General features: G+C 38.7%; 2 protein-coding genes, 3 long non-coding RNA genes and 1 pseudogene across 6 annotated transcripts; all 6 read left to right on the plus strand.

The window, feature by feature from the left end:
- Window positions 1-4,532: 4,532 nt before the first annotated feature.
- Window positions 4,533-5,399, plus strand: LOC148920792 (RING-H2 finger protein ATL78 pseudogene; annotated as a pseudogene).
- A 25,747-nt stretch (window positions 5,400-31,146) lies between these two features.
- On the plus strand, window positions 31,147-32,858 carry LOC107881888 (uncharacterized). The gene is made up of 3 exons (XR_016122686.1): window positions 31,147-31,286; window positions 31,425-31,607; window positions 32,442-32,858. It is a non-coding gene; the product is annotated as an uncharacterized LOC107881888 (long non-coding RNA).
- A 48-nt stretch (window positions 32,859-32,906) lies between these two features.
- Window positions 32,907-35,319, plus strand: LOC148920793 (uncharacterized). Its single transcript, XR_016123534.1, has 3 exons — window positions 32,907-32,982; window positions 33,572-34,224; window positions 35,177-35,319. It is a non-coding gene; the product is annotated as an uncharacterized LOC148920793 (long non-coding RNA).
- Window positions 35,320-38,087: 2,768 nt separating this feature from the next.
- On the plus strand, window positions 38,088-39,009 carry LOC148920794 (uncharacterized). Its single transcript, XM_089044161.1, has 5 exons — window positions 38,088-38,187; window positions 38,263-38,319; window positions 38,397-38,555; window positions 38,629-38,848; window positions 38,925-39,009. The coding sequence occupies exons 1-4, from the start codon at window positions 38,145-38,147 to the stop codon at window positions 38,805-38,807; spliced, it is 438 nt and encodes a 145-aa protein (XP_088900287.1). The 5' UTR covers window positions 38,088-38,144; the 3' UTR covers window positions 38,808-38,848; window positions 38,925-39,009.
- Window positions 39,010-50,714: 11,705 nt separating this feature from the next.
- Window positions 50,715-55,406, plus strand: LOC148920795 (autophagy-related protein 13b-like). Of its 2 annotated transcripts, XM_089041980.1 has the most exons (4): window positions 50,716-51,281; window positions 51,349-52,685; window positions 52,777-52,931; window positions 54,838-55,406. In XM_089041980.1, the coding sequence occupies exons 2-4, from the start codon at window positions 51,354-51,356 to the stop codon at window positions 55,211-55,213; spliced, it is 1,863 nt and encodes a 620-aa protein (XP_088898106.1). In that variant the 5' UTR covers window positions 50,716-51,281; window positions 51,349-51,353; the 3' UTR covers window positions 55,214-55,406. The 2 variants fall into 2 exon arrangements, with proteins under 2 accessions (XP_088898103.1, XP_088898106.1); XM_089041977.1 differs by having other exon boundaries at window positions 50,715-52,685.
- An 11,364-nt stretch (window positions 55,407-66,770) lies between these two features.
- On the plus strand, window positions 66,771-67,509 carry LOC148920796 (uncharacterized). The gene is made up of 2 exons (XR_016123320.1): window positions 66,771-67,067; window positions 67,251-67,509. It is a non-coding gene; the product is annotated as an uncharacterized LOC148920796 (long non-coding RNA).
- The last annotated feature ends 4,580 nt before the right edge of the window (window positions 67,510-72,089 follow it).

The following is a 72,089-nucleotide window of genomic DNA, read 5'->3' on the forward strand; positions in this document are numbered from 1 at the left end:
CAATTAAGAAAGTAAAAGTATTCATGCTATAAGATCAGTACGGAATCATTTAGATTTTGAACATATTCATCTAAAGTACAACGATCTAAATGTTAATTAGGACTCTCACACTCATCAGGCTGAGGCAAAAAGAAAACCAAGAAAACACATGTACATACCTGCTTGAGCATCTCCAAGAGAGTATGCGGAAGAAATAGGCAAATATGTACCATACAAATTTACATAGTATGTTGCCTACTCATTTGTCTTTTTGATGAAAAAAATTGGGCTCTTCAATGGACTAGGCAATGCAATACCAACTATTATTATATTGTTTACTTTCATCTTTTACCTTTTATCTTTTATTAACCAAAAAAAAGAAAAAGAAAAAAAAAGAATAATTTTTAACACAAAAAACATGTGGGATCCAATCTACCTATCCATTTTGAAGTAAGCAGCATTACCTCATTGGAAAGAGTATGTCTATGGAGGAGGAAAATGTCTATATGGCACAACAAACATGGTTTGCTTACTCATTTGCCTAGGAAGCAAAGGGGGTTAGAGGCAGTAGGTTGCCTAGCGGTCCAAGCGGCGAATCAGAGTCTTATGGAGGATTCATCAAGTGCAGTGCGCGGAGCCGTTTGTAGTGGAGGTATGGTGGAGTTATTTTCATCCCCTTTTGGGAATGATTTGATAGTTCCTAAAGAGAGATAGGGTGATTGAGAGTAGAGGAGGCGAATGTGGCAGGGCCTACGGGGCACACAGTGGGAGTTATTGAGACGTTTATGAGTAGGATGTAATTTTTTTTATTTGTTATAAAAGGGCGATAGAATTTTAGTAGAACAATAAGAATAAGAGTACAAAGGATACATATTGTAAAGAGAACCATCCCAATAGCAATATGACAGACATAGGTAAAAACTTCCCCAATGGCCATGACCATGAAATTTTGGTGGCCCATGGCAAAATAAAAAAGAAAGCCCTATAAATGCAAGACTACTTACAAGTAAAAATATTTGTTTACTTGTTTTTATTTAGACATATGTATATAGAGTGTAGACCTTTTACAACTAGTAACAAAAATTAGGCCTTAAAAAAAATATCATTTTACTTATGGAAATGTTTAAAAAAATTATATATAAAGCAATGATTGAACACAAGAAAAAAAATGTTTAAAGAGATTGGAAGAAAAATATGACTTTTTAAGTAGTAGAATGCACCAAAGGAAGAAAGAGGGGTAGAACAATATATATTAATTATATCAACCACAAATTACTCATTCCAAGCTCCATAGTCTAAAATATTGACAATATCGACGAAATATAGTCTAAAATATCGATAATATCGACGAAATATTGAGGATATTATCTTTTTTGGAGTCACGGATATTTCGGAACGTATCCATACACATATCGTATAAATATCGATAATATCGGAAAATATCGATGTTGATAATTTCGCTCACACTTTAGCAATATTTTGTCAAAATATCACTATAATATCAAAAATATCAATGTAATGGGAAAAAGGAAGAAAAAAAACACAAAGCACACACGTAAAGGAGATTCAAACTCCTAGCATTTCACTCCTCCAACGCCTTAACCACCATGTTACTTATGTTTTTATGATAATATGCTAAAATATGTATATTTATATTATTTTGTTTCCTTGCAAGAATTAGATTTTCACATGAAAATGTGAGTCTTTGACATTTCCTTTTGGGATAGAATCGAGCGGCTCATGGAAAAAATCCGAGACCCAGTCTTCAAATGATTTTCCTTATAGACAACATCAACCAATCTCATATCCATATGGGTGTCGTGTTAACAATTATATGCAAAATTATTTTGAGGATTTATCATTTGATGACTATTCTTTATAATACATTTACTCTACACATAGAGATGATGAAGATAGTGAAAAATTTGAACCTCATAAGAACACTATGTGATACTAAGTCACTTATGTATCTTACCATGCAATGTATAAAGTGTAAAATATTGTAGTAAATCATTATATATAAATGATTATGTGTGTTTAATCTTCTTTCCTTAATTACTATATATTTTCTACACTCATAGTGTTTGTCAGCTCGCTATATAATCAACTTAAATCAGTTAAACCTATCATGCAATGCATTTCCTTCCAATTTTTTGTGATAAACTAATAGATAATTGACTAAATAAACATCTTCCAAAGTTTCAATAAAAATTTCCAAGTTTTTCTAATAATTTCCGTGGTTTTTATTCAATTTTTATCGATATTGATAATATCCTAATATTTTCATTGAAATTTTCGTGTTTTTTTTTCTTTCCAAAGATAGTCCATTCAATACATTTATAATCAGAGCATCAACTCATCAATCATCCTAAAATAAAAATAAAAAAGTATTATTTCTTAATGCTAGTAGGACTTGAACATAGATTTGGTTTGAATAAAATAAAAGAGAAATCATTAATGCAAGATGGAACTTCAAAAATCTTGATGTTAGCTTCTTATATCTTTTTATATATACTCTAGACCTTTATATATACTAATATACCACTGTACCTCATATTAAGAAACTATTTTAAAAGCAGCTTTTAAAAGAATAATAAAATAAATAAATATTTTGGGGCCCTCCTTGACATGGGGCCCAGGCCAATAGCCCTTTTGGTCCTGCTTCAGGGCTGAACCTGTCAGTGACTTGAGCTAGCCAAAAAGATGAAATGATCTCAAGAGAATTGTTGGCTTTAAGATAGTGTCTTTGACATGCTTCACCATACCAAACTCACTTTCTTACTTATAATTTATTTTGCTTTTACTTACCTACCAATTTGTTTTTCTTCAGTTTCATTGTACCTTAAAAGCTTTCCAATTTGTTTATATGTTATTTATAATATAAAGATTTTTGTATTTGGCTTTACAGAAAGAGGAAAACTATAATTTTTATAACAATCTAAAGCCTTTGTAGCTTCCCTAGGTGCATGTAGAGATAGTTTACAAGACTCCAAGATACGACCCCATGTACACAAACTCAAGATTCGCTATGAGCACGTTCATAGACGAATATAGGTATTCAAGTCATAGAACCATTGCCCAAAAAAATAATATAAGTAGAGAAAGTATAAAAAGTAGAAGAGGAGAGAATCAAATTGTGGTGGTGATTGTGGTATGTGATATTCTGATGGTGTATTGTGGTTGTATCAAATGTGAAGGAGGAGTGGCCTTTTATAAGCATTCAATAACATGTAACCTTCACCACATTAAACTAGAAAATTAAGGTATTCAATATAAAAATAAAACATGAAAATTAAATATTTATAACCCCACAATAAATAAAATAAAACAGTCGAAATAATTAAATAAATCAAAATGGTTAAAATTTTAAAAACCTTTTAAAATTCCAACAAGAATTACTCTCGAAAAGATGAAGTGATGACCTAAGCTAGCAAAAAAGATGAAATGATATCGAGAGAATTACTCACGAAAATAACTTTTCTATAACCCCTTTCTATCGCCATAGTTTCCTCAAATCTAGTCTAATGACATTGAAAAAATTGGCCACTAACCGGCATGAGTCTCCTAAAGAAACAAAGAACATCCAGCAAACTCAATTAAGCTTTTGGAATTATGAGAGAAAAAAACTATAAACTCATAGAGTTTGTGGATTTTATTGACCAAAAAGTACCAATACTACAAATCTTAAACAACAACGACAAAAGGAAGAATAAACACTGCTAATCTTCCTCCGAGGCATGATATAGAGATCACCACTTAGTCACTCCACAGCCTCAAAGCGCCAATTAACAGTAAATCTATCATGACCAAGCAGCAACACCTCAAAGAGTAGCTTTGTAAGATGAGGCACGTATCCAAAGCAAACCCAGATTCGTGGCAGAGATAATAGATATGCTAAAAGAAGACCGTATAAGTATATATTTGCCAAAAATTAGAGAACACTGAGAATCCAGAGAAAAACCCCCCAAATATGAATCTCTCTCTCTCAAAAGCTTTCTCTCTCTCTAAAAAGTTTTGGCTATCTAGCTGCATCAATTAAGATATATTTGACTCATGGTCAACCTTATTGTTCTCAACATTAATGAGCTTTAATGAAGTTGATTTGTAATAACTTTCTTCTAATTTAGGATTAGCCTGATAAGAATTTGAACTAGGATGAGTTCACAACTGGTAACCTCTCCTAGTATATAGCTGAATTGTTGATTAATTAATTAGTTCAGTTTAGTTTAGTAGGAAGTTTCATGACCCCTTTCCTTCCATGGTCTAGTGGGTCCCAAAAATAATTTGAAAGATATGATTCATGAAAGCCAAGTGCCACGTGGGATTCTCAAATGCGCAGAAAGTGGGATGGGGCCCATCTTGATTAGAAAGCCCCATTAAACTACAAGCGGCTGAGTGGAGGATCCATAAGGTTGAAATCTATTATCTCCAAATTAAATATAAATCCTAATGCGGCCAATAAGCCTTGGAATATTCTCAAAGAAAGATACAGTGATCAATTATACAATTGAAAAAAGAAAAAACCCTAGAAAAGCAAATTTAGCCCCTTTAAGCCTTTACCTTTTAATTATATATACACAATCCTTTGCATCCAAATTCACTCAAAACATTGTCATAACAAAACATGTCTGCTTCTACTTTCTTTGTGAACTTCAACTCTAGAAGACTTCTCCTACACAACCCACTTTACCAACCAGCAAACACAGCCTCCTCCCCAATCTCCTCCACAAACCCACATGACCCAACAGATCAATACCCTGGTGACAACAGCTTTGATGCAAATGTTGTTATGGTCCTCTCAGTCCTCTTGTGTGCCCTAATTTGCTCACTTGGCCTAAACTCCATCATCAAGTGTGCTTTGAGATGCTCAAGCTTTGTAGAGTCCAGAAGCAGCAGCAGCAGCAACACCTCCGCTAGGTTAGCCAACACAGGAGTGAAGAAAAAAGCCCTAAAAACTTTCCCAACAGTGAGTTACTCAGCTGACCTAAATCTGCCTGGGCTGGACACAGAGTGTGTGATCTGTCTTTCGGATTTTACAGCCGGTGAGCGTGTTCGGCTTCTTCCCAAGTGCAACCATGGCTTCCATGTCCGCTGCATTGATAAGTGGCTGAGCTCACACTCCTCTTGCCCTAAATGCAGGCACAACTTGATCGAGACATGTCAAAAAATTGTGGGTTTCACCCCAGCTAGCTCCTCAGTCCCACCAGTGCAAGAAACCATTGTAAGCATTGTGCCCCTTGAACCTGAAGGTTTGGTACGCAATTATAGGGGAATTAGCTAGCTAAGTTTTTATAATTCTTTTGTTGATTGTATAATATGTAGTTAATTTCCTGGGGTTGAGCCCACTGGTAATCCCAATACAAAGTGTAATTACTTCTTGTTGTGAAATTGTTTAGTGTCTCCAATTCTGATTTGTTCAATTTGTTTTTTTTCTTCTCCGCCTAATAATTGTGCAAAAGTTGTGTGGAATTTGAGAGCACACTTTTGAAAATCAGAGAATTTGGAACTTAAAAACTCAATTATTTCATGTACAAAACCTTTGTGCTGACTCAACATCGCAAGAAGCTTTCACCAAAGTGGCTGCCTTCATAGGATATCTGATGAGGAAAATCACTCAAGACCCAGCATGATTTGAAGTCTTGAAGGGAAATTCCCCCAATCAGCTGGGACAACTAACCAATTTATTTTTCCCTTTCTTTTATTTATTTACTTCCAAATTTTAAAATCAATTATTTTAATTTGAACCAATAATATGCTAGTGTACAATACACAATACAATGGCATTGCCAGTGCCATATTAAAATCCTATAGCCTATAGCATGGTCAAGGCGGCACAACTAAATCAATATAATCTCCAAAATCCGAGAACCAATAAATTGGACAATAACTTCAAAGTCCATGCCAAAAAAATGGAGTAAACTAATTGCTATGAGACATATTCAAACGCGCCCTACCTTGAAACAGGGACAAAAACAAAAGGCAAAATATAAACAAGGATTGGAACAAATATTAATGGAGCACATATTGGAAGCTGAGGGTGAAACCACTAGGTGCTTTCAAATCAAATCAAGTGTACCAAAAGGGAGATTTTGTATCGTAGTACTCACGTGATGTGTCTTCTAAGGCACTAGTTAGGCACTCACAACTAACACTACTAGCAAGCCAGGCGGCTAAGATTTGATTTGCCAAAAAACTCTTGAGAATGTGTTATATGTGTTTTCAACATATTAATTAGATATTGGAAAAGAAAAAGAAAAAGAAATATACTATTGCTTGCTAAACCCATATGCAGGTGCCTTGACCAAAAAAAAAAAAACCATATGTAGGTGTCGCGTAATAGTATAATTCAAAAGTCGAGTATCGTGTCCACATAGAGCTGTAAATGTGCACAAAATTCTAAATAGTAACTATAATAAAAGTAAGAATTAAACAAGATTAAATTCATATTAAAATTCAATAATAAAAGCACTAAGGCATCAAGGTTTTATCTTCAACACACTTATTTGTAGGATTAGGGTTTGTAGGATACAATTCTCTTCTATTGAGGGACACCCTTTAGGGTTCCCTACGATTTTTTTTCAACAATCCAAACCATCTATTTTTTAAGTCTACATTCATAGATCATCCTTGCAAAAAATTAAACAAATCAGAAACCGTTTCGACATCCAATTGTATCCTACAAAATTAATGAACACAGTACTTCAATAAAGTACTAAAATTTCAATATCTCGATTAAGTGGTCAAATGATATCGGATTTAAGTGAATTTTTTGTAGAGATGATCTTTGAATGATTATCTAAAAAATAGACAGTTTGAATTAGTGAAATACAATGTAGAGTGCGCCTTACAAGGGTATCCCTCAATGGAAGCTCTCTGTATATATATATATATATATATATATATATATATATATATAACATCAATTAATATGATGCAAAATTGAAGACAGGTTAATATATAGTTTAAATTATATTTCTATTACTCAAATGGTTCTAGTACATCATGAAAAGTTTAACGAAAGTAACTTGGCCTCAACAAATTTATGGAAAGCCCGATCAAGGTAAGGTACCACAAAGGATTCGGCTAAGTAATCCTCAAGTCCAACCACTTTTGCCCTTTCAGATCAAGCGGTTCCAGTCGCCTGCTCAAAAAGCCTTCCGGGCTTGAAATAGATTAAAGCTCCACAAACTCGAACGTTGATGTCGATTTACATTGAAACTTGACATTGAAGTTGTTGATAGTCCATCCAGACAGACATACCTAGTCCAGCCCGCATCGGAAGCATCTATCCAGTAAATGGAAGTCCACTTTTTGTCTTTTTAAGAATTGGTTTTCCTTTTGAGCTTTGTAAAAGGCGCTCACTAAAAAACAGTTCACTTTCTTATCATTTATTCTTGCCATAACTACCAGTTTTATACTGTGAAAACTTGTGAAGTCCTCACCAGTTTGAGGCAAGAAAAGAACTTACTCGGGAGATATTCTTCACCCAAATTCACAATCACTTGTTTAGAAATCAGTAATTTGGGGTGCAAGTCTATTTTTAAGAAGTTGCTAGGATTTTCATTGCTAGCAGTGGCACGCTCGCACACAAAAGAAAGTTGACTTATTCACCAGTCCATGGTTTTCAAGACAACGAGGAACTTTACCATACCATCATAGGACCAAATATCAAACGAGTGAACAACTGTTACTTTGCCTAACATCATTGAAGAGCCTTCGGCAAGCACCACACTGGTGTCCGAAGCTTGACGATTGCTTCTTCCTCCTTGTCTTCTGCAGGTTCTTCCAACTCAAGGTCCTAACCTGGTGGTGTCGCCAGACGCCCCGACCCTACTTCCGTGCACATACCATTCATGCCCTAACCAACCAACCACTAAGGGGTGTTGCAAGAGCTGAGACTTATGATAGACCGTTAAGTGGACAAGTGTGCGACTTCATCTCTAAATTTATAGAACCCCAAGCCCCGACCGCTCCCCAGATCTTATTGGAACCTACTACTACCTCAACCTTGGTTCACATTTCTAGCAACGACAACTTCGACCTCAGCTAGCCCTTATGGATACTGTATGTCGATGGCTCCTCCAATGCCCAAGGTTGTGGGGCGGGCCTCGTCCTTATCTCCCTAGATAAAGTCATCCTCGAGTATGACCTCCACTTCAAATTCCACGCCTCCAACAATGTCGCTAAGTACAAAGCACTCTTAGCTGGCCTTTGACTTGCCAAAGAGATGGGCGCTAAACAAATCCAAATATTCAGTGACTCACAGCTCGTTGTTCATCAAGTCAACTAGGACTTCAGTACCAAGAACACCTCCATGACAGCATACCTCTAGCATACCCATCAACTTTTGACAACTTTTGAAGCTTATCGTATCAGCCATATCCCACGATCCTGAAAATAGCCATGTCGATGCTTTGGCAAGACTAGCTTCTGCCATAGAGCAGGGCATCGATCGCAACATCTACATGGAGCTCCTAGACCAACCCAGCACTCAAACATCAACCATCTATACCATTGACCACAGCCCCACATGGATGGACCCCATCCTTCAGCTTTTGACAAAACCGACACATCGCGATCCTGTTGAAGCCCGATGTGTTCGCTATTGCTCCGCTCGATACCTGATCATTAATGGCACTTTATATAAACGCGGTTTCAGCCAACCTTACCTTCAGTACCTAACTCTAGAATAAGGTAACTATGTCCTTCGAGAGATCCATGAAGGCATTTGTGGCAACCATTCAAGCGCTCGCTCACTAGCACATAAGGCCATTTGGCAAGGATACTTTTGGCGCTCACTTCACACCGATGCCCAAGCCTTCACCCAAAAGTGCGACAAATGCTAGCGGTTTGCCAACATCCCACAGCTCCTGGCTAAACCATTGACTGCCATGGTTAGTCCTTGGCCATTTGCCTAATGGGAACTGGACCTCATTAGACCTATGCTTGAGGGCAAAGGCCAGGTAAAGTACGCAGTTGTCGCTGTAGACTACTTCACCAAGTGGGTTGAAGGCGAAGCCTTAGCTACCATCACGCAGCTCGCATTGAAACATTCGTCTAGCGAAATATCGTATGTCGCTTTGGCATCCCTCACGCCATCGTCATAGACAATAGTTGGCAATTTGACAATGCCAAATTTAAGCAATTTTGCTCCAACTTCAAGATACGTCTTTGTTTTGCCTCCCCAGCCATCCCACTCCAATGACCAAGTTGAAGCTGTGAACAAAATCATCAAGAAGACCTTGAAGACAAAACTTGACAAAGCCAGGGTTGCTGGCCAAAATTACTTCCAGAGGTTCTCTGGTCCTACCGCACCACCTTCCGTACCTCCACAGGGGAGACACCTTTCTCTCTTTCCTTTGGTACCGAAGTCATAGCCCTGGTAGAGATTGGTCAGCCCATATACTGAACCTTCACTTATAACGCTGAAGCCAACGATGGGCAGTTGACCTTGAACCTTAACCTCATTGAAGAACTTCGTGACCAGGCAAGCATGTACAACGCCTCCTATAAACAACGTGTAGCCAGGTACTATGACACCCGGGTGAAACCTCGTGCCTTCAGGTGTGCGACTGGGTCATGCGCAAGGTTTCCTTGGCTACCAAAAACTCTACTGAGGGTACCATGAGACCTATATGGGAAGGCCCTTATGAGGTTACCAATGTCTGCCGCCCAGACACTTATCAGCTCCGTGACCCCAATGGCAAGACTCTGCCTCACCCATGGAATGCTGATCACCTTAAGTACTATCAGAAGTGATCACGGGACACCTCTTGTTTCATGTCCAAGTAAGGTTTTTGTTTCCTCATGCCTCGACACTTATCTTAGACCTCAGGCTAACACACTATGTACTTTTGCCTTTTGGCATCTATCTAATGAAACGCCTGACTTCGGCTTCTCTCTATCATCACATGTTATCATTTATGCCAACACAATTGATACCAAAGAAAACAAGTCTAATGTCATAGAAAATAAAGGCAACCTTGCCCCATGGCAATGCAGAATTTTTGTACAAAACAAAGATAACACATCGCTGTTCCAAAAATAACTAAAATACATAAGGCAAGAAAAGCCTTCAGGCCTCGGCAAGTGGCGATCTGCGGCAAAGAAGCTCGAGCGGTGATGGCAGCTATCTTTTTAGCCTTCTTTTGTTCCACTGCAAGCGCCGCCGAAGACGCCATCTTCTCCTTCACCATCCACCTCTCGGCAAGCGCCGCTCGCAAAGCAGGCGTTCCTCTCTCGGATAGTCTCTTGCGCCCGCTTATCTTGTCCTTGGCCATCTCATCGCACCTCTTCATCCTCTAGATCTCCTTATCTACCTTAGCCAGATTGACATACATCTCGTCTAAAGCCTGCAAAACAAAGAATCATCAGTCAAAGCAAAACCAGAATGACATGAAGAAATCCTTAAACATACATAACTTACATAGGCAGATGTGAGGTTTGTCTTCTGTGGCCGCTCTATAAAGGAGGAGGTCTGTGTCCTCGCCAAGTCCTCGGGTCACTCTTGACACATTCCAGGAAGATGTTGACCAAGGACACCTCCTGCCGGTGCATGACCAGGCTCACCTCCTTCTCCGCCGACGTAGCCTGGCCAAGTCAACCCTCTCCATATCCTCAAGAAAACCTCTTCCATACCAAAGGGAAGCTTTGGCGGTGCCTGCAGATCAGGGGGTCATGACTTTCTCTACCAGAACTTTCAGACATCTACAATATGCAAAAACAAGAAAAAGAATTAATCCACATGCAAGAAGGATCGAAACACAGAAACACAAAAAGGATGACACACCTACATGTTCTTTGCTCTATAAACGACATTCAGCAAGTTCATATCCATATTCAACAAGTTCATATACATATTCAACATGTTCATCCCAATATTCAAGACGTTCATACCAAAAATGATATTTCAATTCAAAAATTCAAGGGAAATGAAGTCTAATCTTGTTTGCACCACCATAGGACGGCTGCCGGAAATCACCTTGACCAAAGCACCACCACAAAGTATCATGCCGGAAATCTCCTCATCTCTTTCTCACTCTCTACAAAATTTTATCTCAAGCCACAAGTGTTTTACCTTCTTCCCCCAAGAGTTCCCATTTATAAAGACTCATGGGCACCAACTCCTCGACTTATGCAAAAACCCTAGCACCGTTTCACCTTCCCTCTCAAATTTCGTATACCTACTTCAAACAATTTGAAATTCAAAATTTTTTTTAAAAAAAAAAAATAGGGAGGAGGAGAGGTTCGCACTAGCCTTGCCGAACAACAAGGCCCAAGAAGAAGCAACATGGGCACGCAAAAAATAAAGTCTTACCAAGTGACTTTGTTGAAGGACGACTCCGAACCTGTGCTGCCGAATCGAAGTGCTCGAGAAAAATAAGACAATAGGGTGAAGCTTCACGACAATCTCCTCTAACCCAATCTTGCCGATCCCTTACCAAACGTCATACTGTGTTGCAAATCTGGGAGGTTCACAAAACACTCCTTATCGAACCACTTGCTGAAGGTCTAAATGACCACACAAAACAAAAACAAAAACAAAAAATAACAAAAATCCGAACCTTCTTGCTGAATGCCGTAGCCATGAGGACTCACGAGGACCCTTGCCGACAGGCAAGGCCCGCACCGCAAGTGGCGAACTCATGAGACGTTGTTTCAATCTTGCCGAACTCCTCGTACAAACCCCCTTACAAAGGTCCTCGTCGCGGATACCCCCGCCAATCGCAATTCCTACTTCGAAGGAACGCAACACGATATTTAATCTTGCCGAAAAGGAAGGTCAACCCAAGGCGGCCCTTCCTCCGAATCCCATGCGGAACAGCAGGTTTCGTGCATAAGATTTTAGGGCTCACGATATGCGCTTATGCCCAACTGGACAGCGCGAGAATGTTCACGATCCTTGCTGATCGGCAACTTTGCTGAAAGTGGCCAGGACCTCGAAAGACTCCTCCTCCACGAGCCTTGCTGAACGGCACCTATAGCCAAACGACACTCTAAAATTATCAAACCCTTTTTTTTTCGTATTGCGAAAAACCATAGCCAAAGGTGAGCCTTACGAAATTGAAGAGGCTTGACTCCAACTTATGCCAAACTCCAAACGACCCAGCCCCATGTCAAAACGTAAGGCTAGGCCCAAGGTCTTCGACTTCCTTGCCAAACGGCAAGGATTGTATACAAAGCCTAATGGCCTTACCAAAACCTGTGTTCTGCTAAAAGCTCGTGAAGCTCAGCCCCAAAATTCTTTTCCCTAAAAATAAAAACTAAAAAAGAGAGAGGGAACCAGCCTTGCCGAACGGCAAGGGTTGTGCAGAAGGAAGAAAAGGTTCACGAAATTCTCCCCACATCAACCTTGCCAAACTGTAGGGCCTGTGCTGCAGAACCATTGGGCTTTCCAGATCACTCTTTTCCTCCCCTCGAACTTTACCGAAGCTTCCAAAGACCCAAGTGTAAACCCCTTGCCGAACCTTCAAGGGCCTAGCCGCAGCCACACCACTTTACCCTTGCCGAAATCGGAGACACGACCCAGTCGTTACTTACCAAGGTACTTAGGCTCTAAATAAAAAAAAAAAAATCACCATTAACATTGGACCTTGTCGAATAGCAAGGCCCATGCTCAGGTTATGGCTCACATCAAAGCAAAATTCTCTTGCCTAACCCCTAGCAGCCCAACTCCATAAAGCCCAGCCCCAGCCTCCTTGTCGAAAGACAAGGCTCATATCGTAAGCCCAAGGGGTCACCCAGCTACTCTATGCTTTGAAAGCCCAGGTACCCAGCTACCAAAGGATCTAGAAGCTCACACATTCTTCTTTCTCCTTGCCAGAAGCCCAATCGAATGGCAAGACCTATACGACTCTTGCTTAGCCTAGCACCTAGGCCATACCTTCAAAGGTTGATGCAACTTCTAGCTTGCCAACTTGAGGGACTAGGGAATGCCCTATGGGTCCTACTGAATCAGGAATGCTCGGTCATGATTATACAAAAATCTCACAAGTTCCCAACCCATAAGTTACTTCTTGATCACGAACTTAGGGGACTACTATTTACACCATAATCAACCGAGCATATCCAGTATCAAAACGACTGGTAGACACGCTTCTCCCCTGCCGAAATACCCCAAAGGGACACACAGACAAATCCCTAGAAAGTGACTGACATGATCACCTTCTAACATGCCGAAGGAAGACACTCTTCCAAGCGGCAGCTACCTGCCGAAGCTCCCAACGCCAAACCTAATCTCCAGGGACAAGTGTAATCACCACAACAACTTGCACAAAGTCCCACATCGAAACTTTGTGCAAAACTCCCATTTTCACTTTCTTATAAGTAGGGAATAGTGCCCAAGTAAAAAGGGTAACTATTTTCTCACTTTTACTGTTACTATGCCAAAATTACTACATATAGCTGACTTAAGCATAGAAGAGCCTTCGGCAGGCACCACACCGGTGTCCGAAGTTTGACGATCTGCTTCTTCCTCCTTGTCTTCTACTGGTTCTTCCAACTCCGAAGGTCCTCACCTTCTTCCCTGCTGAAGATTCTACGCTTCTCTAAGTTGACCCTCCCAAAAAGAGCATCAACATAAACAATATGAATAAGGGGAAAAACTAAACAATATGAACAATGGGCAAAAGTGATAAACCTATCCACATGCCTGTAACAAGTACTCAAATTGAACACTACCCTGATTATCTGATGAGATCTTGAGCTTTTATCATTTACGCCAGTTTCTCCCATTTGCGATTGAGCTGCAAAAATATCAAGTGTAAATTACACCCTTGTAACTTAGAAACATAGCACGCAACCAATTAAAATTTTCCCTATACAAAAGTTATCACCTTTGTTGGATCTTCGAACCTGTCAAAGCACTCATCCATCAATGTTATGCGATCTGCAAATATTAAGCGTATACAACACAGTTTTGATAATAAGGATCTGCATCATAATTGAAAAAACTAAAAGATAAGGAAAAAACAAAAGGCATACAAAAACTATAGATTAAGTTCCAAATAGTCATAATTCTCTCTATTAACAATGGCATGCATTTGGTCATTTGCAAAGTGAATGAAGACTCTATATCACTCAACAAACACAAAACAGGACTTCAAATGAACCAAAAAAGAACATAATAATAAGAAAAAAAAAACAAGGGATAACACATTAGTAAAATCACCTGCCTCAATAAGTTGAGTTCATCAAAACGATTTCCTCTTTGGCCGCCCTTGCATACTACTGAAACCAATATTTCAGACTTTAGATAAGTCAATATTTCACAAATAAATCACAAACTAACAATCCAAACCAAAACAGTGAGACTCATAAAATACTACCAATCTGAAGAACAATATACCAGGAACTGGAAATGAATAAAAGTCCATTAACTAGTGCCATGGAACCTGGCGTTTTCCTGTACATGTGAAACATGTTTTTCTTTTTCTGGAAAGCATTACATCAACACAACCTTATTAATCCAAGGCTATTCAATCTACAGAGTATTACTAGACTAGTAATAGTGATGTATAAAGGACGCATGACATATTTATGTAGTGGCTTTTTTATTCCGGCAGCTACAGATGGGCCTGAGCTACTATAAAGAGCAAATGGGTGAAAATTTCCCCTGTGTCTGAGTTCAAGAATCAGACCTCAAGAGTGCTTCGAAAGGGTAGCTGAGCCTTAGGAAACACCTTGGTCTTCTTCACCAATGAAACCAACAGTTGCTTACAGATAAATTCTTGGTTCGACTTGAGAAGCTTGTGGCATGGAAGCTAAGCATTCATGAGTTTAGCATGAGAGAGAGAGAGAGAGAGAGAGAGAGAGAGAGAGAGAGAGAGACTAGATTTTCTACGAGAAACAGAGGTTTAAAGCAAAGGATTACATGAGAAATTGCTAAGGAGAGAGAGACAGAGATTAGGGTGGAAGAATGGGTGCTTTGGGTAATTTTCCGGCAGCTTGAAGAAAGCTTCGTCAAGCTCTGGAATGGCTTGCCAAAAGAGAAGATGGGAATAGATGGAGGAATAAGGCTCGAAATTGAAGGGTTCCAAGGATGAAAGGGGATATTTGCTCTCTTTGGATGTGTGTTGTGATAATGGGTAGAGGATACCGCCCTTTTATAGCAGCTGGAAGCTCATTCTTCCCAAGAAACCCTAATGGGTTCTCTCCAATTTTGCCAAGTCTTCCTTTTTATTTCTCTTCCCTTCCTTTGATTCATCCTATTTTGTGAAATCCCCCTCTGTTCAAACACACAGATACAAGATTTTTGGGAGCTCAAAAGTCTTCCCACAGCCATTCCAATGGTAACCTCCTATCTCTGGTTATCACTTCTCCTTCTTTCCTCCCTTATTTCATGGCAAGAGTTGGTAAGGGAAGGAAATAGATGGTAGCGTTGGTATGAAGGATGCCTTTTCTCTTAGCAACCTGCGCACGCTAATACCCTTTGGTCTTTTGAATGGTTTGTCTTGAGGTTTGCCTTTGGTCACGTGCTGGAGCCTCCCCAGCAGCCTACATAGGTGAGTCATTCCTTGGCTTTTTGTCATGGTTTTGTCTCCAGCCATATGCTGGAGATTTTCAGATATTTTTCTTGGTCATTTGGGCATTCCTAAGGTAATGGGTTTGTCTATTAGGGAATGGGCCAACTTCACAAAGTGATGGACTATTTTTATTAAGGTGATGGGTCAATTTTCTAAAGTAATGGGCTACCTTTTTCTCTCTTTCATGCTTTCCCACATATTTGTGCTCAAGAAATGAGCTTGACTTTTGGGGCTCCCAAGCAGCCCTAAACTTCCACTTCTTGGCCCATCAATGGGCCTCGTGAATGCTCATAATCATCCATACCACAACCTACTTAGCAAGCCCCAAGCATTCACGTGGCTTGGGCCCACTTAAGCTTGTAGCGTGGCGTGTTACTTATTTGCTTGGTGTGGCATATGTGCAAGTGCATATGAAGAACTCTTGCGTACCCAAGTTGGGTTTCTTCCAAAGTTAGGTGTTGTACTGGGCTAGAAATATATTTAGGCATAGCCTTAGATATTTTGGGTCTCAACAACAATATGATAATTATATACAAAATTGAGAAACATAATCCCTTGGAATATGCTGCGAGTAATGCTACGCTTACCACATTTTTATCCCACATTTCTATACCACATGATGTGGCATGTCCATATCATATGCCACATCAATTAAATCAATGAAGTGTGTTCGCGCTAAATCTTAACAGATAAGAGTTTAGGCTAACTTACAAGTGTGCTGATGGTTGAGGATTGGAGTGACCTTCTTCCGTGATGTCCGAAGGTTAGAGCAGAGGCTGGATTCGAACTGAGGAGGATACCGTGTGGTACTGCGCCAAGGCACTGATGCCAAAGTTAGTAACTAAGAGCGATTCTATTGACAATGGAAGCACTAGTCAAGTCAGAAAGTCTTACCACTTGTCTGGGCCAAGGGGCTCCATTTATAGAGAGCATTTGTGATGCTCCTAGCACTTAGTTTCGATGTGGGACTCGGGAGTGTCTTCGAGATCGACACGTGCTCTGGCGCAGGTTCCGCAGAAGTTCTGAGGTAATCGGCGAAGTAGATTGATGTGATGGTTGGTTGCTCGGCAGACCATGCTGAAGGTTAGTGAAAGGACTGATGGTGCATAATCGACCCCTGAATCGGTACAGTGCCGAACGAACATTCGACATGGCCCGGTTGAGCTGGTCTCAGCTTTGAGGGTGTTCCACGTGTCACGACGTGAGTGGGCGGTCAGATATGGTACAAACAAAGTGTGTTTTAATAAATAAAAAAAGGTTAATTAACAGTTTTTTTAAAAAGTGTTAATAAATCATAAATGAAAAGAAAATGTTAAATAATTTTAATGGATGTGGCTGTCCACCTCATCTGTCACATAAAGTGGTATGAGAATGTGGTATATATATGTGGTAAGAGTAGCATTATTCATATGCTGCATAACCAATCCCTTTAGTTTAAGCTCTTTGAAGAAAGAAAAAAAAAAGCCAAAATAACCAAAATGGAAAGCCCAAAAAATAATCAGCAATGAAGATAAATTTATGTTCTTTTGTCAAATCATTAGAGTTTAAGCTCTTTAAAGTAAAAAAAAAAAAAAAGCCAAAATAGCCATAAGCGAAGCCCAAAAACAAAGATCAGCAACAAAGAGAAAGATTCAAGACACACACAAATCACCAAATCTGACAAATAAAGCACAGGTGTTAGGAACAGAGTTCCAATTTTCTTTCAAATTTAGTTTTTTCCCCAACTTCAACTGGTTCCTAATAAAAAACCAAGGAACCATCAGTTTTCAAAACCCAGATAGATCCCAAAACTATCATAAATGATTAATTACATTAATAACCAGTAATTTTTTAAATATAATTATTAAAAGAAATAGAAAAAAAGAAGAGATGGGAGAAGAATTGAGAAACAAAACCTGAATGCCATTGAGCGAGATCTGGAAGGTTAGGACTTGGAGCTGGAACTCAGTCTCGAGATGGGCTTGGGGTGGAAGATTCTAACGGATGCGATCCTAGGCGCGGTCTTGAGGAGTGAGAACTTGAAGGCGTTGAAACTAAAAACCACTATCCCAAATCCAAAACACAAGGTTATAAAATTATATAATAAAAACTCAACCCATAACCAAATTTCCAATAAACCAATAAACATTATTCATTTACTTAATAAATATATTAAACTCAGATAAACACGTAAGACATTTATAATAATAATCCGATATCTAAATAATCCCATACCAATATCTAAACATCCCTTTTTCCATAGCCATATTCGAATTCCAGGCTCGCACAGACAGTAACGTCATTCAATATCAAAACAAGCATCAATTCGCACTATCCCCTTAACCCAACTAATATCACATATAACACTCACCCTTTCCTTCCCTTAATCTTGTACCCATTATCTATATATGTATATATCTATATTACACAACTCACACCATCATCATGTACTAGGGGAAAATAATCCAACACGGGAATCGTTTTAACTAGACCACGGCAGAATCCTCAATACTCATGTAGCTAAGGAATAGCAGTCCAACCAGGGGACTATTGCTCCTGCGACATGCACATTAGAATCCTCAATACACGTGCGGCTGAAACAAGTCTTACTCACTTGGAATGCCAGTCAAGACCTATGGCACACCCCGCCAAGGGTGCCTGGGTCATCAATATCTCACACGTCGAAAAATACCTCAACACATGTGTGGTTGTCATCCATATCGAACTAGGGAAGGTACATATGATGGTGCAATTCACCAACCCATATAATATAAAATAATATACCTTTCCTTAATTCAAATTCCCAAATTCTCAATATTCCAAAGTACCGAATTCCACATACATAGACATCCGGACATTAATAGTGTCCATAACATAATACCCAATATTTATACGTAATTTAGATATCAACTCTCAGTAGCATAAATTCCACTACCCAACATATTTCATAAACTCTAATAAATCCATAAAATACCATAAACCATATTATAAATTCATAGTCTCAATATCAAAATAATCCAAGTTATATAAATATGCAAGACAATCCATAAAACACTTTCATAATAACCATATATTTTAATAATAACCATAATAACAATAATAATCATTGGTAACCCATATCACATTCCAATAAAATCATAGTCAAAACATATATCAAATCTCAATAAACCAAATAAGCCAAGTTCTAAATCAAATCTCATTTATGCATGCAATTCCATATTGAAAAAGTAATGCTCATTTAAAACAATGTCCACTCACTTCCTAATAATCATAGCCGAGTCCCAAGACTCGCTTTCACAAGCAATCAATCAAGTATCCCATAATCATATATTCTATAACTTCAAATATCAATATAACATCTGATAACCCCACAATTAAAATAATAATATAATCTCATAATCCCAACATAACTCAAATAACTCAAATAACAATCAAGACTCGTTTATAAGGTCATTCTAGTACTTTTCGAAGGGTGAAACTACCTTGGAAGACTCACGGTCAGCCGAGAGGTCAAACTTCCCATATTGGTCAACCGGGCCCGCATGGCCCACAACCTCCGATATCATATCATAAAGTTCTTATGGGTTCAACAAAGCCTGCTCAACAAGTCCTGTAAGTTTGGTCTCGATCAAGCAGTCGGATCTAAGCCAATTGAACAATTGGATGGCGATTGCTTCGCCTAACCTTGGAATCATTGATTCAGAGCATCCGGAACTCCGATTCTCAATCTGCTAGTTCCTACACGATCTTAGAGGTACAAAGAATGACATATTTGAAATGGGGATCGATCGAACGGTTTGAACCTAGCAATCCCAGATCTCGCATATTGGGTGCAATATTTGTTCGACTGTCATAAGGTAACTAATTCCAAATCTGAGCATACCTTCGTGCTCAGGACGACAAGAGGAACATTTTAGAACACAATGGGCCACCACCCTGACTCCACGCCCGCCACCACTGCAAGCAGCTCGTGGATGTCTTCAAAAGATTTCGGTGAAGAAAATTTCTCGAAACACCCTACTATACATGTACCAACATGTTCAGACTAACAGGGGGAGCATTTTTGGTTCTTGGACCGCGGCCAAAAAGTGGCCGGAGCTAGCTAGATCGAATCCAAATTGTGAGTCCTAATGGTGTTTTTGAAAGAGCTCTAAAACCTCAAAATCGATCCCAAATAACTATACTATAAGCTAGAGCATGTCAAGCGGATGAAGAACCATACCTTGGTCAACGGAATCGCTGAAAACGGCGTCAAAAAAAATATCAAAACTTTCAGACGATATTGTCAACTATCCCAGTAGTTTCGAGCTATAAAAGGTATTGGGTTGTGTAGAGGAGAGGGAGACAAAAATTTTAGAACAAATTTCGTTGGATTTGGTTATCAGATGGCGACGATTTTGTCACTTGAAAAAGAGGCATCACAGTGGCTAGAGGGAGAAAATAGAGCGAGAGTGAGTGATGACTTGTGGGAGAAGAAGAAGAGAAATAAAGTTGGCTCGGGTATTGTAGCAAACGTACTAAATTGGTACTGTTTGCTACAATAACAAATTTTAAAATTTTGCTTCCGTCCTTTTCATATCTAGACCTTTACACGTTCGTTACAACTCGGAACTGAGCTTGCTGCCTGTCTACGAACTCATATCGATGAACTCTACGCAACGGTGCCACTTAATTCCCCAAAATCCTTCTGAATCAAAAAGTGACTAAAGTGGGTGTATTGGAGGAAACATGCATCTAAAGCTTAGGAAGTGAATTTTAGCCAAAACCTATACAAGAAAATATTCTAAAAGGAGGATTCATTTTGTTTATACTAGTTGAGCTAAGCCTCATTTTAAACCAAGTATCTTAGCCTAGTCTCTTTGAACACAAATAGAAAAGGGAAAAAGGGAATAGTGTTAGAAATATATCCTTAAAGCCAACTAATTATGTAATAGTTAGAGTTAAGGACATCTTTGATAACAAACATATTATGTTATCAATGGGAAAGAAAGGTTGTTTTATACATTAAATCATCCTATAATATCTTTCAATATGTAGAACAACCATAGTCCAAGGAATACACAAGTGGATATGAGAGCTATGTAATGAGATTGCATACATGGAGACTTCTCATCATCCTTAAATCCTGAATATATTCCTGGTCATAGGAATATTGATTGGGTGTCAATATTCTACAAAGACAAGTACACACAATATCGTCTCTATTTGTAGGGAATGGCAAGGTCTCAAGCTATTAAGTATGGAGACACATCGATATGTGTGTAGGTGCTTGTAGAAGAACAAGTACATTGAATGCGATCCAACACATGAGTTACAACATGGAAGTCTTTACTCAATGTCAAGCTAGAATTCATAAATTGCAATGGTGCAAACTAATCCTTAGACCTGAAGCATCATAGATGTTTTGTGGCTATGTTGTTAATTAATCTTTGAGGGCACTATACTGTCATGCTGAATTAGGCATAGCTTAAAGGTGCTTATTAGGATTCTTAATAGAGCCATGGGAGCAAATGAATGTACAACAAGGAATCTCTATTCTCAGTAAAGGAGAGAGAATACTCCAAGATATGATTCTTCAAATCTCTACGCAAAGTAGTGGATAAGACTTGAAAGAAAAAGTCTTCAAATCATACCAGGATAGTCATATAAAAGGAATGATTCACATTACGATATTGACAATAGGATTCCATGATCTAATAATGTGAATAAGGAGTATTGACATAAGAGAATGATTCAATTGCACTATCATATAAAAGGAATGATTCACATTACGATATTGACAATTGGATTCCATGATCTAATAATGTGAATAAGGAGTATTGACATAAGAGAATGATTCAATTGCACTGTCATTCCAATTTGAATAGGTTCTTTCACAACATCTCATTTAACTCGAATAACTGTGACTTGCTGCTAGGTGACAACCATGGTTTGTGGATGTCCTAAAAGGTTTCAATTAACCTTTATGAATAGAAGAATTAAATTGTGGAATTTAATTCGTATATCATCTTTGAGGAGTTGAGTCAACCCACTACTTTGCTAAATGGAACATACGGATCTGCACACCCAAAGAATATGATTAGATGTACAAATGAGGAGAAATGAAATAAGGAGACACAAGTCAATGGTTCATAATCAAATGTCAAAGTCAACGGTCAAAAGTCAACATGTTGACTGAAGCAATTGACCAAAGTAAAATAGTTCGACCAGGTCAATTAAGTAAGACTATAATTATAATTTAATAGTTAAATTATAATTAAAAGATTAATTATGGAATTAATATTGATGTATAGAAATATTGGATTGGGCTTTTAAATATGATTTAAAAGGAATGGGACAAAATAGTCCAAAAGGCTATTGGGCTTAAGGGATAAGTGGCATAAGATGACATGACTCGTGGACTAAATAGAGCCCCAAATACCCCCCCAATTGCCTTTTGTGTTGTCCTATATAAGCTAACTGTTGGAGAAAACCTAGCTAGGGTTTTTGGTTTCCTTCTTTGGTTGATGAGTGATCATCTTTGTATCTCATCTTCCATAAACCAAAAATTGGTTCAATCAAGAAGTAGACTAGCATCCATACTTCTTGATTGTCTTCTCTTCATCTCTAGGAGCATTTGGTGTGGTGAGGTAGATGACTCTAATCTTGGAGCCTTAAGGTGAATGAGTCAAAATCAAGAGAAACAAAATGCATTTCCAACAAAGGACATTCTTGAGAAATCAAGAAAAGGTCATCAAGGGTAAAGATCTATTCCCTTTTTCCTTTTTCTATTTGTGTTCAAAGAGACTGGGCTAAGATACTTGGTTTAAAATGAAAAAGGTTTAGCTCAACTAGTATAAACAAAATGAATCCGCCATTTTGAATGTTTTTGTTATATAGGTTAGGGCTAAAGTTCATTTCCTAAGCATTAGATGCATGTTTCCTTCAGAACGAACGTCGGAAAGTTTACATAAAAATCCGGCGGTTTTGAGCAAATTCATGGTGGAGCCGTAGATCACGGCTGGGGGGGTTGAGCTAGAAGAGGACAGTGGCCCGATCGTTTTGGTACTAGTCCCGTCCAATATGGCGACCGGATGAGGTGGTGGCCGGGGAGAGAGAGAGAGAGAGAGAGAGAAAGGAAGAAGAAAATCAGATTTTTAACAACCCACTTTGAAATATTTATGGTTGTGCCACTACACTTCCGTAAACCATAACTTCTCCGTTACAACTCCGATTTAAGCCCGCTACGTGTCTATGAACTCGTATCAACATGATCTACGTTATGGTACCATTCAAAAGTGACCAAAATAACCCTATCCTCGAGGGCAAAGTTGTAATTTCATAATTAAATAATTTAATTGGACAATAAAAATGGGGTCAAAAGTCAACATATTAACTTTTGACCGTTGACTTTGACATTTGATTATCAACCATTGACTTGTGTCTCCTCATTTCATTTTTCCTCATTTATACCTCTAATCACATTCTTTGGATGTGCAAATCTGTAGGTTTCCTTTAGCAAGGTAATGGGTTGACTCAACTCCTCAGAGATGATATACGAATTAAATTCCACAATTCAATTCTTCCTATTAATAAAGGTTAATTGAAACCTTTTAGGACATCCACAAACCATGGTTGTTCTCTAGCAGCAAGTCACGGGTATCTGAGCTAAATGAGACGTTGCGAAAGAACCTATTCAAATTGGAATGACCGTGCAATTGAATCCTTCTCTTATGTCAATACTCCTTATTCACATTATTAGATCATGAATTTTGATTGTCAATATCGCAATATGAATCATTCCTTTTATATGATTATCTTAGTAAGATTTGAAGACTTCTTCTTTCAAGTCTTGTCCACTACTCTGCGCAGAGATTTGACCAATCTTGGGGTATTTGCTCTCCTTTAGTGAGAGTAGAGATTCCTTGTTGTACTTTCATTTGCTTCCATGACTCTATTGGAATCCTGATAAGCATATTTAAGCTATGCCTAATTCAGCATGACCGTATAGTGCCCTAAAAAATTAACAACATAGCCACAAAACATCTATAATGCCTCAGGTCTAAAAATTAGTTTGCACCATTACAATTTATGAGCTCCAACTTGACATGTGAGTAAAAACTTCCATGCTTTAACTCATGTGTTGGATCGCATTCAATGTACTTGCTCTTCTACAAGCACCTACACACATATCAATGTGTCTCCACACTTAATGACTTGAGACCTTGCTATTCCCTACATATAGAGATGATACTGTGAAGTCCCCATGTATGCAATCTCATTACATAGCTCTCATATCCACTTGTGTATTTCTTGGACTATGGTTGTTCTACATATTGAAATATAATATAGAATGATTTAATGTATAAAACAACCTTTCTTGCCCATTGATAACATAATATGTCTTTTATCAAAGATGTCCTTAACTCTAACTATTACATAATTAGTTGGCTTTAAGGGCATATTTCTAACACGTACCCCCAAGGTCAAAATTGTAATTTCAAAATTAAATAATTAAATAAACCCTTAAATTGGGTCGGGATGTTACAATTTGACCATGAGTATCCAATTGTAGAAGAAATAGAGCCTTTAGAGATTATGCAAATTGATAGACCAAATAATTTAGAAGAATTGTTACAATTAGCTAAACAAACTATAATTATAAGAGAAGATCCCCGATTACATTGGAATAAGAATAAGATATTTGCAAAATTAGACATTATTAATCCAGACTTAACAATTAAAACAGTAGATATGCCTTGTAACTTGTTAGATAAGGAAGAATTTGAACAACAGATAAAAGAACTTTTAAACTTAAAAGTAATTAGACCTTCAAAATCTAGGCATAGATCAGCAGCCTTTATAGTTAGAAAACACTCAGAACTTAAGATAGGTAAAGCTAGAATAATGTATAATCATAGGAGATTAAATGAAAATACTTATGAAGATAGTTATAAACTACCAAACAAAGATGAACTTATGAATAAAATTCAAGAAAGTAAATATTTTAGTAAATTTGATTGTAAATTAGGATTTTGGCAAATTTGATTAGCAGAAGAATCAATCTAATGGACAATATTTACTTGTCCATAAGGCATTTTGAATGGCTTGTAATGTCATTTGGATTAAAGAATGCACCCTCGATCTTTCAAAGAAAGATGGATAAAATCTTTAAGAAATATGATAATTTTTGTAGTGTATATGCAGATGATATTGTTAGATATATGCCCTAGAAGCCAATATAAAATAGATAATTCTAAGGAAATAATATATAATAGTAAAGGGACAAGAACGTTGCTTTAGATACATAACGTACACAAAGAAACAAATCCATGGATTAAGATATAAATGGAAAGTGGTCTAAAGAAGTTAGATGCACGTGACCTTTCCATACATATAAATATCGTATCCTAAAATGTTTCTAATCATAGGATCACCAATTAGACAATGGTGACCTGCAAAGACTGTTATACATTATGTCTGCTCAATTGGAAGGATGACTAGTCTCAAGTCATTCATGTAGAGACACTAAAACAGGTGTATAGGTGCTCTATAGAAGATGGAGTCCACTGATCAACTCTAGAATTCTTGTATGGAAGTCTTACTCACAAGTGTCAAGCAAAAAATTCTAAGTTGTGATAATGCAAATTAATTCTTAGACTTGAGACATCACAATTGTCTTATACATATATATATTGTTTCTCTTTGAGAGCACTATATGATCGTATCAAAATAATATGACTTAAATGTATTCGCCAAGATTCTCAGCATGTATGCAGAGACAGGTGAATGTACAACAAGAAATCTCTACTCTTAGTAAGAAGAGAGAATGCTCTAAAGATATGATTCGTGAATCTTTGGCCAAAGCATTGGATGGAAATTCAAACAAGAACGTTTGCAATTTCATCAAATTGAATCATATAATCATGAATGTCATATTAGGGATTTTGACACAAGTTTACCATATCTCAAGAATATGACATAGAGTATTGAATTAGAGAATGATCGAACTTTATTGTAATCACAAACTGACTAGGTTCTCTAAATGAATTCTTTTTAGCTTGGGTAGCCATGACATACTGCTAGGTGTCACTCATGGCTTGTGAAAGCCCTGTAAGGACTAATTATAATTAGCCTTCGGCAATAAGGAAAATTGTATGGAGGGATATAATTTACACTTGATTAAGAGTAAATCATTCATACCCAATGCCTCTCGAATTAGAACCTATAAGATCGCACACTGAAAATGAATTGATTGGGAAATTATGAAGAGAATGAATGATTTTGTGACTTGGTCAAAGTCAATGTGAAAGTCAAAGTTAAAAGTCAAAGGTCAAAGGTCAAATGGTTGACTCGACACTTGACATGGTCAACTAAGGATGACCAAGACCAACACTTGTTAGACAAGCGAGTGATTGAATTAGTCAAGTCACTAGAGTAATTAAATTGATTAGAGTAATTTAATTATTCACTAGAGTAATTAAATTGATTAGATTAATTTAATTATTCAATTAAAGTTATGAAACTTTAATTAAAGGTGCCATATGACTTGGAAATTCAAAAGAGATTTGACCATATGGACTTAGGCACATATGTGACACATTATAGGATTAATGTGTTGGACCAAGATAGCAAAAGATGACACACAAAAGGGGGGTGTGGCTACACTAGGTCTTGGGGGCATTTTTGTCACTCTTGTGACATTTTTGATCATATAAGTGTGTAGCTATAGAATCCTATCATCCTAGGGTTTTTCAAGTTGGTGAAATTGGAAGAGATAAAACATCAAGCTCTCTCTCCCTAACCCCTTGAATCTGTCACATCAAGTGAAGGTGCTAGCACCACTCTTCACTTGTTGTCTACTCATTCTCTCATCCCATTCAATCCTTGGTGAAGAGTTTTGGGGAGGTGCATATCTTTGTACCTATTTGGAGAGTTACAAGGTGGAGAATCAACATCAAAGGGAGAGCCAACAACAAAGGGACCACTCCCTCAACTTGAACACCATTATTGGTTTCAAGATTCGCTCCAAGGGTATGAACGTCTTATCTTTCTCTCAAATAGGATTTAGAGAGTCTTTGGTATACACTTTCATAGACTTATAAAGATTGGGATCAAATAAGACTTGCATGAATCCCTAGTTTATTTAATACTTCAGCTCTTACTTTGATTTCATATTAGATATGGCATGCTAGGTGATTTATACTCTCAAAGTTTGGTTGTAGAGTTTTTAGAAATCTCTACAAAACCCCATTCCCACAATATTCCCTTCAGATATACTTGTTCATAATAAAAATAAAAATAAACATAGAAAACACCTAGAAATTATTTTGAAAGAATTTATCGATAAGTAGGAATAAAGTAGAGCTTGAAAAATAAGACATAGAATTTTTAGGTATGTATATTAAGTCAGGAACTATACATTTGCAAGAGCACATAACTAAAAAAGTGTTAGAATTTCCAGAAAAACAAGACATAGAATTTTTAGGTACGTATATTAAGTCAAGAACTATACATTTACAAGAGCACATAGCTAAAAAAGTGTTAGAATTTCTAGAAAAACTAGAGGATAAAAAGCAATTGCAAGCATTTTTAGTTTTATTAAATTACGCTAGAAGTTTTATCCCTGATTTAGGAAGAAAGATTGCATAATTGCGTAGTAAAACAGATCAAAAATATTTTAATAGTGAAGATATTAAAGTAGTGAATACTTATTTTTATAATGGAATTCCAATACAAGAAGTTTAGAAATCCTACTTTAAAATATCGTACTCAAGCATCATTAGCAGAAAAACAAAAAGTTCTTTTAGACAACTTTTGGAACATTAGAACTAATAATGAAAGCATGAGAAGAGGGCATGAAAAACTTATTAAAGCCTTTGAGCAAGAGTTTTTAGCATATAATTATGATTATAAAAGAGCAAAACAACAACTTTCTTTTTTGCAAGAAAAACATGAAGAGCAAAAGAAAGAGTATGACACAATAGTAAGAAATTTTAGAATCATTAATTTAAGATGTCAAAATCTACAAGAAAAAGAGGCTAATAAGCCCAACTTATTTGAGCATAATAGAGAATTTTCCCTTGAGTAAAAAACTAAAAATTCATATTTTCTTCAAAGTCTAGCTAGAGAAAGGTATTGATTTTTACCAGAAGATGTTAAGAGTCATATGATTAGATTAGAGTATGAGCAAAATACATCTCTTCAGTTATACATTCAAGCTTTTCTTTTTTAATTTAAAAAATAATCCACATCCTGGTATAAAAATTATTACCACAAGCTACTCTCATTATACTATTTACTTAGCTAGTATTAACATGGTTGAATATAGAGAACTGCATTTAGAGCATAGACAAAACACTATCACAATTACTCCAGCATTTTTAGCAGAATATGGTTATTTAGGTCAACTTTATATTGAAAATAGTGATCATTTGGACTCATTTTCCTCAAAATTAAAAGAAGTCGTAAGTTTTTATATCCCTCTATGGAAGAGTATAAAATTAGATTTCACTAGCATACTCCCATAGTGATTTAAGGATAGTATTTACCCAAACAGAGCACAACATAGTATTATTATTTCTTATAATGAACTGCTTAGTCCAGCAATATCAGCAAAGACAGGATCCCTATGTAGGGCTTTTTCTTCCGCAGCTACTACGGGCCTGACTGCCGTAAAGGGCAAAATGGAAGAAATTGCCCCTTGGGCCTGAGTTCAAAAATTAAGCCCCAAAATACCTCAAAAGCAGTAGAGCCTTAGGAAGTATTTTGGTTATCTTCACCAACCAAAATAATGGCAGCTTACAGGTAATTTCTTCATGCTTACAGATAAACTTTTGAGTTTGGCATGAGGGGCTTCTGGCATGGGAGCAAAATTAGCATGAGTTGAGCACCAAAAAGGAAATATGGCTTCCTAGGGAGAAAAGGGAGTGTTTAAGGTGAGGAAGAAGAGGTTTTCAAGCATATGTGGCTAGGAAGAGAAAAGGGAAGAACTATGTTCTTCTGGCAGCTTGTCAGAAGAAGAAAATGGAGGAAGATGAACAGTGCACGAAATTGCTGGTTTTTGCAAGTATGAGAGGAAGCTTGCTCTCTAGTTGTGGATGATTTTTGTTGGGTAGAAGAGGCCCTAATTTATAGCCGCTGGAAGCTGATATTTTCCAAGAAAACCTAATGGCTTCTACCCATTTTGGCTAAGCTTTTCCTTCCTTTCTCCCTTCATCTCTTCAATCATCCCTTTTTGGTGAAATCCACTCTACCCATTTGCATAAAATCAGGGATTTTTTGGGAGCTCAAAGCCCCCTTTCCTGCGGCTGTTTCAGACTTCTATTTTCAGCCATCTTTCTTCCTTCTTTTCTCTCCTTTTCCAAGGCTAGGTCTGATGAGGGAAGGAATGGGTATGCATGCTGGTTCAAATGGTGATCTGCGCTCCAATATCCCTTGGTCATTTGGAAGTTTTTGCTTGAAACTTGTTTCTCCCATGTGCTGGAGCTTTCCAGCAGCTTTCACACATGGATATTTTGGCTTTCAACGTGGCTTTTGTTTTCAGCTAGGTGCTGAAGATTTGCAGATATATTTTTTTGGGTTGCTTGGGCCTTCTATGACAATAAGTTGGTTTATCAAGTACATGGGCTAACTTCATCAAGTATTGGGCTAGTTTGGTTGAAGTGATGGGCTATTTTGGTTGGAGTAATGGGCTATTTTGGTTGGGCTACTTTCTCTTTTGTGCTCACCCACATGTTTGGGCCTAAGAAATGGGCTTGGGTTCCGAGGCTCCCAAGTAACCCGGAACCTCCACTTCTTGGTCCATCAATGGGCCTCATGACAATTTATTACCATCCATACCACAACCCACTCAAGCAAGCCCCGGGTATTTGAGTGGCTTGGGGCCCACTTAAACTTGTGGCGTGATTAGGTGCGGAATGATAATTCCTTGCTTAGCGTGGCGTGTCGTTTGGCGTGGCATGTGTGCAAGCGCATATGATGAACTTTCGCATGCCCAAATCGGGTTTCTTCTTGGTAAAGCATCGCATTGGGCCGAGAATTTATTTGGGCCGAACCGTGAATATTTTGGGCCTCAACATTAGCCCCCTTGATTATTGGGGCCATGAATGTGTATTGAAATGGTCCGAATAATCAATTTTCAGCACAAAATAAATTACCGTGACATGGCATGGCATGGGTTTAGGAGCAACTCAAGGATAACAGGTTAAGAGTCTCTGAAATTACAGCCAGGTCTTTTCCGAGAAGGTTGGAGGGGTCACAATGGTCCCGCTTAAAACCCAATCCTTCTTAAACACCGAGGGTGTTGCCTTGAAGAACTTTCCTAGACACTGTAATTTTGGAGGTCACTTACTAGAGTTACCAAGAGTTGGCCTTATTTTGTGGCATGATATAGAAGAAAATGCTTGTTGGATTAGCTCAGGATCACTACTTAGCTCGCATGATTTATTTGCTTGAGTGACTAGAGAGGCTTGATTTTGCATGATTGTGGTTTGCAAGAGTTGCATTAACTTGTGTATCTAATATTAGTTATGTATGCTTGATTTTGGCTTGCATGATTTGCTTTGACTTGTATATTTGGTATTTGGCTTGATGCTTAGCATTGGCATGTATGCTTGATTTTGGCTTGATACTTGGTTATGCTTGATTTTGGCTTGCATGCTTGGATGCTTGGTTTTGGATAAGGTAGCATGGTTTAATATGGCTTTTGGGACATTTAGCATGGTGGATGTCATTTGACAGTAGCCGGACGTGCTAGTGGATAGTGGGGATCCAATCTTAGAGTTGCGGATGCAATAAGCTTGGATTCACCATTGTGTTTGATTTTATAGCACCAGCCTCCGAACACTTTGAATTTAGAGGACAAAACTTCAATGAAGGTGATATTCGTGCGACATTATGGCTAGATATTGGAAGAATGCTTGAAATAGGGCATGTGCTGGAAGGATGTTTGAAATAGGGCATGTGCTGGAAGGATATTTGAAATATAACAAGTGCTGGAAGGATATTTGAAATAAAGCAGGTGCTGGCAAGGTGTTTGAAATAGGGCATGTGCTGGAAGGATGTTTGAAAACATGGCAGGTGCTGGAAGGATATTTGAAATAGGACAGGCGCTGGAATGGGCCGAATAATTAAACCCAACCCAAAAAATCAGATTTGTATTTGTAGAGAACTTCTCTTCTTCCCGCGTGCAAAATGACGACGTGTCATAATTGGCCCCAGCGGTTATTTGCGAGTTTCCCAATGCCAAACGCCTTCTTCCTTTCTTTTTTATTATTTTCTTTCTTTCTCTTCCCTTTTCTTGCACCAGATCCAACTTCTTCCTACTTTTCTTCTCTTCGTTTTCCCTTGTTCCCCAGCTCAAAACTGAGTGAGAGAGTAAGATCAAGTGGAAAACATCGCCTCCGCATTGGGAAAAGAGCCCAAGTCGATTTTAACCCTTCACCCTTCTCCCTTCGAAGAAGCCCTTCTACCGTTGCTAGAAGGGACCTTTTTGTGGTTTTCCTCTATGATTCTCAATTTCGCTCCCTTCTTGGTGTATTCAAAGTCACCCGTTGGGATTTTAGCGAGGTATGTCCCTTCTCTAGCTTTCTCTTGGATTTATTGAGGAATTTGCTGGGTTCCCTTCATCCATGAATATTGCCCTTTGTTTTGGTTGTCAAGCATCAAACCCTCTTTTGACCTATTTTGTTATTGCAGCAACGTGAGTGCTTACAACATGGGTGCTAGCAAGGAAGGGCTCGCACTAATCTTCTGGGATTCCCTTTTCTTTGATTTGCTCGAGTTGCTGGAAGGGTGCCAATTTCCGTGTGAACAAAACTGTTGGTATGGGTTTCTACCTTTTCCTCTTCTTACTTTAATCTTGCTCTGACCTCTTTTTTGTATATAAAAAGGCTGAACTTGGCATGATGTGCTTTATTTTCTGATTTTCTCTCATTCTCTTCTTTCTTCTTCTTCTTCAAGACCCAAACCCGTGGGTATTGTGCATCAGTACATAAGTCATATTTCGGAAGCTCGGATCAGAAAACTTCCTCAATCAAAGTTGTTCATCTGCTCGAGTACTATAGCCAGTAAAATTTGCAGAATTTTTTGAAATTTTCTGATACCTCAAAGCTGGTTTGCAACTTCTGCATTCATCCATGGCTGGTGAGTTTTTGCAGATTTTTCTTCTGCATGTGTCTTTAACTTATGATACTCATATGATTGCGCTTGCTTCACAAAATTTGCTTGAAATTATGTTGTCTATAACATATCCAAAATTGAGGATCATCCACCCATTCTAGTGCTCTCTACCTCCATTTTTCTAAAGCATGTTCATGAGTTGATGTTGATGCCTTTGTTGCATGCTTGTCTTCTATGCTTGAATGCTTGAGTTCCTCTGTATTTCCCAGAATTTGTGAACTAGAAATCGAATTCTAAGGTTGAGCTTTTGATTTAGGATTCTAGCTTGGTGATAAACAAGAGTTATACAAGCTCACTTGGGTATGCATGCCAAGTGTTTGTCAAAATATCTCAAAGTAGCTTGCTGGCTGCTTTTTGAACTTTTGAAATGTTTCTTTTCGAATCTGAGTTGGAGCTTTTGAGATATAAAAATGGACTTCTCAATGGTTATGTTGGAATTGGTCTTGCATCACTTGAAGAAAAAATAAATTTTCGGTGGAATTTCATAGTAAGGGTTAAGGTGTTGGAGCTGTACAGTTTCTGCTGTGTAGGCTGTCTTAGAAATCTGTTTGACATGCTTCCCTAGCTTGAAATGCAACGAAATTTTGGGAAAATGAAGCTTGATATGTCTAGTTCTAATCTGGAAAGTCTGGGATTTGTTGGTTGTAAGCTTGATTTATAGTGATTTTCTAAAGGTGGGATATTCTAGCTAGGATGGTTGGAAAACTTGTGTATAAGTTTTGCTTGGCATGTTGCTTTTGCTTGGGAATTTAGCATGTCCTTTCTGTTGGTATTGAGTGCTGATCTGAGTATTGCTAGAGCATGTTCTTGAGCAATATTGTCGTGAGAGCATGAAGTGGAATGGTATTGTCGCAAGAGCATGAGTTCTTCAATTTGCTTGAAATGCCCGAATTGCTTGGAATGCTTGAATGAAATGAAATTTCTTGGTATGTGAATTGGTATCACACCTTGTGAATTTTGTCAAATGCTTGATAGATGAGTTTGCTTGCACTTTGAGAAAATTATGCTTCCAGCACATCCGTTTGTGTATGAGTACCTTTCCGGCGTCTGATTTTGGCTAACATATTCTCTTGTTTTAAAAGCTCGACAACATGATAAAGCATGAGAAGTCTAATTTGATAGCATGAAAGTGAGTCTTGGTCTCTTGCAACTTGTCTTTGGAAAACATTATGCTTTAATAGCGATTCTACTTCCGGCACCCCCTTTCTGTTTACTAGTTCCTTCGGCTTTGATCACAAGCGGACTCCCTTGTTTCTTTTTCAGAAGCTTGATTGAGAGGTTCCAAAGCATGAGGAATTCCATCTTCTTACTGATTTGCTGGGATCTTGATAGAATAAAGGTGAGTTTTTCATCTTGACTTGCAATATGAAGGTTTATGAAAGATTCGAATTGCTTGATCGGAGGGACTTTGGGTGAGAAAGAGAACAAGCTAGTTCTTGAGGCCGTTTTGAGTTTTCTTCCAAAGATGTGATGAGTTTGTTGAACTGTTGCTGTGGGATAAATTTTACTAGCATGATGTTTGAAATAGGACAGGGGCTAAGAAGATTTGAAATAAGGCAAGCGCCAAAAATTCTTTGCTTGTAGAGTAGGAGTTGGAAGAATGTAACTTGGCTTGTTTCAAAAGGAAATAGAAAACTGTTTCTCACCATAATGCAAGATTATCTAGGCTTGTTGTAATCAAAGAGATGATTTATACTGTGTGGCAAAAAAGGTATATGGGTTTGCTTGTTTGGATGACACGGTGTCCTTCCTTGAATTTGCTTGGCATGAAGCCCTCAAGTCAGCTTGTTGCGGTCAGCAATTGGTTGACGAGTTGGGTTATATTCTCTTTGGCTTACTCAGGGTCGAGAAACAAAGTAGAGGCCACTTGTAAATTTTTTAAAATTTTTTTTTTTTTTTTTTTTTTTTTGCAACTTGCTTCAAAGAAGATTTTTGGAAGAAGTAGACTGAAGATGAGAAGGAAAAGGCTAAGCGAGTTGCTGGAAGAGATTCATACAGCTTGTTTTCCTCCAAATAAGTAACAAACAGTTTGCTTTCCTCCAAGAGGAAAATTGAAATTTACAACAGCTTCAGGATTCTTGTCTCTCTCTTTTGCTTGACATGAAGCCCCCAAGTCATTTGGAGTTTGCATGTGCTGTTTGCTATGATGGATTCTCTTAAGCCCCCATAAGCCTTTCGCAAGATGTTTTGTTTGAAAAGCTTTAAATTTTGCTGTAGTGCAATTGCATGAATAAAGCTTGTGATTTTTCAGGAGTTGTCGTATAGCCATGAGAAGAAGTTCTTGCAAGTATTAGTTGCCGAAGTATCCATCTTCAGAAAGACCAATTCTTAAGCATGCCTGAAAATAATGATGGTGCCAAAGTCTGCGCAGAAAAACATGGGGATAATTGCAATGATGGGTCAGTTGGTTGCATAAATAATGAAATCAACAATGGTGCTGAAGGAGATGGTAACGTGAAATAGAAGATACGATATTCTTTTAGCACCAACTACCCTTCTCGGCACCAACTACCCTTCTTCCAGCACCAACCTCCCTTCTTTCTTGGTGCATTTGAGGTCGTCCTTTGAGGTGATTGACAAGGTATGTCCCTTCCTCTTTGCAATTTCTTGAATCTATCGAGGGGCTTGTTGGGTTCTTCATGCCCATGGGCTTTGCTCGTTCACTGGAATCTCAGGTCCTTCTTTTTAACTCTGTAGGAATAGATATAGACTGATATCTTGGCCTAGGCTTGTTTTTCGCATGCTTGAATAAATTTGGACTTTTCTCCCATGTTGTGGAAATAGAAATTGATAGAGTGCATGCTCTGCAATGCTTGAATCCTTTTGCATTTTGAGGGAGAATTTGCTTGTCATGGGAATTGCTTGAAAATTTAAACACTTGCCATGGATAAATTGTATGATGCTTGGGTATTTGTAAGTGTTTCCTTTGGCTGAGCTTGACTTGCCTGCTTGGCATATATTTTGCGTGTCTGCATTCTTGACCCGCTTTTTTGTTGTTGAACTATATGCATCACGAGCGCATGCTTGTAATCGTATGATTAATGCATATGATTAGAGGCTAAGAAAAGCACCATTGGTTTCTTTTTATTTTTATTTTTTATGAGCTTAGAATTTGGTCATGGGTAACTGTTTATTTTTTTGGCTTTATAGGGATAGACATAAACATGTGTATGATGGGTCTGCAAGGATGCTGTGTAACTCGTAGGTATTTCATTTTTGTGAAAAAGGTTACTATGAGGTAAATAGTGCTCAGTTTGTAGCACTTGCTTTGTGAAAAAGGGTCTGCTGGAATGATTGATTGAGCATGGAATGGGAAATTTGCTTATCATGAGCTCGAGTAATAGATTGCATGATGCTTCAAAAATATTTTTTTTGTTTATGCATTTCGCTTGGCATGAGATAGCTTGCTTTGCTTGGCTTGTAAAGTTCATATGGCTTGCATGCTAGTGTGGAGATTGCTTGGCTTTAACACAGAGAACTAGCTTTATGCTTTGCCGTTTTTTCAGCGTATTCTTTGTTGGCAATTCTTGCAGGGATTCATTGCTTGTCAAGACCTGCCATGGCATCCACTAACCCGTCGTCAATTATTAGTGGCCACCTTTATTCAACGGATGATAAATTGAAGAGGGGAAGGCCCCTCCATTGCTCAAGAATGCTTGTGAAGATGTTACAGTAGGCGAAGAGCGATTAATCGTCTTCTTTGCGTTTGTATCATTATGGCTCGGGAAATTCCTCCTCTGTGACTTTTCCAAGATTGTTTGCATGCGCAGGTGTTCCCCTTGGCTTTAGCAATAGTGCATGGTGGCATGATTCCCATAGCCCCCATGTTCTTGGGACATCCGATCTGAGAGCAGACAATGCCCTGCTCCTTCTAGCGATCTGCCTCATACTCTCGTCTTCTCGGAACATCCAGACATGGCTGCGCGCCTACACCTTCAGCGATCGCCTCCTACTCATCCTCTTCTCGGAACATGCGACATAGCTCGGCGCTACCTTGCATCTTCGGTGTCTTGCCTTCTACTTCTCCTCTTCTCGGAACATCCAACATAGCTGCAGCCTTTGCCTGCACCTTCAGCGATCTTGCCTCCTACTCATCCTCTTCTCGGAACATGCGACATAAGCCTTACGGCGCGCCTTGCATCTTCAGTAGTCTTGCCTTCTACTTCTCCTCTTCTTGGAACATTCAACATAAGCTGCCAGCCGCCTTGCATCTTCGGTGGTCTTGCCTTCTACTTCTCCTCTTCTTGGAACATCAACATATCTGCAGCCTTTGCCTGCGCCTTCCAGATGTTGCCTCCTACTCATCCTCTTCTCGGAACATCACACGACATAGCTGCCGCTGCCTTGCATCTTCAGTAGTCTTTGCCTTCTACTTCTCCTTTTCTCGGAACATCTAACATGCAAAGCGGCACTACCTGCACCTTCCGGTGAGTCTGCCTCCTACTCATCCTCTTCTCGAACATGCGACATAGCTGCGGTGTTGCCCATCTTCGGCGGTGCTACCTTCTACTTCTCCTCTTCTCGAAACATCCAACATAGCTGCGGCACTGTCCTGCACCTTCCAGTGATGCTATCTCCTACTCATCCTCTTCTCCAGAACATGCGACATAACTGCCGTGATGCCTTGCATCTTCTAGCGGTCTTGCCTTCTACTTCTCCTCTTCTCGGAACATCCTACATAGCTGCCACTACCACCGCACCTTTTAGCAAATCTGCCTCCTTTATTTCGCAAGTTGTTTTCTTTGGCAGGATTGGTTTGCTCAGTGCACACTTCCATCTTTCTTGATACCATAAGATGTACTAATCTTGACATGTGTAACCGTTTTGCGATGGTGTGTACTTTTGGATAATCTACGACTATGTCGTTATGACTTTATTATGTACTCTGAACCACTTTGGAACTTGCATTAATTTCTGAATGCTTAAGGCATGTTGTAATCCGTACATCTTATATATATACATATATATATTGCTTGGTTGGGAGAACTTGCTCTTGTGAACTTCTTGAAATCTTTCGACAAGTTGGCAAGCCTTAAAAACAAAGTATCGCTGCCCAAAATTTTGACAGGACCTTTAAGCTAAATCTTGATGCATTGCTCTTTAAAACTTTTGCAAGAGGGATTTGATCTTGATTTTGAGAATCAATTTGATGTCATGAACCCTTCAATCACTTCTTCTATGTGATTGCCATTCTTGGACTTTTCTTTATCCCAGAGATGTCACGGGATTGTTCCTATTTGGCTCCTCTTCCTATTATTTTGGGCTGTGAGGCCCAGATTATGCTGTTTGCTCACGATGAGCCTTGGGCTAGTCTCTTACAGTTTTGGGCTTCCATCTTTCTTTGATTTTTGCGGCTTTATTACGGGCCTAATTTTTTGGTTGGGTGTGTCAATTTTAGCCCAAACAATGCCCCATAAGTGCGAATCGTTTTGAGCAGTTTGGACTTAAATGACATTTATAATTAAATTGGCGCATGGTAAATTCCCAGTTACCTTACGTGCAGGCCTCATGGAAGACTGTTGATCTTTGTTGGTGATTATCACGGGAAGAAAGACGTGAGAAGCTAGCCAAACCATTCACTACTTCCCGTACGATCAACAGTGCTCATTCTCAATTATCTCGAAAAATTTAGTCTTTGAGAAGGACAAAGATCAGACATATGTTGTTCTTCTGTATTGGTGAAGCAGGTTTGTTTTTGCCTAATCGCTCTTCTGCGATTCTGCGAATATAGACATTTGCGAAGCTCTGCATAATCATGCGATGTTGGACTGGGCCTCTGATTACGGCCCATCTATTCAAGAACACGCATACCGCCACCACTGGACTATCCGCTATCATCATGCGCTCCCGTGCCTTACGGATGATTGGATCAGCTGCGAGTCTATTTTCTGAGTTAAGGTTTCGGATATAGTTACGCACGAGGACGAGTTACGGCTCAACCATTGTTGCCGTGAAGTCCCTGCGATCAATCGATGAGTACGATGATCTTGGGCATTGTACCAAAAGGTGTAGCGATGGCAAGTGGTGATCGGGAGGACCTATCAGTGGTTTCAACTGGACATCGTGTTTGAGAAGGAGCAGAAGAAGAATCTGCAGGCCCGGACTTTAGGAAGAAGTTCCTAAGTGTGACCTTACCAGATCTGCCTCATGGAGGAGGAAAGCCTCCAAATTATCATTTAGGCGAAGTCTACCATCCCAACCATTGCAAGGCAACTTGCTGCCCTCGGCTCATACCCCTCAAGTCATCTGAAGGCGTGTCGGGGTCTTCTTGGAGGGGGCGGATGACTTGGAGGTCCACAAAGATGCCGGTGTGCGGTGAATAAAATCAACAATAGTGCAGATGCCTTTTATCCTTCATGGGAATTGAACTCCTGCGATTCTGCGGAGTTTGATGCTAGTGGAAAGCCGATTCGTGATACTGCTTCCCAACCACCGCACCAGGTCCTTTTTAAGGGCTGGGACAATTGGAATGTCCATTCAGACGAAGAGACTCACAAATTCATGGTGCAGACCATCAAAGACATCAACATGCAAGTTATAGAAGGTAATCTCTCAGTTCTGTCTGTTGTTGCCCATTCTGTTTTTAGTGATGATGCTAATCTTTTCTGTCTGTACTCAGATCCCTCTTTGACAAAGAATATAGGGAGCCAACCAGCCCAAAGTGGAGAGGTGTTTGGTAAGTTCGTGATATTTATTCAGTTTCTCCTACTACTCTTCTACTGGTTTGACCTTTGACTTTTGTCCTCTGCATAGTTAATTCTGTTATTGCTGCCGGGGATCTGGAGCTGCCCTCCGGGAATGGAGAAGAGGAAGAAGAAGAAGAAGAAGAAGATCAGGTAGAACAGACTCCTGTTGAGGCCACTTCTCCCGTTAAAAGAAAGAGAAAAGAAACTGCCCAGTCTATGACTCCAGGTATTCTTTGACAGTTTCCTTTTTGAATTCTTCATAATCTTGTTCTGTCAAACTTATTTTTTGTCTGTTGCAGTTGGAAGTCCTTCTCCTCCTCTTACTAAGTCAAAAAGACTTAGAAAGAAGATTGTAGAAGAATATGTGGCCCCGGAGGGAACTAGGGCAGTTCCTACCACCACTTCTGGCACGGATGATGACATGAGAGAGGCTTTGGTGTGGAGCAAGAAAGGGAGCTGGAAGAGCTGGAAGAGGTAGGAGAGGAGCCTCAAGAGAAGGCCAAAACAGTGGAAGAAGATGTGAGTTTTATATACTTGGCAGTATTTGTTTCTGCTGCACTCTTATTTCCCTGTTCTAACTTCTGTGCATCCATAGGAGGAAATTCCTGCTGAGGTGATAGCGGAGAGCATTGCCTTGGCTCGGAAGCAGCGAGGAAGATATAGAGGCAGGGCTAACCAACTCGGAGGTGGCCCTTTTGATGATCGAGGCGAACATTCCTTTGCCGCTCCAGCGGTGAGGATCGGCGAGTAAATTGGATCGAGGCACAGGGAACAATCAAAAAGTGGTTCCTGCTCCTGAAACCATAGTAGAAGTGGCTCTTTCAATAGTGCGCTGATAAAGGTAGGCCTTGGATCCTCCCCTGCTCCTAAGTTTATTTCCTGCAAAGGATTTTCTACCTCTGGCGGAGAGTCATCCAGTGCGGCTGGTGCAAAATCTAGCACTTCCTCCTGTAGTTCCTCTTCCTCCTGGCTTTCCGTGCTTTCATGAGTGAATTCTGCCATATTGATGGCTGGATTCTGCAAAAAATTTCTTTCCTCGGTATATCAACATCTTTTTGTAATGGACCGAATTGTTGCAGCTCGATCCTTTTCTTGTTGATTAGGACTAGACATTAGTGCTATGGAAATTTAGAACAAAAGGTCTGTTCCAATCCTCCAAGGAATTGGTTAGACCTTCTTCAATGAGCCTCTGGGCCGTGACACCATGGGGGCGGCCGTTCTGGTTGACTCCAAAGAAGGTGAAAGGACCAAGGTCATCATGATAATACCTTGCCTCACAACACATGGCAGAAGGTAGAAATGGCCGTGGATCGGCCTCTATTATCTCCATGTAGCCTTCTTCATTCCATAAAGCTAGCTGCTGATGAAGAGTGGAAGGAACACATAGACTCAGTGAATCCAGTCTCTGCCAAGCAATGCATTGTAAGTGGTAGAGGTAGTATCTACCACAAAGAATGCAACCTTCAGCTTCTTGCTTCCTACTAAGACATCCACATCTAGGATCCCAAGGGTTTTGGTGATGCCTCTGCGAAATTGGTGACGGTCAGGCGGGTTGGAATTAAATCCTTTTCTGTTCTGCCCATTTTGCTCAGCATTCTGTGAGGCAGAAGGTTGATGGCTGCACCTCCATCTACCATAGTTTTGGGAATAGGAACACCCCCAAAGTTTGCTGTTATAAACAAGGGTCTGAGGTGGTTTGCCATTTCTTTGGTTGGTTTGGAGAAGCAAAGGCTGATCTGTAGCCAACTTGTGGGTTGTTCCTACATCTGTCCTGGGATGCGTTTCTTTATTCTGGCATTTCTTCATACATAACTTTGCATTCAAAACTTTCTTGGGAAAATACGTCTCCGTCAGTGCTCTTCTGTCCTTCTACTGCCCGAACTTTTCTGGCAGAATGAACACCATATTGATGCCTAGGTCAGCACGTAACAAGTCCTCCAATTCTGCACCGAAGGCCTCAGTTTCCGCATCCAATTCTCCGTCATAATCCATCTATTCTCCATCATACTCCTCCGTCCATTCTCCTAGTTCTTCTGTTTGAGGCGCGCATTCCGGTCATCGTAGATGGTTCATAATCCATTGCTCCTCTTCATATTCCTCAACCCAGTCTCCTTGCCCTTCTCCTGGAATAGGATCGGTTTTTTCCTCTGGTCGGGGAGTTTTAAGTAGATTTTCTGAGGCGGAGGTAGAATGGATAGAAGGTTTCTTTGAGGATTCTGCTTTTTCAACTTCTGTGGTTGAGAGATTGCTTATTCATGCTGGGAAATATTTACAGCTCTTTCCCTTTTTGGCAAGATTGGCCTTTGGAAGCACCTGTGCGTTTTCTCGTTATTGAGAATATGCGATCTTGTCTGCGAACCCTCCTCCTTTGGGTTCTTGTCGGCTCCATTGTTGAGTGCCACTTTTCCCGACAGAATACCACGCCTTCAATGATGGCATAAGGTTTATCACTTCTGGGCACTCTTATTGATTTTTCTTCCTTGGCTGCTTAGTCATTCTTCTGCTGGATTGGACAGGCCTAGGGTAGTTTCTCTGTCTGGCCTTATCCTGGGGCGTGGTTCCAATCCGGTCAAAAACACTTGGAGTGGGCAGATCCTGTTTTTCAGGATTACCTCCAGCTCGACCTCACACTTGCACCTGCTTTGCGAGCACTATTCAGTGAAATGGTTGCTTTTGGTCTTTCCATAGTCTCCTTTGAAACTATTACCTTTCTACTGGAGTCAATCTCTATAGCTGTTCTGTCCTTCTTTCGTTCTGGCCAATTTAGGTTGACCATATTAACTTGTGGCGGGGGAAAAGGATCTGTGGTGACGGATGGAGGTTTTTACTGCTAGCTTGACCTTCTATTTGTTATCCCTTCCTGTATAACATCTCTGAAAACAACACAACTATTGGTAGAATGATTCCAAGAATTGTGCCATCTGCAATACTGTCTGCCCTTGAGTTCTTCTGGTTTGGGCATTCTGTGAGGCGTCTCTATTGCTTTCTGTAGCAACATTTCATCAAACAAAGCATCTACTTTGGTCAGATCGAAGGAATATACTTTGTTCTGCATAGGTTTGTTTGGAACGAACCCTCCTATGAATGGTGGCGGCTTTTGATCCCTTGGAGGTTTTGTAAGGGTTTTACAACTGATTGGATGCTTTAATTTTGCCATTTCCCAACTGCAACCTCTCTCTCTTCCGATTCCTCTGCATCTTCTTACGACTCACTTCAATCATATGTATTGAGGAAGAAGAGGATTTGTAATGCGTGCCTTTGGAAGAGTTTCTCTTCTTGTTCCTCTCTGAGCAATTCCTCGTACTTGGCGCTTTATGCCGTTCTGCCAGATCTCAAACAACATCCCATCAAATCTTTTCCTCGAGAAATTTTGAGGCGATCTGAGCCATTTGGATGAAGTGTCTTTCTTGATGGGGATTGACACTTCATTTTGAGCTTCTGAACTGTTTATAAAGTCTTGGGCGAGTTCATCTTCACTCTGTTTGAGGCGGCAAGGTCACCGATGGTGACTTACATTTGAATCCTGTAATAGTAGTCATGGAAGGCGCTCTCCATTTGCTCCCAAGTCTGAATAGAATTTCTTTGGCAGGTTAGTGTACCAAATGAAAGCTTGTCCAGAGAGAGTTCCCAAAAGTCTTAGCTTTAACAGTGGGTTATTCTCTATGGTTATGCATTGGGTGGAAAATCGCCTCGTGCTCAAGTGATGAAGCATGAGGATCCTCTCCGTTGAATAAAGTGAAGTTTGGTACTTTAAAACCAGGGACAAGGGTATCTGATCGATGTAAGGTGGATATGGCTTCCTATATGTGGGCCTTTCCCCCTCTGGCTTCAGGCTCCATCATTTCCCTGATCATCCTCTGCAATGCCCCCACGTCATTTAGAGCATTAACGGGAGGGGTTTTGTCCCTATTCTGGCTGAGCAAATCGTGGTTTTGCCCTATATGGTCTAGGCAGAACTTCTTCCCTGTGCTCCTCCGGCTCTTCCAGTCTGGGTGGTTCCTCCGATTTGCCCCACACTGCCTGTTTACTGTCGTTATTAGCATAAGGATAGTTTCCCCCTCTGCTTCTCCTTCCTCTTGCAGGTGGAGGGAATGGATTGGGGTCCATCCTTCTGGGCCTGTAGGGTAATATTGCTGGTTGTTGAGGCAGAATTTCCATAGGGAGATCTTGTGGGGCAGCTTGCTGCCAGAACAAGGTGAGGCTCTGGCGGATTCTGCGGGACTTGTCTGGCGCGAGGAGCTTCAGCCGTATGGGGCGAGGCGTTCTTGGACGAGGAAAAACCACTTCCTGTGTCGGCTGGATTTCTCCCGTTACAGTATCCGGCTACATTGCAGAAGATTCTCTTGACATGGCCATGCCAATCACGGTGGGGACCATAGGGAAGGTCTAGTTCTTTGGACCACCTCGCCGGGATTAGGAGTGCAGCCATGGCGACCTCCGATCCTTCTTGAATTGCTGTTGACTGTCATTGCATCATGGCTGTCATATTATTTAGGGTATCTTGGCTCCTTTGTGTTGTGACCTCTTGTCGTAACACAGATTCTATGTCGAGTTCATCATACGGGCAGTCTGGACCTCCTGCTCCTGTCTTTGCCATGTCTTGAATGGGGCATCACTTTCTTCCCGATTCCAGATCCTTCCTCGAGGGCCACTTGGTTTATTTCCATGTCGTGGTGTGGGTTCGCTAGAGCTTCCAGTATTCATGGACTGTAGTAAAGAACTCAATGAGAAAATGTATACTGAGAAGTCCCACTGGGCGTGCCAAATTGTTTGCCCGTTTTGCGTTTACTCCTATGATGGAAGGGCAAAGTTCCCACTGCCTTGAGAACCATAGATGGTCAACGAGTCGCTTTCTTTGGTTTGCGAGCATGCCACTGCTAGTAATAAAAATTCTAGTAGACTTAGTTTGGAATGGATAACTTGCGCTCCAAGTTACTGATTTCTGCAAACAAATGATTGTGAATTTGGGTGAGGAATATCTCCCAAGTAAGTTCTTTTCTTGCCTCAGACTGGTGAGGACTTTAACAATTTATCTCAGTATAAAGAGGTTATTCGCCAGAATGGTTGATGGAATTTAAACTATTTTAAGCGAAGCGCCTTTTACAAAACTATAACAATAAATACTCATGCTAGAGAGATGAAGATCTGATTGGAACTCCATTTACATCGAGATGGAAGGATTACGATACAATTTGAATTTGAAATGCAATTTGGCCGGATGGACCGTTGACAACTTTATTGAGTTTCAACTATAAATCGATACAAAGGTTGATTCGAGCTTCAATGTACCTTAAGCTTTTGTGAAGCTTCAGGTGGCGCTGCGGTTTCTCGGTCTGCAGGCAGAAGTTGTTTTGAGGACATCGGTCCGCTAGAGATTGCTTGTGAATTTTATTGAGGTTTTCCATATTTGGAAGAACTCAAGCTCTACTGTCTTAGTTTTTGCTGAATAAATTTGTAGAGAGAAATCTCGTTTTGAATGACTTATTTCTTAAGTCAGGCTTTAGAAGTCTGATCAGCTGGTTTTACTTGAAATTCAAGTGGGCTTGTTGGTTGATTTTGAGTAAATCTATTTGACTGATGGTTTCCTTGTATAAGATTTTTGTTTGATTGGATGATGAATTTTTTGTTGTGTTGTGTTGTGTTGTTGTGTTGTGTTGTGTTGTTGTTGTATGTTGTTGTTGTTGTTGTTGTTGTTGTTGTTGTTTACCTGTTCTCTCCTTCTTGTATTTATAGTAAACTATTTTTTTTGGAGTAGGGTGATTGTGTTTATTTATTGGGCGGCAAGATATCTCCCCATTTTCTCTTCTTTAATGGAAGGAAAGAAAATAGGATTTCTTGAGTTTTAGCAGATAGGCTCTCAAATAGGCAATCACTTCCCTGATTTTCTTGAAAAGGAACCTAATCTCTTTCCCAATTTCAATTGCCCCTTGTGATATTTTACCGTGATGGTTAGTTTGACTCCTTTTGGACAGCTCCACCTTTCCTGCTTATCCCTCTCTGAGATTGTAACTTGCTTATCTCCTTGGGAGAATTACCTTCTCAAAAGACAGGAAGAAAAATCTCTGAATATATATATATGTAAGAGGGATTTGATCTTGATTTTAGAATCAATTTGATGTCATGAACCCTTCAATCACTTCTTCTATAGTGATTGCCATTGACTTTTCTTTATCCCAGAGATGTCACGTGGGATTGTTCCTATTCTGGCTCCCTCTTCCTATTATTTTGGGCTGTGAGGCCCAGTTAGCCTTGTTTGCTCACGATAGGCCTTGGGTAGTCTCTTGATTTTGGGCTTCCATCTTTCTTTGATTTTTGCAGCTTTATTACAGGCCTAATTTTATTTGTTTGGGTGTGTCAATTTTTGGCCCAAACACAAGGCTTGTCTTCTCATTTGGCCTAAAATGCACCCTCTTTCCGTGCCTTAAAAGATTCAGGCCACTTTGTATGCATGATTTCCACGAAGGCTCCTGTAAGAATTGCCGGATGTTGTGAAGTTTTTTTAGCATTCCGATTGGGAGTCAACGGTTTCGTTATTCCAGCGCCTCAAAATACACTTTTACTGCTCGTTTCTTTATAATAGCTTGACTTTGCATACCCCACATCGTTTTGCTTAGGCTTGATGCTTGTTTCAGTTTGGGACCCCATCTAAGTGGCTTTGCTTGGTATAGTTACTGCTGAGAGGCTTAGCCTTTTAATGAAAAGTTTGTTTATTTTTTTTTTATCAAAGAACATGTTTTGTAAAACAGAATAAGATAAAAGCAAGGAAGAATTCTAGAGGCTTTTTCCTCTTCCAAAATACTCCATTCTCATTGCAAATATCGTCTTACACCTCGGCATGCTATAATGGTGGTGCATTTTACAAAAGTTGTGAAAGCATAGGGTGAAAATACATAAGGAGTTCATTTTTGAAATAAATTTTGAAAAGCCAAAAACAAAATGATAGGTGCAAAAGCAATTCAGCAATAATAAGACCTTGAGCCACTTTGCATTGATGAATACTCCAATCAAATCAAGCCCCAAATATGAAAAGGCCCAAGGTTGTGCATGACTTGCAATAGCATGAAAGCTTGTGGCTTAGGTTGGCATGTATTTGGCATGTGTTGTACTAGGATGCCATGCTCTGTAGGGATATTTAACAGAGCCACGTTGCTCTTTGCTTGCCTGCCCTCATAACCCAACTAATCAAAGAGTGATTTTCAGCTCCTAACCCATTGTACTTTCTTCAACCTCTGTGAAGTTATGAGAGGTTACAGCATGCTTCTTGATAATCTTGATGACCAAATGAAGCCTCCGAGTGGCTTTCTTCCAGCATTTCCAATGTGAATACTTCACTGCTGGAACCATTCTCCCATCCATTAGCAAGTAGCCATGGGGTGTTATAGCTTGCAGATTTTGAATATTTGCTCCAGTTGGCCTTCTTCATATTTCCACAAGGTTCCCACATAGCCTCCGGTGGCTTTAGGTCATTCTTCCACGGGTGGCACAATACGTCGTCGTCGAGCAAGTCATCAAAGCACGTAATGACAGTAGCCATCTACTTTCCCCTTACGTTTTGGCAAGGGTCCTTGTCAATAGCTTGCCTCTTAGAGTTACGTATGTATCTCGGCGTGTAAGATTTTCCTTAGAGTATAAGCGGTGGTGGATGTTGCGGTGAAGAATGGATGAATATAGGAAAATACTTCTAGCACCTTTTTCTTGAAAGCTTGACATCGCTTCAAAAATTCTGATTGCTTAGTAAAATAAACTTCATCTTGACAGCATTTAGGTTCTTCCAGCAGTGAGTATCATAGCACTACCTTAGTAATATTTTCCTTTCATTTGCCCTGAATTGAGATGTTTTCCTTCTTGAGTAAAGCATAGTGCTTGGATTTCTTGACTAAGGCTCGGGGTGGATGATGTGATTATGGAATTGTGGCAATTGAGACATCCGATAGCCTTTGGTTTTGACTCCTAAACTTGGTCATTGGAATGGTCAAGGCTTAGAAAGTGCTTGAGTGTTGGAGCATATCGATTATAACAACTTAGGTATTGTTTGTTTGGCTGTTGTGAACATGTTTTAGGAACCAAAAGCTTGGACTTGGCTATTGAAGCTTGAGCTTTGTATGCGGTCACTACAGCAAATGTGTTGGGTTACAACAACAAGTGATGGCGAACTTGGAGATCATAGTAACATAATTGGGATTTCAAGGAGATTTTTGGTCTGGGAATAGTGGTTTTGGTAATAATGGATTTTTAAGCTCATTTGGGGTTTTGGAATCACTGTCGTGGTGATTGCAATGAATTCCTTCCTCAGCCCCCAAGTGCACCATAATCATCAGAAAAGGATTTGATGGGCACAGGCTACAAAAACTCTTGCAACATGGCATTCTTAGTATTTGTTTGGGTTATCGCATGGCATGATGAACTTGGGATATCCCTTTGTTGCAATGGTGACAGTTTAGCTTGATTCGGTGGTAGCATGTGCTTTGGCAGCGACTCTTCCACTTGATGGTGTTTGGATTTTGGCCAAGCTCTGTTCTTCTTCCACCCTTCCAGTAGCTCTTTTAGTTGTGCTTGAACTTCTATGACTGGAAGTATAGAGAGAGATTTGTCTAAGGAATAGATGATAATGGCAGTGTGTTGAGATGTTGGGTAGGAAACATGAGAGCATTTGTTTTCTTGTTTGTTGTTTGGAGGCTTGGGTCCCTTGCACATGACCGATATAATGCTGCATGACCAAAGCATAAAAATAATATAAGTATTGTAGCTTGCAAATGACTAACATAATTGACATAAGCATGCTGGGCAGGTATGATTTTAGTACTGAGCATGCATAGTTGGCATCTACATTGCAATGTGTAACTTGGATTGATTAACACAAAGGTGGATCAATACGAAATGATAAGAAGTAAGATAAGTGAATAGTGCGTGGAATAAGGCCCTGAGAAATTTTGCTGGAGATGCAAAATTGAAAGGTGGTTTAATACATAACAAGAAAATGATGCAAGCTGGTGCACCATATGAATAACAACTAATCAATCAATCTTTTTTTTGGACTTGAATGCACATGCTTTTGTCTATGCTTGAGATTGTTCAATGAAACATAAATTTTATGGATATCTTAAAACAACAAACAAATATATATATACTATATTGAGATCAACAAGGCATGATAATAAAAATCTTATCTTGGTGAAGCCATTCGCAGAGATGAGGTTTGAGAGCATTGAGCAAGTGTTCCTTCTCCCTCTCTCACCGTGTTTTCACAACTCTAGAGAGGTGAGGCTGCTATGAAGGTGATTTACGGTAATGGCGGACTTGCGATGATGTATCATGGCGGAGGTGAGCAGCGAGCTAGCCTCAACAATTGTGACGGTGGTGGCTTGCACGTTAGTTGAAGATCCTCTTACAATATCTTGTTTTGCTTGAGAATGGAGATCTAAGACACAAGCAAAGGAGCATGTAGTAATCTGTATTATGTTTGTTCTACAAAGTAGATAGCCAACTGAAAGGAAAAGAAAAAGAAAGAGGAATGCTCTTATCTCTTTATTTCATCAGGTTTTATCGGTCTTCTTCTTTGGAGGCATTGGTGCGAATAGTGGCTTAATCGATGAAGTCGCCAATTTATGTATGGCTTTTTTTCTTAGGCAGCTACTACGGGCTGTTAGTAAAGGGCAAAATGGAAGAAATTGCCCATTGGGCTGAGTTCAAAAATTAAGCCCCAAAATACCTCAAAAAGCAGTAGAGCCTTAGGAAGTATTTTGGTTATCTTCACCAACCAAAATAATGGCAGCTTACAGGTAATTTCTTCATGCTTACAGATAAACTTTTGAGTTTGGCATGAGGGGCTTGTGGCATGGGAGCAAAATTAGCATGAGTTGAGCACCAAAAAGGAAATATGGCTTCCTAGGGAGAAAAGGGAGTGTTTAAGATGAGGAAGAAGAGGTTTTCAAGCATATGTGGCTAGGAAGAGAAAATGGAAGAACTATGTTCTTCTGGCACTTGTCAGAAGAAGAAAATGGAGGAAGATGAACAGTGCACCAAATTGCTGGTTTTTGCAAGTATGAGAGGAAGCTTGCTCTCTAGTTGTGGATGATTTTTGTTGGGTAGAAGAGGCCCTAATTTATAGCCGCATTTGGAAGCTGATATTTTCAAGAAAACCTAATGGCTTCTACCCATTTTGGCTAAGCTTTTCCTTCCTTTCTCCCTTCATCTCTTCAATCATCCCTTTTTGGTGAAATCCACTCTACCCATTTGCATAAAATCAGGGATTTTTGGGAGCTCAAAGCCCCTTTCTGCGGCTGTTTGGACTTCTATTTTCAGCCATCTTTCTTCCTTCTTTTCTCTCCTTTTCCAAGGCTAGGTCTGATGAGGGAAGGAATGGGTATGCATGCTGGTTCAAATGGTGATCTGCGCTCCAATATCCCTTGGTCATTTGGAAGTTTTTGCTTGAAACTTGTTTCTCCCATGTGCTGGAGCTTTCCAGCAGCTTTCACACATGGATATTTTGGCTTTCAACGTGGCTTTTGTTTTCAGCTAGGTCTTTGAAGATTTGCAGATATATTTTTTTGGGTTGCTTGGGCCTTCTATGACAATAAGTTGGTTTATCAAGTACATGGGCTAACTTCATCAAGTATTGGGCTAGTTTGGTTGAAGTGATGGGCTATTTTGGTTGGAGTAATGGGCTATTTTGGTTGGGCTACTTTCTCTTTTGTGCTCACCCATTTAGGCCTAAGAAATGAGCAGGTTAGAGGCTCCCAAGTAACCGGAACCTCCACTTCTTGGTCCATGATGGGCCTCATGACAATTTATTCTGTCAATACCACAACCCACTCAAGCAAGCCACAGGTATTTGAGTGGCAGGGCTCACTTAAACTTGTGGCGTGATTAAGTGCGGAATGATAATTCCTTGCTTAGCGTGGCGTGTCGTTTAGCGTGGCATGTGTGCAAGCGCATATGACGAACTTTTGCATGCCCAAATCGGGTTTCTTCTTGGTAAAGCATCGCATTGGGCCGAGAATTTATTTGGGCCGAACAAGTGAATATTTTGGGCCTCAACACCCTACTAAACAAGACATTCAAAAATACAGAGGAGCAGTAATAGCTGAGCAACAATTGTTCAATGATAATCGTCTGAACCTCCTTCACCAATCCAACCTTATGAAGATCTATTCGGAGACTATATTCAGGAGACCAGATGACACATATGAATTTAGGATAAGCACAACAAGAGCAAAAGTTTTTTATGAAATCTATAGCCAGATAATAGAACAAATCAAAGCAGAAGACAACGACAACTCATACTAGAATAGCTTTGGAAAAGAAGAGCTACACAATATAGACAACATGATGGAAGCATAACTCCATGAGGAGACCTCATCCTTTCATGTGAAGGATCATCCCAGCAGATGAAGAATAATTTCCAAACCCTTTGGCTCCATACGGCATCATCTGAAAAGAAGAAACTTTTTGGTTCCATACGGCTAGCAAGAAACGAAAGGATTCATAGGAACTTGAAAATAAATAAGGGCATTATTGTCCAAGTACAAAATAATTTTGGCTTCTTTTAAAATACTTCTCTTGCTTTTGACCTTTTTCAAAATGTCCCCTTTTTTTATATATAACATTTCTTTTGTTGCAAAAGAAGCTACAAAATGATACAAATTCTATAAGAAGTTTGTCTTTTTTATAAGCATAGTGTTATTAATGACGTGAAAACAATTTACGCCATAACTCCAATTGAACGGTAACTTAACTCAATTTCATTGTATTTATGTTTTAATGGTGGTTTGTGCATTGAATCAGTTTTTTAATTAGCAATTTCTTTTAATTGTTGATGAGTTTGTTTTAGTTCGACTTTTTTTAACATGTTAATTTTATTGTATTTTTGGACTTGATGATTTGGGTATCTAATTGTGTTCTTAGTTGTAATGTTGAAAGTTATCAAATCAAGTTTTTATTTGATAAAAGAAGCGTAAAAACAATTCCACTTTCATATTTCGTCTACAAGAGGTAAAACATTTGGGTGAAATATTGGGTCGGAGGTCCACACACATTGACAAGAATTCACAACGTCTAGTTGACATACCAAAACTCTTCCCTGGGCTTAGAGGATGACGTGGCAAAATCAGGCCAGGATTTTGAAGCTCCAGCCCACTGGGGCCCAGAGGGCCCACTTACTTTACTTTTGATGAGGAGGTACCATAGCATTTGTGCAAGCAGATAAGACCTCAAAACTCCAAAGATCCAATAATACGAATTTAAGAATAAATAAATAAATAAATAAACTGGTATTGAACAAGTTCTCTCTACAACTACAATACACTAACATACTCTGTATCTCTCTCGGTCTCTCTTTTCTCTCCTGCTAATCGGTGAGTCAGCTAATACTCTTTCTCTCTCTCTCTCTCTCTCTCTCTCTCTCCTCACTGGGTTTTGTTTTTCCTCCTCTTTAGGGTTTCTTCAATTTCGCGGAAAATATTTTTAGTTCCAGAAACTGAATGGAAAAAGGCAAGAAAATAGTAAGAAAGTAAAACCCATGTAGCCAAACGTGTTTCTTGCTGAACAAGGAGCTGGAAGACGGCGACTTTACCTCATTTTTCTTAATTTTAATTTGGAACTCTGCGTCTTTCGTGGTCTTTCTTTAATTTAGCATTTATCTTTCGTTTTAATAGTTTCCTTCGTATATTTGAATGGGTTATTATATTCTCTGCTAATCATTTGGGGTTATTAATCACTGTACCAACACCACATCTCTGTTTGTAACTCTGAATTCAACCGAAATTTCCATTAAGTACACATGTTGTATATCTGCTGTCAATTCAGGTTGCTTTAATTTTCTTAAGTTGTATCCAGTTTGTTAACTCATGGGTTTTCTCTTTGGAAGACCTTTGAACTCTCTGCTTGCGGTGTTTTGCAGTTAAATGCTTTAAAGTGGAGACTGATAGTTCCAGCTCCATTTGTTTCTTAAAGGGTACGTGCCAGTTATTTAAATTTTGACATTATGGCATCTTCTCATGGTAATTCCCACTCCGAAGCAGCAAAAATGGAACAAATAATCACTGAATTCTATGCCAAAAGTCTCCACATCGTCCTTGAATCTAGGACTCCATACATGTCCTCACGTAATTATAGTGGTGAACAAGCCCTATCGTCGCCATCATCATCCTCATCATCCTCATCAAGTGTGAGGCCGAGGGATAAGTGGTTTAATTTAGCTCTAAGGGAATGTCCTGCTGCACTGGAGAATCTTGATCTCTGGCGCCAGAGCCATCTTGAACCTATGGTGGTTGATGTGATTTTGGTCCAGAGACCACTTGATTGTGAGCCCGTGAAGTGTTCACCTAAAAGGGATCTTGTTAGGAACTTGTCATTGAAAGAGCGGTATCCATACTGTTGGAATTATGAGCAGGAGGAATATGGGTGTGAGGCAAAGAGTGAAAAGATTATAGAGAGATGGGTAGTGCAGTATGACAGTCGGAAGATTAGAGATACAAATTCAGGGAGCAGGAGGTCGAGCAGTAATACTTTACATTCATTGTATAAGAAGTCGATGTTACTTTTGAGGTCTTTGTATGTCACTGTTAGGCTTTTACCTGCTTACAAAGTTTATCGCAACCTCAATTCGTCTGGCCAAATTCGGTCATTTGCTCTTACTCACCGAGTAGCCTCTTTTGCTGAGCCCTTCACTTGTAGAGAAGAGGCAGCAATGCAGCGGTTTGGGTTCACCCCTGTGGATACAGCTTGTGGTAGGCTTTGCCTTTCAGTGTTGTATTGTTCATCACTTTCAGATGTAAGCTCTGAATCATCAACTCCTATGTCTCCACAACTTATTCCGGACTATGTTGGCAGCCCATTGACAGACCCACTTAAAAGGTTCCCATCACTTCCTGTGACAGGATCAGTAGCACATGCCTTTCCACCATCTTCCTCATTCTCAAGGCGACATAGTTGGAGTTTTGACCATTATAGAGCTTCACCACCTTCAGTTTCCTTCTCACCTTCACCTACATATTCAGAACCACATGCTTTAATTTCTAACCAAAGTTCTCGTTTTCCACCTACAATCATGCCACCTTATCCACCTGAAACATCTCTTGTTTATAAGAAGGATACAAGCTTTGATGAGTATTCACCTGCCTTTTCACCCTCACCATCGTCTGCCTCTCCATCATTGCCAATCTTTATTCCTGGGAGTCATCATTCAAAGCCTCTTTTACAATCTGAGAGCGCACCATTCAGTGAACGGACGGCTAAACTTGCTAATTCCCCTGCATTCCGCAACAAGCTAAATATGCCTCTTAAAGGTTTTGGATCTGGCAGTTCTAAGACTGATAAAACTAGGGGTTTTATGGAGGCTGGTACAGCGGTTGAGAAGGTATTGTATTTGCTCATTATGGTGAAATTTTCATTTGAATTTTTATTTTCTTTATTTAAGGTTTTTTTCTTTTTCCAATTTTGAACTGTAGTTTTCCTCCCTCGGGAAAGATGATGCTAGACAATATTCTGAGGTTAAAATATCATCCAGCAGCTCCAGTAGGTCTTTCCCTGATGATTTGGATGATTCTGACTTTCCTTGCCCGTTTGATGTGGATGATGAGGATGTGACAGATCCAGGTAGCAGGTAAGATGCAAAGTTCATCAAATGAATCCAGTATATGTAAATTACTTTAGTTTCTGCAAGTATTTTGCATAAGCTGTTCTACTTGCTTTCTCCTACTTGTTAGTATCTCTGTGCAGTTATTGTATTTTTTTTGTTTTAGAAATAATTTGTAAGTGAAGCAAAGGGTTGGTGGTTATGTGAAATATACTCCAAAATTGTAAGGGAGCAAGGAAGGGTAGGGTAGTTGCGCTGTCAATATGTTTCGTACAGGCAAAGTAATGTGAGATTGATTAGTCAGAAATAACAAGGGAACATTCTACAAGATGTATTATTTCTTTTCTTTTGGTTAGTTGGTTTTAAACTTAACAGATGAGTAACTCACAGTTGACACACAACATCTAATGTGCTCCACCATGCTTATTAGATGCCGGGGCACCCATGTTAGTAGATGTCCATGAGGTGATTTGGGGCATATGAGCAATAAATACAATATGCTTTCTCAATGCAGGAGGGATCTACCTTAATTGTTGTGCATTACACTCCTTTTCACCCAGAGGGCTTGATATTGCCGTTTGCAGTAGAAATGTGTGCTATGGAGTACAAAACATGATTTGTTGTTAGCTATTTGTTAACTGAACTTATAAGATTTAGCCATAGGACTTGATTCTGTTTTGCAAATTCAATTTTCTGAAAACCGGCATCCTATGTTGGGCACAGGTTAGAAACACTGAATACTAAAAATCTGCTTTCCATAAATTATATGTGGATTAACTGATTTCTGTTACACTATTGTGTAAGATATTTGCTCCAAATGGGTGAGATAGAGAAACATTTAGAAACCACCTAATAGCGCCGACCTTCCCTACATCTTCCGAAATATTTCCATGCCCTCCGATGATTTGAGATGAGCACCACAAAACCGCCGCTTCTGAAAATTAAATGATCGTTTACGCTTGAAATGACTTAGGAATAGCCTAAATAGGTGACCTGTTGGCGATTGGTTGCATAATGGGCATCTTTTTTTTTTTTTTTTTCTGCGAAGGTAAAAAATATATGGAGGGTATTTTTTAGTTCAAACTTCAAATTTTAGGGATGGGATAAGGTTGAAGACCTGAAGTTGTACTCATACAACACTCATTAAGAAGACAGACTGATTCTGTAGATATGTGGTATTATATATACAACCAATTGTAAATGATAGTATTGGAAACTCAGAATTAGTTTCTTGTAACTGCATGGTAGGTGCCGTTTAGTTTTTCTGCTTAGGAATTTTGATTGTTGAATTTTAATATCATTAATATCATTAAAAGTAAACTCTCGCTATGTAAAAATATTAATTACATCCTAAACCAATTCACTCCGATCCATATACCACACTTTATCTGTGCATGTATATTAAACCAAATGAAAAAGAAAAACAACTTAAACTCTCTCTCTCTCTGTCCATGTACATATATTTGTGAGATATTCCTAACTAACTGATGCAAATGTCGGAAATAATGTTGGTTTTGTTCGGGAAGGATGTGATCTATGTAGGATTTTCCTTCCCTTTATCAGTAGAAAGCTTTGTCCATAAATTCAAGTGTTATTCTTTTTGCATGGAACTACAAGGAGTCATCTTTTGTATACTCATCAATTCATAAGAGTACGTAAATATTAGTCACGGAGCTACAAGTAGTCAATCTCAAGCTTCAAAATCATCATGCACATTAAACCATTTGTACGGTTATTTTTGCTGAAATAAGGTTTCTTTAGGTTATGTGTGAGCCGCTATGTTCTCTGCGTCTGGTGTCTTTGTGATCATAGAATTAATGTAGGGCATTCTTTTTGATTCTCTTGTTTTGCTAATGAAATCCATTTGCTGCTTTCAAATCTATTAATTTGTTTTGCTAATGTGATGCGACCTTATCTTTGTGCTGCATCTCAGGCCTGAATCTTTTGACAAAAATGTACCTCTGCGTGAGCCACATGTGCCTGGAGGGTTGTTTCCAATGAAAAAATCCCAAGATGCTGCTGTTGGTGCCCTTGTACAAATGTTTAGAAAAGCTCCACCTCTCCGCCAGGATAACTCAAATTCAGTAAAATTTTCACAGGCCTGCAGGCCCGAAATCTGGAGCAACAGTAGCCAAGAGCCTCATCAGCCTTCTAAGGGACAGGCATCAATTCAGTGTGATGATTCTTCAAGCGTCATTTCCTCGGGGCGCATTACATCAAAAACTACCACTGTTGCATTAGAAGAACTCCAAAGTTACAGGGAGATGAAAAATTTGTTACTAGGGCAAGGTAGTAAGTCTCACATGTAGTCCAAAAATGCTTCTGCTGTCTTTCTGGATATGTACAGGATTTTGGTTTTCGAGCAATCATGGTTTCATGTGATATGGCTGAAAGAATTAACTTTTTGGCTTCCACTTTCATTTTGTACATATATTTGAGAAAATTTGATAATATAAGTTACAAAGATAATGTATATAATCCATTGCAGGTTTTCCTCACTAACTTCTATGTTGCCTTTTATCGGAGTCGTGTAATAATTCTGAACTTTGGCTTAGCTGCAAAGTGGTAATTTTCTTCTGTTTTGATGTGCTTACTTTTTTCGCAGGATAAGGCTATACTTTTCTTTTTAATCAATGATAGAGGGATTTGATAAATATTTCATTCAACATTGGAAAGAAAATTTTATTACATATAGTTGGTGATATACTTGCTTATTCGTTGATAAGTATTTGTATAGGTATCACGTAACAGCAGGTTTTTTAATTTGTGTCAATCTTAGCAGCAGGTTTGCAGTTCACCGAGCATGGATTCCCAACCCCTGATATTATCTATATTAATTATAAGATAAATCCTATAATTAAGATATTATCCCTATTAATTAATTGGCCAAATAATTGGTTCAATTAATTAATTTAAGGAATAATATTTTTTTCCACGTGGACGTGCTGTGATTGGAGACGAAAATATTTGCTCCCACAACTATCATGAGAGAGAATAGTGAGCTAGAGAGCTATATATTGGAAATTGGTGCAAAATAAATAATATTATATTTTTGAAATTAATAGGTAATGTTAGGCTTACTATATTTATATACCACATTATGTACCACCTCTATAATAGAGATTTTTCTTCTAAAATAAACCCGTCATGAGCCTTGCCATATAGTGGTTTCCATCCGGCTTGGCTTAAGCAACAAAAGTGCTGCTGAGAATCAAAACACACCAATAGCGTCGTGCATGTTCTCTGTTGCAAACCATATCATGCTCGCCATTGGGTCTCCTTCCCACCACTGTGGTGGTGAATTCCTCCCGTCCCTCTATGGCACCTAGGATTGAACCTTAGTCATTGACGGACTGAGGAATTTTTCAACGAAAGTGCAACTTTTAAAGGCACTATACTTAATCGATGACTAATTTTTATAAAGACTTGAAATTCTTTCAAAAAGGGACGGAAAGAAAAAGATATGAATATAATGTTTTATTTATAAATACTTTTTAATTATTTAGCTAAGATGTTTTGTAAAGAGTTGGATGGAGTTCTCTCTTAAAAAACAAATAAAAGACTTGGTGCGGTGGGGACGGAAAAGATCTCTCAAAAGGTCAATTATTTATTTATTTATTTATAGCAGCAAGAGAGTTTTAGGCCCAGATTGGGATTGTTGTCACTTTTTTAAAAAGTTGCTTCTGTTATGCTTTGAAAATAATTAGCTGTAAAGTAAAGCAACTCCATGTTTGGTAAACAATATTTTTAAAGTGCTGTTAGTACAAAAAGCAATGTCAAAACCGTTTGGTAAATTTTAATATAAAAATGTTGTAACTGTGAATAATGACCAAAATAGACATGATGTTAAAAGTGTTATGTACTAATCATGTGGTAGTGATGGAGTGGAGGTGATGGTGGTGATGATGAAGGTGGAATTTGTGGTTGTGGTGGTGGTGGTGATGGGGATGACGCTTGTGGAGGTGGTGGTGGATGTGGATTTGGAGAAGGTGGTGGTTGTGGTGGAGATGAAGGTGGAGGAGGTAGTGGTGGAGGTGGTGGTGGCGGTGGTGGTGGTTGTGGAGGAAGTGAATGTCGTGGTGCAAGTGGTGGAGTTGGATGTGGAAGTGGAGGTGGTGTCATTTTAAAAATGAATGATAGTATTTTGGGAATTAAAAAAATTCATTAAAGGTTCATCTCTTATTTTGAAAGCTTTGAAAAGCAACAGTCTGCTTTTAAAATCTCAGTGTCAAAAGGCCACTGCTTTTAAAATAATCAGAATATTTTATTTTTACCAAACACCTTAAACTGCTTAACTTTAAAGTGAAGCAAGTTTTTGGCCAAAAGCAATCCCAAACGGGCCTTAGTTTCTAACTTTCCTCTCTTCTGTGCACAATAAGGACATCAACTTCATCTTTTCCAGTGGACATGTCATTCTTTTGTGTTTCTTTCTTGGATGGAACTTTCTCTGCCCCCTTTTTCCTTAAAAAATAAGAAAAAATGCCAAGCAAAACCCTCTCCTCCAAAACCCCACTCACACTTAGGAGGCGTTTGGTATCCTATTCAAATAGGGAACTCAAAAACTTTGATTTTTCTTAAAAATGAAGGAGTTCTTAAATCTATTTTTAAGATTCAAAAACTTGTTTTGTATGCAACTTGAAAACTGTTTTCAAATCTCAAAAATTTGAGAACTTGTGGGTTGTTAGAAAAAAACTGAAAAAACAGATTTTTTTGTTTTTAATAATTGGGATGTTTTTTTATAGTTGTTCTTGAGTTTGAGTTTTTAAAAATAGGACTACCAAACAAGTTTTCTTTGTTTTGAACTCAAATTCTATTTTTTAGTTTAAAAAGTTGGATTCAAGTTGAATACCAAATAGGCCTTTATCTTTCTCACCCTTCACTCTTCTTCACCAATCGAACATATTTCTCTTTGGCACCATGCCAGTTTTTTTTCCCTCTAGCAGTGGGTTAGTTTCTTCTACTCCGAGTATAACAAGGATACTATCTTTTTTTTTTTCCCCTAGCCCAAAACAACATAGTTTTGGCCATGAGTTAAAAAAAGAAAAAGAAAAAAAAGAGAAGCTTGATTATGCGCACAACATCAAAGGAAGAGTCTGTTTGAGGCCTTTTGTCAAGCAGATAGAGGGCACTAAAAGACTGAGCAGAGGTGCAACTTTCCGGTGAGGTCCTTGCGCCTCTGTAGGTTCACCAGGGACCCTAGTGGGGTTTCTTTCCTCCAATGTAACAAAAAATATATATCATGCTCCACCTCCAGCCTTGGTTTATAAGGCACGAAGGGTTTTGCATTTTTTTTTTCCTCCCCTAAACCAACATTCTCTTTAGTCTTTCCTCTTTCAGAAATCTTGAACATCAACAAGATCACTTCTTTTTTTGATAAGGGCACGATATATCTAAACTATTCTCATATACAAGGAGGATCAAACTCAAAAGGGATATGCACACTTCCTTGGTCAATTGACCTAACTCATAAATACTGTTTTCTTTTTCATTATGTTAATTTTATGTAGCAGTAGGAAAGTACTTGCGTTTTCATACTACATAGAATCAATGTGTTTCTTTCTTCTCTTGCTTATTTTTCAAGCAAAAGAATCAAGCCCGAATATGATAACGAAAGCTAAATGAGATTAAAGAGTGATTTGGTGGGTGTTTGAGGGTGTTTAAAGTAAAGAACAACCCAAGAGAACGTTGGTTCGGAATCTTTTTATATAAAAAAACTACTAATAATAAAAAATGTACAGAAATCTTGCCTTCTAAGTGATGGAACATGAGACTTTGTTTGCAACACAACACACGTCCAACGCTTGTTTTCGTTTGACTGATAGCTAGTAGTTTTGTCTTGTAGCCCAAGATGGGCTGAACCTACAAGGTCTTGGGGCCATGGCCCTTTCAATACGTTATTATCGTACATAAATAGTAAGGGAAATCCTCTTCTTTTTTTTTTTTTTTGAGATAAAAAAGTAAAATAGAGATACAGGGGAAATCTTTTTATTTAAGCTAGAAGACCCCTTCCCAATAAAGGGAAATGACCTCCAATGCCACCTATTTGTTAATTTTAACTAAAAATACCACCCATTTCTAATTTTTTTACAACTACCACATATAAATACATATTTATTGTGAACTGATTGTACTCATATCAGTTTTTTAGAAATTGGCTTCTCTCTCTAACTCTCTTGGCTCTATCTCTTCGGCTCGTCTCTCTCCCTCGTGTACCTCTCTCTCTTTGATGCAATCGTCTTTCTCCCTCAGCGCTGGCTGTTCATCCAAGTGTAACTCCACCGTTGACATTCACGAGGTACTGTTCATATACATTTTCTTTGAAATTTGGGGTTTTTGTAAATTTAGTTTAGGGTTTTAGTACTCTCCAAGGAAAGCCCGAGATTTTTGTACTCTCCTTGGCTTAGGCTTCTGAAGGAGGAAGAGCTTTGAGGACACGGTGCGGTCAATCTTGATAACGGTTCAGCCTTCATTATGTGAAGAGAAATCCTGAAACATCCTACAAATCGTTGTGTACTCACTTGTCCAAAGTTTTCAGGTAACTTGCAAAACTTTAAACATCTGATACTTCTATTTGCTAGTTTTCTTAGAACAAAGTTTGACAATTTTCACTCAATGTTCAGCTTGTATGACGTCGCATTCTCATAATGATCTGCTGGATCACATTCTGTTGATACGTGATTCTGTTGAACGGGATGATACCTTAGCAAGGTCCAAGGTCTGTGTGGCTTCTTTTATTGTCATTGGAATTGTAACATGTATTTCAGTCATGTTTAAGCTTTTCATATCATTATTTATTTTCCATATAATTCAGGATACATCATTAACTTTATTATCCAGAGTATCTAATTTACATCTATTGATTGAAAATGAATTTGGTCATAATTCTTTACTCCTAAAACAGCATGTCTGGAATGAAATAATAAATTCCTAGTTTATTTAGACACCACCTTCCATTTAGATGGAAACAGAGTGGACCACCAAAATGAGGTTGTGCGTGTTTTTTCTTTCTTAAAATGATCTTATGCATTCATTTTGATATTTAAGTTAATAGTTCCGCCTCAAGTTTTCCCATTCCTCTTGAGTGCACAGAGATTGTGGCCTGAGATAAGCTGCCAGAAACTTCTCATCAAGACTCAATCATATCAAATTGTTCGAGCAGAACAATAATATCCCAGTGATTGGTAGCTATCATTGGTTTTTTCTGTTGAGAACGTTGTGTGGTCTTGTCGTCCTCATGGTTGGTACTTACCAGATTAAGACTTCTAGTTAAATATTTATAATTGGAGGATTAGGCAAATAACTATTTCATTCTATTCCCACATGTTTAAGTTTTACTTTTTATTTGAAAAACATTCATTTCCGACCCTTTAGGTTAACATATTGAGCTCTAAGTAGCTCAGTACCTGCTTATTCTTTGATTGAACATCCGAATCTTACCAGCATGAATTGAGTTTTCCATTATGTGAACTTTGTTGAAACTTAAAAACTTTTCTTTACTTTGTTTTTTCTTTCACTTGGTTCTTATCTTTGTTTTATTTTCAGTCGGTTATTATTTCCTGTCTGTGATCCATTGGCTATTATATCAAATTGTACATGATCTTCTAAAGCCAATTTCATAACTTATGCCTTGTGCATGAAATATATATGCTATATTTCTCTGTATGCACAGTTAATCAGTAATGACAAATTGTGATTTAACAGTTTTTGGTGAATTTTCTTGGAGAGAAGCCCGCAAAGAGGCAACTATCTGATGAGGTCATATTCTCCAGCTTATCTCTTTCACTTCCTTTGGTAGACTTTTGTCTCCGAGTTTTATTATTTCTGTTTTTATTCTTTTGTGTTCAAATTATAATGTTTTGAACAAGTGTATTCTTTTGATTTTCAGGGCATTCAAGGTACAAAAGATCTCAGATTTGTGGATGATCATGTTAGGATTTTGGCTCATCAAATATGTCCTAGTTGGTTTAGGATTGTTTTAGGAAAATTAGAGGTATACCAATTCTTGTCCTAGAGGGATTAGGAAAGAATTTCAGTTTTCCTTATTCAATTCAGGTTTGGATTTCTAGAAGTCTATTAGGATTTGGATAAGTGTAATTTCCTAATCTATTTAGGAATAGGAATCCAATCAGCCTTGGGACATGTAAGCCAACTCTATATCTATAAATAGGGTGTGGCAAGGCTTATTTTAAAGAGAGGAAAACAGCCAGAGACAGCCTAAGAGTTTTGAGATTAATTCTAGGGTTGCAAAAGTTCAGTAATCTCTATTATTAATCAAAGGAGCGGTGATTTCTCTACCTAGAGAAATCACAACTGGACGTAGGCAAAAGTTCTGCCGAACCAGTATAATTCTTGTGTGTTTCTAAGTGTTTTAATATTTGCTAGTTTAGTCTATTGCCGTCGGTTACATCAAAGAACAAGATCTAGAAGGCGAGTTATTTAACAAGTGGTATCAGAGAGCCTAGGTTAAGGGGTTCTACGATGTCTAAAGGGAAGATGAATGCGGATCTAGGACCTGCGTTAAAGCCCTTTGACGGCAAGGATGACTTCACGGATTGGCAAAGGATGATGAAGAACGTACTGATACAGCAAGATTTGGATGATGCACTCAGCGGTGAGAAGCCAACAGGCATGACAGACACAGCATGGACTAAGGTTCTCAAGAAAGCCAAGAGTTCCATCGAGATCCATCTCACAAGATCGTTCGGTCACACATCACAGAAAAGATGACTGCCCAAGAAGCATGGGAAAAGTTGGAGAATGTTTATATGGGCAAAACCGTGTCCAATAAACTTTTTCTAAAGGATGAACTATTCGGACTTCGACTGGAAGAAGGAGGTGATATTGAAGATCACGTATGCAGGTTTCAAAATTGCATAACTAATCTTCAGAAGGTCGAAGAAACTTACAAAGATGATGATATGGCTATCATCTTGCTGAGGTCTCTACCTTCGTCTTTCAAGCACTTTCGAACAACTCTAATGTTTGGAAAAGAGTCCCTGAAGCTTGAAGACGTGATTCAAGCTCTTCACCATATGCTAAACTAGATGATATAACTGAAAGCTCTCAAGGCCTTTATGCCAAAGGCAAGGAGAGGGGCGGGAAAAGACAAAGGAAGAGAAAACAGGCAACAGAGGTAGGTCAAAATCCAAGAAGAAAAAGGAAAAGAAGGAAGGTTGCTTCGAATGTGGTTCAGCCGATCATTGGAAGAGGAACTGCAAGATTTGGAAAGAGAAGAAAGCCAAGAGGAAGGAAGCTCGGTTCAAATAGTGCAATCACCGAGCATGAGAGTGACGGGGAGCTTCTTTCAAGTAACATCAGGCTCCAAGGCTTTCACAAATTGGATTTTGGATACCGGATGCACTTTGCATATGTGTGCAGTAAGAGAATGGTTCGATACTTACAAAGAAGTCAGCAGCGGGGAAGTTTTAATGGGGACGATTCTTCATGTCCTGTAAAAGGAATCGCACTGCTCAAACTCAGTAATGTTTGATGGGATGATACGAGTTTTGGGGAACGTTAGATATGTCCCTAGACTAAGAAAGAATTTGATTTCCTTGGGTACTTTAGATGAGGCCGGCTATGAGTATGAGTCTAAAAAGGGAAGACTCAGGGTAGCCAAAGGATCACTGGTGGTAATGCGGGGTGACCTATAGCCCAATAAGCTATATAAGTTAATTGGGACCACTATAGTTGGGGGAGCAGCTGTTTCTGTAAATCAAGGTATAGAAGACAAGATTGAACTCTGGCATCATAGGCTCGGGCACATAAGCCAGAAAGGGTTGCAAGAATTACACAAGCAAGGCTTATTGGAAGGCGTGTCATCTTGCAAACTGGACTTTTGTGAATATTGTGTTCTTGGAAAGCAAAGGAAGGTATCATTCACGAGTAGCAGTGCAGATAACCGAAGCAAGGAGCAACTCAGCTATATTCACTCAGATGTTTGGGGCCCTGCACCAACCAAATCAAATGGTGGAGCTAGGTATTTTGTTACTTTCATGGATGATTTTTCTAGGAAGGTTTGGGTTTATTTCATGAAGCAGAAATCCGAGGTTTTTGCAAAGTTCAAGGAATGGAAAACAGAAACCGAGAATCAAACTGGAAGAAAGATCAAGTACCTGAGAAGTGACAATGGAGGTGAATATACAAGTAATGAGTTTACCGATTACTGCAAGCAAGAAGGCATCACAAGGCACTTCACAGTAAAGAAGAATCCCCAACAAAATGGAGCTGCTGAGAGGATGAACCGAACTCTCATGGAGAGAGGAGGAGCATGCGATTTCATGCAAGATTGCCCGATAGTTTTTGGGGAAGCCGTTAATCATGCAAGTTATTTGATTAACAGATCACCATTTACAGTTCTTGGTTTTAAGAGTGCAGAAGAGGTATGGTCTGAGAAGCCGGTGGACTATTCCAAGCTCAGGGTATTCGGCTGTAGTGCTTATGCACATATTCCAAGCGATGAAAGGTCCAAGCTCAAACCAAAGTCTACACATTGCATATTCTTAGGTTTTGAGAAAGGAGTGAAGGGTTTCAAGCTTTGGGATATCAACAACAGGAAAAAGGTTGTCAGCCGAGATGTTGTCTTTGATGAGACAACCATGCCTCTGAATAAAGTCGAGAGCAGTAGGGAGAAGAAAGACGATGCTGAAATTGAAGCAACAAAGATTCCGTTAATCGCCTCAGACGAAGAAGCAGCCTGTGGAGCAAATTGAGCAAGATGTCAATCTGATGGTTTTGAGGAAGAAGAAGAGCATCAGCATCGTTCACCAGTTAGGAATCAGGTGGAGCAAGAAATAGGGCAGATTGAAGGCACTATAATCCGCCAGACATCCCAAAGGGTTAGAACTCCAACCAACAATCCACCTGCATTCCAGAGATGCATAGCACTGGACAAACCTAATCGGAATAAGAAGAAACCTGCAGGTTTGGGTTTGACCAAGACGAAGTTAATTATGCTCTCAACATTAGTCAAGGAGATCCAACTACTTATCGAGAAGCTATAGCAAGTGATGAGCGAGATAGTTGGATAAGTGCTATGACAGAAGAAATGGAGTCTCTTTACAAGAACTCGCTTGGGAGTTGGTTCCTAAGCCCAAAGACAGTAAAGCTAGTTGGATGCAAGTGGGTATTTAGGAAAAGGAAGGACTACATGAACAAGATGCCGTGAGATTCAAAGCAAGGCTCGTGGCTAAAGGGTACTCACAAAAGGAAGGGGTGGATTATGATGAGATCTTTTCACCCGTGAGTTAAGCATACATCTATCGATTGCTTTTAGCAATGGCAACTCAAAGATGACATGGAGATTGAGCAGATGGATGTGAAGATGCTTCTTCATGGGGATCTAGAGGAGACAATTTTCATGGCTCAACCAGTAAGGGTTTGTTGAATATGGGAAAGAAAACCTAGTATGTCACCTAAAGAAGTCCTCAGTATGGCTCTGAAACAGCTCCAAGGCAGTGGTACAAGAGGTTCGATTACTTCATGCTGAAAATCAATTTTAGAAGATGTTTATATGACTGTTGTGTGTACTATCATGTATTCCAAGATGGGATGGTCATATTGCTGTTGTTATATGTGGATGACATGCTAATCGCTTGTCAAGACAAGTCTAGAATTCAAGACTTGAAGAAGATGTTGAGCGAGGAGTTCGACATGAAGGATCTAGGTGCAGCAGAAAATCCTTGGCATGGAAATTCAGAGAGATAGGACCACTGGAAGGATTTGGATATCACAAGCCAAGTATATTCAGAAGGTTCTTGAGAAGTTCAACATGCAAGAAGCAAAGGAAGTTTCGACTCCTTTGGCGCTCACTTCAAGTTAAGTGGGCAACAATGTTGTCCTAAGTCCGAGGAAGAGCAGCAAGTAATGGAGAAGGTTCCTTATGCTAATGCCGTGGGCTGCCTTATGTATGCAATGGTATGCACACGTCCAGACATAGCTCAAGCAATTAGTGTCGTTTCCAGATACATGGGAAATCCAGGAAAGCAACATTGGGATGCAGTCAAGTGGATTTTATGCGTTATTTGAAGGGTTCTTGGCGACAAAGGATTATGTTTGAGAAGCAAAAAGAAAATGCAAGGGTGTTGGGATATGTGGATGCTGATTATGCAGGGGACTTGGACAAGAGAAGGTCAACTTCTGGTTATGTGTTTACATGCGCAGGAGGACCGATCAGTTGGAGAGCACTACTGCAACCAATTACAGCTTTGTCGACCACAGAGGCAGAGTATATTGCATTGGCCGAAGCCGAAAGGAAGCAATTTGGCTTAATGGCTTGGTAAGTCAAATGGGAATCACCCAAGATTTTGTGAAGCTGAAATGTGATAGTCAAAGTGCCATTCACTTGGCAAAGAATCAAGTTTTTTCTGGAAGATCAAAGCACATTGAAGCAAGATATCACAGAATCAGAAATTGGGTGGAGTCTAAGGAGTTTTGGATTGAAAAGATTCATACGGATGACAATGCTGCAGATTTCCTTACAAAGATAGTGTCGGCCAAGAAGTTCAAGCATTGTTGAACTTGATCAATCTCGTTGATTGATTAAAGTGGAGCACCTCCTCACTTGAGGTGCAATGAGGCAAGAAGAAGATTGCCAAGGTGAAGACTCTTGAAGATTTCCAGAGCTGCTTCAAGGAGGTTCAAAGATACTCTGGGGTGCAACGATCAAGACTTGGTTTGACTCACCAAGGTGGAGATTGTTAGGATTTTGGCTCACAAATATGTCCTAGTTGGTTTAGGATTGTTTTAGGAAAATTAGAGGTATACCAATTCTTGTCCTAGAGGGATTAGGAAAGAATTTCAGCTTTCCTTATTCAATTCAGGTTTGGATTTCTAGAAGTCTATTAGGATTTGGATAAGTGTAATTTCCTAATCTATTTAGGAATAGGAATCCAATCAGCCTTGGGACATGTAAGCCAACTCTATATCTATAAATAGGGTGTGGCAAGGCTTATTTTAAAGAGAGGAAAACAGCCAGAGACAGCCAAGAGTTTTGAGATTAGTTCTAGGGTTGCAAAAGTTCTGTAATCTCTATTATTAATCAAAGGAGCGGTGATTTCTCTACCTAGAGAAATCACAACTGACGTAGGCAAAAGTTCCACGCGAACCAAGATAATTCTAGTGACATTGATAGCCTGCTTAGCTTTGTCTGCTTTCATGCGATGATGGTGGTGATCTCTTGTGGTATGCTATGGTGTTAACTGATTCTTATGATTATGATGGATATATTCTCTAAAGAAATTAATTTCGTATAATTTATGGTGTGAATAACAATTTTGCTCTAATGCAGTTGTGAAGGGAGGTGCCTAAGGTCCTTTCATCCAACCGTAGAGTCTGTAGTGGGTTCTGATTGCAAACCTAAACAAACCCAAACAAAACCATCTTTTCGAATATGACAGCATGTCTTGTCATTAGGTGGCCATTGTTTGAGCATTTTGGTCCAATTTTTGGGGGTTTTGAAGTCTGAGTTTACATGCGCTCTTCAAGAACAGCTTCTCCAGAAAATTAATTGTTGGGAATATGTAAGTTTTGATGTTAAATTGAATTTGATTACTGAAATTGCAATTGTGATTGATTTCGTCTGTATTTTGTGTAGAAATTGAAGTATTGGGATTGATTTTGTTTGTCTGAAACAACAAATGTGTTTGTTCTTTGTCGATTTATTCTTGCATTTGGTATTGGGAGATTTGTCATAGGCATATTAGTGTAGTTACCGTATTGCAAGGGCTGAAATCTGGATGATAACAGCTTCTTTTTATTGTTGTTTTAAAGTGAGGTATGTATGGGTCTTATGAAATTTTTACAGAAATATATTGGAGGGCAAAATAATTTTATTTTAGTTTTTTTATTCCCAAATGATACCCAAAACATGTAAGCTTCACACTATGTTAATTTTTGCAGGATGGGAAAACATTGGAGAATGAGTTGGAGGTTGTTAAGGGAATGAAGCTAGACGGGCTACATATCCCCTTATTTCATTACCAACCAGAACAATCAGAAATGTCTAAGTTTTGGTTTGACTCAGTGATAACTATGTCTTGATGCTGATTATCTTCAAACTTGTGTATGTGCTGATAGGAATTGGAAAATCCTCTAATCATGATCCATGAGAAGAAAATCTCAAGTATTAATCATGTGGTTAAAGTATTGGAGTTGGTTTTGCAGGTTAGCATTTCTCTGGTTAGGTCCACTAGTTTCTTCTTTTTTACTATGAATTGGTTGACAAACTTTTGCTCCTTTTCAGAAGCAAAGGTCTTTGCATTTTGTTATATATTTCAGAACCAAAGTTATAAAATAAAATGGTTTTCCCCTTTGTTAATTGAGAATCATCTGCAGTTATGATTTCAGATATGTAGATAACTTGTTGTTACTGATATTGCTACACGGGAGGAGAATAGAACATCTTGGAAAATGTGCAAGAAGAGAGAGCTAACTCATACACCGAAGAACAAATTGATGAAGTTAAGATCAAATTAGTAGAATTTGTGATCTCTCCATTATTTATAATTATAGGTAGGAAGTATGTATGTAATAGAGCAAAGATTGGTTGACTATGTAATAACAATTGAATTTTCAAGTGTTATGAAAGAAATAATTTTTGAGCATATATATTCGTTAATAAAGCATTATAATTGGTTTTCTAGTTAAAATCATTGTATAGAATCATAGGAAACAAAAACCTATGTAACAGCTTGTGAACGTATTAGACGACATATTTAAAGATAATAAAATGTAGTATGAATTGTTAGGGTTCGGTGGCGATTTATTTTGCATGTCTAAATTGTACTCTGTAATGGATGTGTGTGTATTGTATGTAGATTGACTTAATATTGTTGTCCCATTGCATGTGTATTGTACTAATGTTGCCTTTGTATTGCATACATATTGTATGCATATTGCCACCCTATTGCATGTATATTGTGATGCTATTGTTGTTGTATTGCTGTTATATTGCCTTAATATTGCCTCTCTAGTGGATGTATATTCGCCTAATATTGCTATTATATTGTATGTATATTGACTACGGCTCATCAATGGATTTACGGTTTAGGCCCTACTTCATTCAAAAAGAAGATGACAACGAGAAAGAAACAACGTGCCTTTCAAAAACAGGCAGTCAAGTGCATTATAATTGCACCGTAAGACATTTTAAGAAATTATTTTAAAAAATAATAACAACTAAAACAAATTTACAAAAAAAGGAAGGTATGAATAAATATGCAAATGCTTCGTGATGGGTTGAAGAAAAGGATGATTACATTTGGTGGTTTGATTATGTTTGGTGATACAATATGTTGTTTGTCTTAATCTTCATATATGTCATTGCCGTATTAATACTTGACACAAATTCATCTCGTAATCATCCAATTATTAAAGTTAAGTAAATGAAATGAAACAAAAGAAGAAGCCCAAAATAAACAGAAACATTAATTTCTTGCACCATTTTATCGTATTCAGATACATCAGTATCACCAACGATCACCACTTATTGCGTTTTAGGTATAAACAAATTATGCACTTCCTCTATTTTTCATTTTTGACATATGTCCATTGTTTGACCTCCATTTTCCTGTAAGGAAAACAAAGAACACATGAATTTAATTTGGAATGGATAGATAGCTTTCCATTAAACTTTTTGGCAAAACAAAGTAAACAGCAGAGCTTTTCCAAGCAAGCAAAGGCAAGATTGAGTTGATGACCATTAGTTCAAACATTATGTGATCTAATAGGGATAACTAATTTTTGGAACAACTAATGAATCTTCAAAAAGATAAAGAACTAGTAAACTAATGTATGCAGTTTAACTTTGCATGGGTCATAGTGCTCAACATGATATTTGGCAACCATCTCTATACTTAGTGTATATTGCAGGCTTCTATGCATTCCAAACCTTCATTCTTCTGTGATAAAACTGTTAAATTACCATAATTTCTAACACATGGAAGTAAACAAACGAATCTGCACATTTATTTGTACATGCACTCTGCGCATTGCACATCTGCGATTAATCACCACACCAATGTTTCAAAGATTGATTCAGAGGGCAAAATGATCGATTACATATTTCAAATTGGTCATCTGCTCATACGAACTTGGCCCTAAAACTGTACTAATGGTAAATATACTGACAGAATAGCTATTAATGAAAATTTCTAAACAAACGAGGGACTTATTTTTCTAATATTGTGGTGGAAGCGTGTTAAGTGATTTTTCACATTTGTTCATGGGGGTAAAGTATATCTTACCCCTTTCTAAACATTATGAGGTTTCAAATTCCAATAACAACAGAATGCTAAGCACAAAAGTAGAATTGCTGCATAAATTATTTAAAAGGAACAAAGTCAAAACTAATTTGAGAAATCTTAAGAAAGCTGTATGCTTCACTAAGTCCACTAATAGATTCTCAGTGCAGGAAATGAAATATACCTATATCACATAAATTGCAAAGAAAACCACAGAGACTAAATGTCAACACTGTATACAAAAATGAGTAGAATTCAGTGGAAACGAACACGTCGTTTCAAACAAGTAAACTATTATACATTCATAAAGAGCAACTATGTTTATATATGGAGGTGTACGAAATAGTTCAACTTCAAAATGGAAACAGTTTATGTGCCATGTAAGAAAATGAACATATAACAAGGTGAGTCTTCAACAAATTATAAGTGGACAATTATTTTCAAACAATCACTACTACAAAAAAGGAAAACCACGACGGAATTCACCGTCGTGTATTCTGTTTTCAAATCGTCGTGGAATCCACCGACATCTTTTCCATAACAAAACCACGACGGTGAATAAATCGTTGTTAAAACAAAAACGCCATCAAAAATAAAACCGACGCCTTTGCTGCAAAAGACATAAAAACAATCGAGGATGAGAATAGACGACCAACTCCAACAAAAACGTCGTTAAAAAGGAAACAGATGACAAATATAAATACGACGTCTTTACAATCATAATAGACGACGTTATTGACACCTACTACGTCACAACATTTCCCACAACCGTCAGTAAAATAAATTTTCCACTTCGATTTTTTATGAATTATGACGTGGAAATAGATGTCAGGGTCATTACTTACGACGCATATATTTACAGAGACGACGTTGAATTTGATAAATAACGTCGGTTCCAAATAAATGAGAGCCGTATTACAGAATTTATACGTCATATTTTGAAAATAAACGACGTGAAAAAGATGGTGTCATTAATTACGACACAGTAATTTATAATGACGACGTTGTAGTCTATATACAACGTCGTCACCATTAAAAAGACTGTCGTCTTTAATAATTTATACGTCTTCATTTAAAAAATTGACGTCGTCTAATTCATATATCTTAACGTCGACAAGTTTAATGGACTTCAAATACCGTCGTAAAATCTATTTTCCACTTCGATTTTTCTACGAATTATGACGTGGAAATAGATGTCAGGTTCATTAATTACGACGTATGTATTTACTTAGACGACGTTGAAATGAATAAACAACGTCGGTTCCAAATAAATGAGAGCCGTATTACAGAATTTATACGCCATATTTTGAAAATAAACGACGTGGAAAAAATGATGGGGTCATTAATTACGACACAGATTTATAAGGACGACGTTGTCGTCTATATACAACGTCGCCGTACCATGAAAAAGACCGTCGTGTTTAATAATTTATACGCCTTCATTAAAAATTAACGCCGCCTAATTCATCTTAACGTCGACGAATTTAATGGACTTCAAATACCGTCGTGAATTCATCCTTTCCACTTCGCTTATTAAAGAACTTACGACGTGGTAAATTCATGAGGACGCTGCCTTTTGTAACGCCTGTGTTAAAATTTCATCTTTAGACGTCGGTATTATGGGATTGAGTCGTGTTATTTTGAATTACATGGCGGTTTTTTATGCTTGTCCGACGGTTATCCTCGATTATCGTTTCACAATAGCGTCGTGGTTCTTCATTGTTACTTTGCTTTAAGACGCTGTAAATATATTGCGGTCGTTGAATGCTCCAAAACGTCGTTATTTATTAGAATGACGCTTGTTTTTCATTTTTATCAAAACCGCCGTGTTTTGTAACTGGAACCAGTGAATTTTGTTCGATTGTTTTGTGGCCAAAACTCGTATAATGAAAGTGAAGAAATCACATTACAATATATTACAAAATTAATGTCATACACTGCCAATTAAAAGCATCATTCAACCCATATATCTTCACACCCATCTCAATATTTTGACTCCTAACTCAACCACTACTTCATCAAATGTGTCAACATTTGGCATCCCCTAGTAAATGGCTCACACTCATTCTCACATCACCTAAGACATCATCACCAATAACATCATTATATTCTCTATTAGGCATTGATAACACTACCGACCAACCACGATGCATCGGGTCGTCAACAAAAATACTTGTTTGACTTGAGAAGCCAAAACAAATTGGTCATTCCTATGTCCAATTTTACTCAAATCTACAAGGGTAAATCCAAGTTCGCCCACTACAAGACCAGAAGTATTATCAATCCAATCACACCTAAAGACTGGGATTGTAAACTTTTGGTAGTCAAGGTCCCAAATTTCTTGAATGACACCATAGAAACCCATATTTGAGAGAATTGGGTTTTTATCCTTGGCACTAGCAACTTGCATAGTATGTGCAAGTAAATAAACTCCACTATTTTGAGTTGTCCGCACATCATCTTGTGCCTTGATGTTGAATTTAATACCTTTAATGAGATAGCTCCTATATAATGGCACTGCCATGTTTGGACTAGCTTCTAGCCACCTTAAATTTTCTGATACGCCATGATTGTCTTCCTCATTAAGTTCACTTTGAACCTGTAAATTAATCATATAAATTAATTCAATCTGACATAGAAAGAAGAAAATTAAAAGTCCAATATGTTATTCAATAACATATACCTTGAAGCGTAGCCATTGAATGAAAGTGCTATTGTGCTTATCCTGCAGCCACTTTGTTCTCTTTCTAAATTTTGGATAAGTGGTCTGGATGTGGATCATATGTTGCCTACATGACACACAAAATTCAAGTATTACGGTCCCAAACATATAAGATAAACATAAGAAATAATTTAAAATGGAAACTTAAAGAATAAAACTCATACGTACTCGATATAAGGTAGGACTTCCTCCGTATTCTCCAAGACATATAGATGTGCTTGG

This window comes from Prunus mume, linkage group LG1 (assembly GCF_029339155.1).
Source record: "Prunus mume cultivar Tortuosa linkage group LG1, ASM2933915v1, whole genome shotgun sequence".
NCBI lineage: Eukaryota > Viridiplantae > Streptophyta > Magnoliopsida > Rosales > Rosaceae > Prunus > Prunus mume.

Coding starts and splice junctions, on each gene's coding strand:
- LOC148920795 (XM_089041977.1), top strand. CDS start 51,312: ATGGCATCTTCTCATGGTAATTCCCACTCCGAAGCAGCAAAAATGGAA. Junction 52,686..52,776: donor CTGGTACAGCGGTTGAGAAG/GTATTGTATTTG, acceptor TTTGAACTGTAG/TTTTCCTCCCTCGGGAAAGA. Junction 52,932..54,837: donor GTGACAGATCCAGGTAGCAG/GTAAGATGCAAA, acceptor GCTGCATCTCAG/GCCTGAATCTTTTGACAAAA.
- LOC148920794 (XM_089044161.1), top strand. CDS start 38,145: ATGGTGCAGACCATCAAAGACATCAACATGCAAGTTATAGAAG. Junction 38,320..38,396: donor CCAAAGTGGAGAGGTGTTTG/GTAAGTTCGTGA, acceptor TCCTCTGCATAG/TTAATTCTGTTATTGCTGCC. Junction 38,556..38,628: donor TGCCCAGTCTATGACTCCAG/GTATTCTTTGAC, acceptor TGTCTGTTGCAG/TTGGAAGTCCTTCTCCTCCT.